Raw genomic sequence first — 72,089 nt, forward strand, 5'->3', positions numbered from 1 at the left:
TTCAAGCTTTAATATCTCTAAATATGAATTATAAAAATTATAAAAAAAATTTATGATAAAAAAATATATATTAAGACGAATCTAACAAGATATCACACACACACACACACACACACACACATATATATATATATATATATATATATATATATATTATCATCTATATATGTCTTAAAAATCTTAATCAAATTTCTCTTTCCAAAATAAATTATTCTAAAGGAAATAAACACTAGGAAACATAGAGAGTATTGTAGAATATTCAACTTACTACTTTCTCCATTTTCTAACGTTCTTCACATTTGGAATATTCTACTTTTTTTTGAAGGCATGAAATATTCTACTTTAAGAAGCGAAAAATTATAATAAAGGTTTTTGAGAGATATATTGAAGATAAAATATATCTATGTAAGATCTTGTTAGATTCATCTTAATATATATTTTTTTATCATATATTTTTTATAACGCATATTTAGAGATATTGAGAGTTGAAAAATGCTTCGAAAACTGTTCAAAAAGTAAATAGGAAAAATAAAAAAAAACGAATGGAGTAATATTTTTGTAATTTGGCAATAAATTAATTATTGTTTTTCCCGTATCTCATACTTTCTCCGTTTCATTAAACTTGCAACTAATAATTATATTTTTTTGCATAATATATCACAATCAGTTACAATTATAATTATTTCCCAAGGAAGCTAATATATAACTTCAAGATTTTTTATGTCATCTACTTTATATTCTTTGTGTTCTTCTTTATTTGTCTCATTATCTTTTTTTATCATTCCACTTATTATTTAGTCTCATTTTAATATTTAAAAATTAATTTTATTATTTTCTTTTAATTTCATCCACATAATTTAATCTTTCACTTTATTTAAAATTGATACATTGTGCCAAACCCAACAAGATAGAATCATACTTTTTTACCCTTGCTTGTTAGGTTTTAAAACTTTAATCAACAATATCACATAAAGGCATGTCACCAACTGAGTTACGTTTAACTGACGAACTATAAGGAGTTAGTTAAAATGTAAGGTCTCCATTTTATGAGACCATAGGCGGTCAGGCACCTAGAATGGGCCTACAACCATTCTTGTTGAATATGATGTACTCTCTGTGTTTTTTAAAAGACTACGCTTTTAGGTTTTCAAGCTAGTCAATTTATTATCTTAACATTAAATATGTTTCAATATACATAATAAAAATCATAAAAAGTTGATAAAATAAAGATTTTGCATTAAAATCAATTGTATAAGATCTCACTTGACTATATTTTCTTTTTACATATTTTAAAAAAATTGAAAAATTAGATTAATTGGTAAATATTGGATCCTGTTTAATTATAGTCATTAAAAAACAGAAGAAGTGATAAAAATATTATAATCATGCATATTATACTCCCTCCGTTCTTTTTTGATCTTCCACTTTGAGTTTTTCACACATATTAAGGAAGATAGAATCTTTAGATTGTAGTGGGTATTATTTTAATTAAATAGTAGTGTGAAGTAATTATTGTATTGATACTATGAGGTTGTAGTGGGTATTATTTTAATTAAATAGTAGTGTGAAAATAATTATAAATAAAAGAAAAGGGGTACATTAAAAGAAAAGGGGAAGTTTTAAGGGGTAAAAGTAGGATAAAAACTTTCTAAAAATAAAATGTATTCAAAAGTGGAAGAACTTTTGAAACTACCCGTCATAGTAATGTGGAAGATAAAAAAAGAACATAGGGAGTATTAATTTAGTATACATCTTACAATTAGTAATATAAGCAATAAGAAAATAAGAAGTAATAAAATTATGTAATAAAAATATGTACAAACTCTTCTTAAGCTTGTATAACATCTTTTCTTTTCCACTTTCTATGAAATCTTCTAGTTGGTGCATGTATATTTCTCATCCAAATCTCCATAATAAATCTTCTAGTTTGTGCATGCATATAGATTTTCAATTGCAATATTACTTAACAATGTATAATAGTATTGAGTTTCACACCATAAGAAAAAATCTCCTTATAATCAACTCTCTATTTTACATATTCCAAAAATTAAAGTCTTTAACATTTAATTTTTCAAGTTTTGCTTCTCTTTTATCCGCAATCATTTTTCCCACAAATTTGACTTGTCAGGATCATTTATTTTTTTTAAATCATGGTGTGGATAAGATGTTAACAATTATTTAGAAAATAATAAAAAAATTTTATTTAATCAAATTTATGAAAAAAATAACTTACATAAATTAAATGCCTATCTATAAAAAACTAAAATAAATCACAATCCATATACATCCCAACTATAACTAAAATTTTCTTCTAAAATTCTCACAAACTTTTCTCTCTTTTTTCTGAGTTATTCTTTTTCTATAGGACACTTTTCCAAAATGACTCCAGATCATACATTCTACTAAAACAATAAAAGAATATAACACATGTCACTTTTATACATTATTTTTTCCCTTCTAAATTTTAAGTAATTAAATATAGAAACTTTAAGCTTTAATTAAACTTTATTTTTTAATGAATAATAAAAGTAAGAAGAAAGTCAATTCTAAAACCTTTAATTTTTTAAATACACCTTTTTAAGAAAAAAATATTTTGGGTAACTTTGATTTTGGTAAATTAAATGACTAAACTATTAATTATACCTTATTCATGATACAAAAATAATTAGAATATAAAATAGTTGTTAACTATAAATAACCTTATAATTAAAAACTCTTAAATTATGTAACGTTAAAAAATTTGTCAACTTAATTTTTCAGCTAACTTCAATATTTACAAAATAATAACTAAAATCTTATTTAGAATAATTTTACAATGATAATTATGATAAAGAAAATTATAAAAGTATATATTTTGAGCATGTCATCAATAAAGTGTTTGTGTATGAGTATACCGTATAATTTGATATAATGTTTGCACAATAATTTAGCCTTTGTATAGTAAACCTTAAACTTAGATTAATCGATCCATTTAGGAAAGAAAAATTATCATTAGTATAAATTATTTTTTATAGAAAATATTACATTAATCAGTGAACTAGAATTATTTTACTTATAATCGTTTTAATTAGTAATATATAGTTATGATCAATTTAACGGTTTGTTTTGAAAAATAAACAATTATATTCAATAAATTTTTTTACATAACTTAATAAACTAACGTTACACAGGACATATACTAGTTATCTTTCTAATAAAGTGAGTGAAATTTAATGCATATTACAATCTTTAAAAAAAATGATAATAAACCATTTATTTATCTAAAATTAGATTAAGATATTTATATTTATTTGCCAACTGAGAGTGAGAGCTGTTCATGGGCGGGCTTGGGCGGGTAGCGGACCGGGTATTTGCTATAAAATCTACCCGCGGGCACAAATATACAAAACCGCGCCCGCATTTGAGGGCATAATTTTTTGTCGCTACCCGCCCATTTTTAAAGCGGGCGGGACCCGCGGGTAGGCAGGTATTTATTACATAAATATCAAAAATATAATACAAAATATAAAGTTGGGTTTTGATAATAATTAAAATACAATACATTGTCCAAAATACTCCAAATACATAAAAAGTCTCAAAATACTTAAATTACATGTATATAAAAATACATAAAAAGTTTCAAAAAACTTGGTCAATGGTAGCACAATCGTCATCTTCATCCTCCTCTTCATCTTCTTCTAAACATGGCTCACCATAATTAAACATATTTGATGTACCTTAAGAGAGTACCCATACAATAATAATAATAATAATAATAATAATAATAATAATAATATTTAAAATATATTCAACTTTTAATAATAAAGAATAACAAAAAGTATTTTTTCTTTTGGGTAACTTAATATAATTGATTATTAAAAATTTAATATATATTAAACTAAGCGAGCGGGCGGGTATACCCGCGGGTATTTTTTTGTGTCGCTACCCGCCCATTTATCTTGGCGGGCGGGTATTACCCGTCCAAACTTAATTTTTTTTTTAAAAACGCTGTCCATGCCCGCCCGTTTTTCGAGCCGGACGGACCGGGTCTGGCGGGTAGTCCGCCCATGAACAACTCTAAGAGGAGGCTAGTGTTGGTGGCCGGGAAAAGGGAAGTATTATTGGAGTGGATTAGTTTATTAATGTTTTTTACTTTATTTTTTTCTTTTTATTTTTTTTAAACGAAAATTTTAAAATAAAGCTTACATGCTGCATCTAGTTAATTTTTTTATATATTCCAACACAAAAATCTCTAAATTGGGATTATTTAATGTTAATTAAAAATTAAGATTATTAGTTTATTCTAGATAAATTTTCCAAATATTTTAAAAGGCGAATATAATAGAATTTTTGAGATATTTAAGAGGAAGAAGTGTGTTTAAATTAGTTGAGAGGATATTTTAGATGTGAGGGGCATACTTTTACAAAAATAAAATAGATGGCTACATAATGAACAATTACATTTTGACGTTACAAGCCAATGCTATTAGTTGATTGAATAAACCAACAACAAACATCCATCCATCAATTATCAACATTTTGATGTTACAAGCCCATCAAATAAGTCAACTCAATCAATAATAAAATAAAATAAAATAAAAATAAAAGTAATGTGCCAAACTCTCCTTGTTTTTTTTTAAAAATCTTACAATCCCTTAAAAATTGTGAATTTACTAGATTACGGATGGTCATGGGTCCAGGACTTTGTTGGACCTGCCTATTTTTTAAGGGTCTGGATCTTAATTTTTTTAGACCCATCGGATCCGGATCCGGGTCTAGATCTTAAAAAAATTTGACGGGTCCGGATTCGGGTCCTAAGGTGAAGACCCGGACCCGGACCCTAAACTTTTAAATTTTATATTTTAAATTTCTAATTTCTTAATTTATTTCTAATATAATGAAAAGTTGAAAACATGTTTTTTCCTAAAGCCTAAACTAAAGCAGTAAATAAAGCCTAAAGCCCTAAACTCCACTACTCCGGTAACCCTAATTTCTCTTTGTAATTTTTAATTTTTAATGTTATGGAATATAAACTATGTTTCTCATTTAGTCTTTTATATTTGATTTTTTAATTATGAATTTAGATAAGTGTTTTTACGTTCTAGTAATTATTTTGTATTTGAATTTTATGGACTCGAACAAGTGTTTGTAATACGATAATAAGTTGCTTACAAAAATACAATAAAACTCGAAAAAGGTTCAATTTTGACAAATCAAAGAGGCTTTGTATAAGACCCATTAAGGACCCTAGACCATGTCAGATCCGTAGGGTCCGGATCTGGGTCTGAAAATTCTAGACCCTTATGGTCCGAATCCGGGTCTGGATCCAAAAAAATAAAAGGGTTCGGGTCCGGGTCTGGCCAGACCTGCCCCATGACCATCCCTATACTAGATGATAGAGCTAAGGATTACCCATTTATTTTTGTAAAGGATTAATCCCTCTTACATGTAGAGATTCTTAACATATCCTAAATCTAAAAATAACTTTCATCCACACATCTAATAGCTTTTTAATCCAATTACTATTACTATTTCATTCTCTTATTGATTCAAATGTTTTGCACCAATTCTTATCTAATACCATCTTATTGCAAGATAGTTTTAAATTTAATTAAATAGTCTAATTAAATCAATTAAAACAACTATTTACATAGTTTAAATACTTATTTATAATTATTTGATATTTAACATGTTATTTTGGATGTTAAATTGACATATTGAATAATAACATTTTTATTTTAAAAATTAGAACTCCTTGTACGGATATGTCTGTTTAACAATATCATATAAAAATTGCTTAATATTTTGACCTACTCTGTTTAATACCAACCAAATTTTTATAAGTTCTTCAAAGAGTTTTGGGGGCATTCGTAAATGCTTTTGTTTTCGATTATTTTTAAAATTAAAAACCAAAAAATAGAAAACTAGAAAAATATAATGTTTACGTTTTAGTTTTCATTTTTCATAATTATCGTATTTTTAATAAATTTGACTAATTTTTTATTCATTATAAATATATATCATGTGACTTTAAAGATAAAAAACCAAAAATCACAATGCCAATAATAGTATAATACTGAATATGCCTGATATTCGTAAATCGTAAGAGTTGCCATACGTAGAGCGTCTTTCTCAAGGTGAGGAATTTTTTGGCCATATTGTTCGTTATGAGTATATGTTGGCATTTTCATCCCTCGCGGCTCCCTAAGGCCTAGAATCTGATTATAGTTTTTATGAGCAATATACATGGGGTACGATAATAATGATGATTTATTTATACCAATTCTTGTGAGAGACGGTTTCTTTGAGAAACCATCTCTAATTGGGCCGGTCCATCATATATATTTTTAAAATATTTTAAGTAAGTATTAAAAATAATATAAGTAGACATTTAAGATATTAAAAGTAGACATTAAAGATACAATAAGTAGGCGTTAAAGATAGTGTAAGCAGACATTAAAAATACGATAAGTTAACATTAATTTTTAATGGGTTGAACTTTAAATATATCGCTAAAAAAGACAGAGATGATTTTTGAAGAGACTTGCGGTTACTTATAAATATAGAAGAGTACAAGGAAAATGACCAAGTAACGAAATACATGTTTTTGTCTATTTTTTTTTTTTTTGGTAAAGCTTAAAAAAAGTCAATATCCTAAAAAAAAATTGCGTTCATCTTAAAGCACATACTAAAACCTCTCGACTGTCTCCTTTCTCTGGATCTATCAACTTCTCCAAAGGTTAGTTATCCCTACTTATTGCCGATAATAAAGAAAACCAATCGTTTATCGAATTTACCATGTTCATAAATATCGAAATCTTCCTTTTATCGAATATATTGCTCAATTTTGATGTTCTATGTTCAATGATTTGATAATTAATTGACTACTGGATTCATTTCGGTGCCTAAATGGTGATGGAATTGTAAATTATGCTGTTCAATTTTTGAAAAATTTTGGCGGATTAGGGTTTCGGAATGTTCGCCGCTCATTTTAGGGTTTTTTTTTTTTGGATTTTGTTCTCCAATGTTTGAGATTTTAGGTTTGGGATGAGTTAAGTCGGTTTAATAGTAAGATTTAATTGAAATTACGAAGAACGGAAATGATTGTTTGGTTAGGATTAATGATTTGAATTGTTTTGATTGCAGGCCTTCAGTTCAATACATTTATTGGTGTAATAGTCTCCCTGAAGATCTCCATTAGTATAGAGTAATCAGCTGAGCTTGTTTTGGCTTGGTTTCGGCCATAGATCTTTCTTGTCGCTGGATACACCGGTGAGTAAAATCTAGCTGCATTGCAATATTTGTTGTATTTTATTAGTATAACCAGTTTTACCTTATTCATTGATCTCCCTAGGAGTTGCAAATTGAACCAAGTGAATTTTAGCCTTAGGCCATTTTGTGAGAATTGTTGATTTATAATGCGTATAAGAGAACACTTACTAAGCTGATATTGATGCTTTGTTATGCAAGAATTACCTAGAGGTGTGACAATATGCATGGTGGCTTTAATGTCCCTAATATGTCGGGTACCCTTACGTCCCGAAATTCATCCATGAACAATGTTGGTTCTGGTGGGGTTCAACAACCAACTGGGAATGTTCCAGGCGGGAGGTTTGCATCAAATAATATCCCTGTCGCACTGTCTCAGGTATGGTTTTGGCATTAATCTTACACTTGTATGGAAATTAAATACATAATAGTTATTTAACTTGGGCGTCTAATTTCATTTCTTAAATGTTAATAATTCATTGTAACATTTGTCTTGCATTTTTAGATGTCTCATGGGAGTTCACATGGCGGATATCCAGGAGTTACAAATAGAGGAGGTATGAATGTTGTAGGAAATCCTGGATATAGTAGTAACACAAATGGCGTTGGTGGTTCTATTCCGGGAATTCTCCCTACTTCCGCTGCAATTGGTAATCGTAGTGCTGTTCCAGGACTAGGAGTCTCCCCTGTTTTGGGAAATGCAGGTCCTCGAGTTACAGGCTCAATGGGAAGTATGGTTGGCAGTGGAAACATTGGAAGGTCTATAGGTTCTGGAGGAGGACTCTCTATACCAGGTCTTGCTTCTCGCTTGAATATGTCTACGAACAGTGGATCTGGGAGCTTAGGTGTGCAAGGACCTAATAGGTTGTCAAGTGGTGTACTTCAACAAGGTATGACAGTGACTGCTTCTACGTTTTGCAGGCATTAATGGAATGGTTGTTTCTATTTGATGGTTGATTTGCGTGTTTTAAATAATTTGACTCAGTCTGGTTTCATGAAATTTCATGTAAACTGCGCAACACTTCTTTTGATGTTAACATTTTTGATACATCCTTTTGTAAGGTTTTGGGACTTATTATTGTCCTTTCTTAATTTGGAGGTCTGCAAGTGATTATAAACTTGCAGAAGATGGGGAATGCCATGTTATTCAGGCTTGTTCCTGAGATATTATTGAATTATCTCCTTTAAGTTTTGATTGTTTTATAATGAAGTCTCCCCCTAGTAGGCGTCAGAGAACTGAATTGCGGGCCTAAGAATGAAACAAGTTTGGGTTTTGAGAATTAGGATTCTCGAATATAGCACTTGAGTAAATGGCAATGGTGAATACCAAATATCTATGGGAATTAGCAAAGGTGACAATATTCTCTATAGCTTATCTTCCATGAGATTGAAAGGATCTCATTTGATTGAAAAGTTGTGAGGTAGAAAAGCCTACAAAACATCTACTATTGTTTTGTTCGTATTGAGTCTAAATAGTGGTTCTTTAAAAAAGTTGAAGTCGAATGTTCCTTATATAAACATCTTCCTTTGAAGCTCAAACATCTATTATTGTATTGTTCATATTGAGTCTAAATAGTGGTTTTTAAAAAAAGTTGAAGTTGAATGTTCCTTAAATAAACATCTTCCTTTGAAGCTCAAACATCTAATTGAGTAAACCTAAAAGGTTGTGTGGAAGTGTAAACGGCTAAATGCCTGTGTTGAACAAATTTTGATAGTTATAGTCTTCTAGATATAGATGGCGAGGAAACTATATTTGTGAATAAAATTGGGGTATAAGTTTTCGTCTAAAATACTAAACTAAATCAAGATAACAAAAAAAAATCCAAATAATTTGAATATGGGGCGATATCTTGTGACATTGTCGATTAAATTATCGATTTCACATAGTTTTTTTACTTTCAAAAAGTGATCAACAATTTAGTAATTATAAGATGCCACATACTCCTAAAGTCCTATTTAATTTTAAACTCTTGATAGTAGTGTAAATATTAATTTGTAGTGGATGAATAAGATAAATAAGAAATGGGAAATTAAAAAAGAGAATGGATTTGTGGATGACATTAAAAGGAATCATTACCAAAAGAGTAAAATTTGCAAATTAAGTGGGACAAATTTAAATGGAAATTGGGTGCAAATTAAATGAAACAGAAGAATTATGTTTTCAAAGAGCCAAAGAGATACAATGTAGTGATGGTGCCAATAATTATGTACAATAGAGAAAGGGGGATCTATGCAAAATTGGAATTTGGAAGCATGTACTTTCCTCGAGACATCATATTTTAAAACAAGGAAGCACTTGATGTGAAATTACTTGAAGTAGGAGCTTTGATTTGATGCACATTGAGACGCAAAAGGTCTTTAGAGCTTGGTGCAATGCGTAGGGGAAGGCACATGCCTTTTGTAAGCTAGACACATTTTTTTGCTTAATAATTTAATGCAGTTTTGAAACATATATAGTACTTTAAAACACCATGACAATCATATTACAATTTCAACAAGCTTGAAAACATTTATTATCATAGTGGTAAATACTAATTTAGCACAAGAATATTATAATGAGAATATGAAGAATACTCAAAGTTATTTTCTTCTTATCTTACTTCTCTTATATTAGACGTTTTCAGCCGAGCATGAGCTCGAAGCGCACAAGGCGCAAAGCAAGGTGCACCTTTTAAAACTGAGTATGAGATGAACATAATGCGGAAAGGGGAAAGGAGAGAGGGAGAGGGAGAGAAGGGGTAGGGAGAGAGAATGGAGGGTTAACGGAATATTATATTGGACAACACTGGCAAGATATATATGATGAAATTAGTTTAGTTTGTTGAGTCAGACAAAGAACTTTCTTCAATTTGATGTCAATTATTTTCTGTGTTATGTATTTATTTCAATCATTAAAATAACACACAACATTTGATTATCCGAATGTTATTTATAGATCCCCATAGGCTACCACCTAGTAGGATTTGTGATGTTCGATGAATGCATTCTTACCCTTGTACAAGGAAAAAGGATGTTTTCGATGGACTATTGATACCAAATATCATTTGCAACTTCATATAAGTAAGAAGTACACGTGTTTTAATAAGTCATTTTACTATGATGCATTCTCCATAGAGGATACCATTTTTTCCCATTAGGCCTTAACCAAACACACTTCATTATTTTTATAAGGGAATTTGTCGCTTTGTTACTTCAGCAGTAGCAAATTAATATCTTCTCGTTATTTATCGTTCTTTTGCTTGGAGTGCTGAATTTTTAAGACTTATTTAATAATCTAAATCGTGGTGTAAAATTGCGGTTATGGTCGCGATTGCGATAACAACCTCCATGATACAATAAGGGAGCGCCAACTATTGCACCTTGGCCGAGAACATGAGATGTCTCAAACCGGTCTGAAATTGTTTTTTTAACATGGAATTAAAACCCTTACGACTCTACTCATACAAAGCAATGCAACCTTCTTTTTTGCATTATGGTTTAAATGGCGTTGTAGTTTTCTTCAATCAAATTTTTGTTCTCAACAATGTCTTCAACTATGTAGTATTTACAGTTTTTTAAAAGATAATTATACTACCTTCTTTTGTTTGGACTATTTGTATCAAGACTTTGACATTGTTGTTCATTTTGGACATAATGTTTCAACCATTTTATGATTGTGACTCTTTTTGGTTTCAGCTTCTCCTCAGGTCCTTAGTATGTTTGGAAACTCTTATACCTCTGCTGGGGGTTCGCTGTCGCAAAATCATGCCCAAGCAATGAATAATTTAAGCTCCATGGGAATGTTAAGTGATGAGAATGCGAATGACAGTTCCCCGTTTACTTTGAATGACTTCCCTCAATTGGGTAGTCGTCCCAACTCTGCTGGAGGTCCGCAGGGACAAATAGGTGAAGTTGTAATTTTCTGCCGTTTTGAAAATTTCTTCAGTGTTCAGTATATGACTTGTGATTTAATGATATATAATGAAACATGTCAGGTTCCCTGAGAAAGCAAGGTCTTGGTGTTAGTCCTATTGTTCAGCAAAATCAGGAATTCAGCATCCAAAATGAAGATTTTCCTGCTTTACCAGGTTTTAAAGGTTGGTCATGCTTGTTAATTCTATCTGCATCATCTCCTTAAGCTTATGATTTTTAATGGACAAAAATGGTCTATCCTATCAGCAATTTTAGTAGTGATGGGATTATGGTAGTTTAAGTTCTTTTTTTCTGTGGTTCAAGTCCTGGTTATGAATCCTTCCCTTGTTTCCAGTCTTGTGAGTTATAAATACAATGTGGACTTCAAAACTAGGATGAACCTATCCATTTCTTAAAGTTTACTTCTATTGAATTTATTATATATGGTTATTGGATTACATATTATGTCTATCTGTTCAATGGAATCATCCATGTTACACTATATATTTGGTAAATGAGTTTTTTGATTTGCCAAAATGGTAAACTATAGCTTTGTATCATTGTATGTATAATGCATTTTTTAGAAATCAATTCTAACAATGGTGATTTCGTCATCACTTTCTAATCACTATTTTTAAGTATAGGACTTACTGCTTGTACTAACCTTGGGGGATAGGCTTGCATATACTAATACTGTTAATTTTTTTTTTTCTATCTTATATCAAATGGTGCATATAAAGTAAATATTCGAAAAGAGACAAGTGTATTAGGATGCAGTTTTCTGTAGTAACTTCATGTGTTTACATTAGGGTTCACAACACTACTATTTGTTGTCCTGGTATATGTAGTTGTTAGAATACAACTGCAATGATTATTTGTTTCTTCTTAGGTTTGCTAAATATATGGATTCTTATAGAATCTAGTTGGCTATGCTTACATATGTATAAGAAGCCTTGTTTAATTATTTTGTGAGTTTTAGGTTTTACTGTCATCAAAATGTTTTCTGTATTCTTGTTAAAGCTATATCTCTCCTAAAGAATAATGTTTCTCAAATGAGGGATATTTGATGGGTGACAATGTGGAAAACTTAGATTGCATAGTTTTATAAGTTAATGGAGTTTTCTTCAGGGGTAATGAATAATGCTTCTTGTGCAGGTGGAAATGCGGAATATGGGATGGATTTTCAGCAAAAAGAACAGATTCACGATAATGGTGTATCAATGCAATCTCAACATTTCTCTGTGAGTATCTTGTTAAGTTTAGAGATAAATATCTGAAATTGTGGTATTAGTGCTTATTCAGTTGGCATCTTGAGTTGTATGTGTGCTCTTATGTTTAAAGATTGTATGTCTAGATGGGAAGGTCACCCGGATTCAATTTGGGGGGCATGTATTCATCACACCGTCCTCAGCAGCAGCAGCATACACTTTCTGTCAGTATTTTCTCCTTTATTAATATTTTATGTAGAATTTGCGCATTCTAGATTGTTCGGAATTTCTTTTATGCAAAGTTATCGTTGTTATGTGCGGATATAGTTTAATTGAATAGTTTGTACTTCTGTCTTTGTAATCAAGTTGTGCTGCTATCAAACATGAAGTATCGTGTCAGTAGTTATTGTTTACGTTTTATGTAGACAGTTTTGTTTCTTTCTGCTGATTTTTCTCTTCTTCTGGCGGGATACTCTTCATAGACACAGATTCCTTAATTTTTAATGATATTATTATCTATGTGTTTTCTATGATTTTGTAACATTATTAATGAAGGATTGAACATTAAACATTAAGATGGTTGAGAGAATCATATTGAGATGTTTGGAAAGTGTAATGAAAGATTATTGGCGAACCGATGATACAGATAGCTAGAGAAAATTGATATTCGAGAGATTTAAAAAGAGGGTGAAGAAGTCTGAGATTACATGGAGGGAAAGAGTGGAAATAATTTAAAATTATTAATTGAGATGGTAAAATTTATAACGAGTGAAGAAGGAGAAAATTCACGTAGACGACCACTTTGACCAACATTTGGTACATGTACCCGATCTCAATCTTTTGGGGTTAAAGCTTTGACATTATTGTTGTTTTGAAACATTATTTTCTATAATATAGTAGACTCACCCTTAAAATTAATTATCCTAAAACGTACCTGATCTGGAGTTCAACTTCCGCTACCCAAATATCTTAACCAATTTTTTCCAGTACCACTTCAATGTTTGAAAAGGGGTTAATGCACTCCCAAATCTATTCCGCTACCGAAATATTTTGTCATGTATGGTAACCAATATAAGAATTCCAAGAGTTTATGTTGGTGACATGTTGCTGGTTTTCAATTACTTTCCTATCTTTTTCCAACTGACTGGCCAGAGCATTCACTGAATTGGAGGACCTCTATTATTATTGTTTGACCATTTGTTTTGGGATTCAGGTTGATACTTTCCTTGTGAATCTAAATGTGATGTGAGATGCTAATTATGCATAGTTAACCGTAAAAATTTCAGAATGAAAGAGGGTTGACTAAACTTGCTATAAATGTTTTCCTGCCTAGTATTCATATTTAAGGTAAGCAATAAAGGAGTGAAAAGATAAATTGAAGTAGTTGGAAGAAGAATTTTTATCCTTGATGTCCTCTTGCATCACGTCTGTTGATTGAGGATTTTGTCATTGTACAGAATAGCATGCCCCCTGGCATCAGCTTGAGGTCTATGAATTCTCCCAGCGGGGTTTCTAATATCAGTTCTTATGAGCAGCAGTTTATGCAGCAGTATCAACCGCAACAGAACCAGTCACAATTTCGCTTACAGCAGATGCCATCTATCAATCAGACTTTTAGAGATCAGGGCATAAAGCCTATACAATCTCCGCAACCAACTACAGATCCCTATGGGTTACTGGGCTTGTTGAGTGTCATAAGAATGAGTGATCCTGATCTGACATCACTTGCACTCGGCATTGATCTAACAACATTGGGATTGAATTTGAATTCATCAGAAAATCTTCACAAAACTTTTGCTTCGCCCTGGTCTGATGAGCCAATCAAGGGTGAACCTGAGTTCACAATACCTGAATGTTATTATGCAAAACAACCTCCCCCTTTAAGTGTAAGCTATTTGATAGTTCCTATTGTTTTTAGTTATTATCCATCAAGTTTTCTTATTTTTGTCTATGCATTTGCAGCAAGCTTATTTTGCAAAGTTCCAGCTGCCGACTCTGTTTTATATCTTTTACAGGTGAACGTTCTTGCCAAGGTGACCTATCTGTTTCAATCCTGTGAATATTGGGTTTAATTGAATATTTTTCTGTTTGCAGCATGCCAAGAGATGAAGCCCAAATATATGCAGCTAACGAACTGTATGCTATTTGCATCTCTCTTTTCTTTCATTATGTGCAATATTATTGTGTTACATTGTTGATCAGCCTTTCTCACCTCTTTTCTCCACCAGTTCCTCCTGTGTATAATTCCGTTTTCTGCACGTGAAGGTAGATTGAAGAACCGTTAATTGTGTAAATAGATTAGAAAATACACCGAAAAAGCAGTCCAGGTGACTTCATCCAGTGTAACATAATTTGTTGATTAATTCACTATTTGAATTTGCGATTCGCTCAAAATAACCCAAAAAATGTCCAAAACTGACCATTTTTCGCTTTTTATAATTCGTGATTTGTTGTTCGCAAGGAGATTAGTGTATCATGTAACAATGCTTTTAATCGGTCACTGGATGCCTCTGCATGACCCATGTAACATTGAGTACATAGTACGAGGCTAAGAGCTGAAATAAACAATTCTTGAAGTAAATCGACTAAGTATCAGAACATGATAGATGAATCTACATATCTGCTGCTGTGGGGTGACTGGAAGGTCTTCCTTTTTGTTGGTAGGAATCTTAGAATTAGGATTCTTATTCTCGTATTGTGGGCATATAATAGGGAGTGACTTCTGGTAGTTGAATCTGCTGCCTTGTTCTAGTTGGTGCATCTGCCCTTACTTTACACAGCAGCGCCAAACATTATACTCTATTCGACAATATCCAATACCAAGCTACAACTAAGAATTCAATTTCAAATTCCAATCATCATCGTATTCTAATCCTCCACCAGTTTCTATTTATTGCCTTATGCTTCTGGCTTTTGCTGCATTTGCCCTTACCCTGAATGGATTTGTTTGGTTGATGGAGCTAACAGCCACATTAACCCTCCATTATGAATGTCTCACCTGCTCAAATCACGTAAATAATCCACTATGTTTGGCACCATTTGATTCTCTTAAGTATTTCGACTAAAATCAACTGCAGTTGAGTGATTAAACCATTTGAAAGAACACCAACTTTAATTGTGTGCTATATTTTGTTAATGAACTGTGGTTTGTTTTTATATTTTCTATCTTTCTACAGTTATAATAGAGGATGGTTCTATCACAAAGACCTCCGGCTTTGGTTCATGCGAGTTCCCAACATGGAGCCTCTAGTTAAGACCAATGCGTACGAGAGAGGGTCTTATCTTGCCTTTGATCCAAATACGTGGGATACATCTATTAAGGTATTTACCCGCATTTCTTTTTTTCATACTTTTGCTAAAGTAAACTTGAACTGAAACCCTTCATGTTGCAACTCTCCAGGAAAATTGTGTTATCCATTATGAACTCATTGAGAAAAGACCGGCTCTACATCACCAATAAATCTATTGCTAGGTTGTATATTCAGTGGCCATGGATTATACTTGCCCTCACCACCAGGCTACCGTTACTGCAACAAATGTACCATTTCGATATATATATAGTGAATCACGCATGTTATTAGGCACTCATTTTAGGCCAGAAAAGGTGCGAAGCCAATTGCTTTCATTTAGTGTACTGAATTGTAAATTTTCAGTGCTTTAGGCTGGTTGCTGTACTGTACGCTTTGCAAGAGTTTATTAATTATTATGGAAAATTAGTGTAAAAGATTTCTGATGTTCGTTTGCCCCATCAAATTCTCAAAAAGTACTCGTAAACTTTTAGTTCTGTTATATGAATCCTCAGCTTGCAGTTAGGTTTATTCTTCCGTCCAAGACTCGACTGACCAGATTGGTACGCAGTAGACCTAAGACTCAAAGCCTCCATTAACCACGGAACATTTTATCGTTAAAATTTTCGTTCTTAGACAGGACGAGAGTGGAATGTACATTAGAAACATGCACATATTTTTTATTTCTCATGTTTTTCATTCGGGCCTGATTCGCCCCGAAGCTTATGTAGTACCCCTTCGTTTGACTTATAATCCTTCTGTTGCTTTACTTTTTTTTGTACCTTTTCCATTTCCTGAAAGACGATTGAAGATTATTATTTTGCCTCTTTTGAGGATTATATTGAAAGACTGGGACAAAATAGTGGCTGTCATTTGATCATTATTATAGGCCGAGACTTCTTAATGCGTCTCCATAACTACCATGATGAACTTTGATCCTGCGATGTGCTTATGTCCTAAAATATTGAGATTTTGCTAAAGTTCGCATTATCCACTTGATATAATTCACAAATTCTACCCAAGGTTATTTTTAATATTTTTTATTACAGGTTATACCAAAAAAATAGCAGAGTTAAGTGATAATTGAATCTAAGACTTTATTCGGGAAAAGTGGTATTTGCTCTAAATAAGAGAAAATCCAATTCTTTCTATAGAGTTGATTTGACTTCAAAACTTGTATTTTTTCTGTTTTAATAAGTTTGTTGTAAATTTTGCTTGTGAGTGCTTATTGCTTATTGTCGGTCTTAAGCCCGAATAAAAAAGGAGGGTGAGCAGTAGGATAGTAATTTAGTGTGACTAGCTTAGTGAAATATAATTACATCTCATGATCATGAACCAAAAATAAATTCTCATATGATGAAAAGTATACAAAAGTTGCTACGTCGTCGTCCAGAAGCTACGCGCCATTGCCTGAGTGTGGTGTCAAATAAGCAAGGGTGGGTTACTTATACTAGGACGTTGTCCATAAACAACGCTTCACACGGCCCGAGTGTGGTGTCAAATGAGCAAGGATATATAGGATTTTGGAATATTGGTAGCTTCCAGTGGTAGATTGTTAGAGTTGGTGGATATCATTGAAATGAGAAAAATTAGCATTTTATTACATAGTAGGTGAAAGACATGAATATAAATGGTGCTCAGGATAAGATAGAAATCTGGATGGAGTTGGTGTCATTTTGGATCAACGAACATCTAAGGATTTCATAGCCGCATGCAGGAAGCATGAAAGGATTATAAGAGAGAAAATTATACTATATAGTAAAGAGATTTTGAATGTGATAAGTGCCTACGCATTGCAAGTGAGGAAAGGGGAATCAATTAAAAGGAAATTCTGAGAGTATCTTGATGATATGGTGCAAAACATACCAACAAGTGAGGAGCTCATTTCGGAAGTAAAGACGAATGTTAGAACATGTGAGGAGCAACAAAGGGTTCTCTAATGACAAATGGCCTTCATCAAGGCTTTATTCTAACCCCTTTTCTTTTTGCAGCAGTCTTAAATGAGATAACTTGATCGACACAAGGAGACGTGCCTTGATGCATGTTGTTTGCTGATGAAAACTATGGTTGCAGTCATGAGGTTTCAAATTAAGTCGAAGTAGATTGAATACGTAATTTTAGCACAAAGGAGATAGTGAGAGACTATATAAAGCTAGAAGAGAAAAATATTGCTTCAAGTGAATGCTTTAGATGCATTGAGTTCATATTTAAGAAGAGTAGGGACATCAAATGACCAGTAAACCAACACTATTATGTGGATTAGAATATTGGGCTTTTAGAAGGGACCATTAAACCAACACTACGCGACCATACCGCGGTTCAGTCACGGGTTTTACATGACCATACAGCGGTTCAGTCACGGGTTTACACGACCATACAGCAGTTCGGTTACGCACGACTGGATCTTAAAAATCCCTGCAAACTTTAAATGGTTGTCATTTCTCGCTCGTTTGTTAGAATTGGGCACATAATGTCGTTGGAAAGCTCTCGAAGTCTAATTTCTAATGATGCATTTTCTATAAAAAGTTATGCCCAAAAGATTGAACATGTATTCAGCACAAACAATCTTTAGACGATTGTCATTTTTCACTTGGTCATCAAAATTGCGCATATAATATATCATTGGAAAGGTCTTGAAGTCTAGTTTCTAATGCCGCAAACATTGCAAATATGTGATTTTCCTATTAAAAGTTATAGCATAAGAGTGAACATGTATCAAATTTCAACACAAGCATTTTTTTGAAATTAACGATCGTTATGATGCTTACCAAATCATTTTGGTGATTATTTTTATTTGCCACACTAATTCGATTTTTAGTTTTAGCTTGTTATAGTTCAATGAGTGTTCGGAGAGAGTTTTTAGAGAGATGTTAGAGATTGAAGATTTGAAAAGCAACCAGGGGCAATCTTGAAAGTTTAACATATAAGGGGTGGTGACAATATGAAAATGGTTGCAAACTATAATAATGGGTGTTTGGTAAAATTTTTTTTGACCAATTTAAGCTTATTTTGGTATAAAAAAGATGATTGGGTAGTCAAGCCATCAAATTCTGATATTTGTTATTTAGTTGGCCGAAATAGATCTTTTTTTGTTGTTACGGATAAGATATTTTTAAACAAGTTACTCTTAAATATTGAATGATTACAATTTAAAATTTAACAGTTAATATGTATTTTGAGATTTTAACTACGATATATTGTAAATTGATATTTTTTTAAGAAACAAATGAAATCTTGGTTATTGAATGGTTACAATTTAAAGTTTAACAATTAATTACTCAAATATTGGTTTCTCAATTTTCATAAATATTTCAAAAAAAGTCTTATCATGTGATAAAATCTACTAAGAAATAAATTGAAAATAGAGAACTTACTTTGAAAATAAAGAAATATATATATATATATATATATATATATATATATATATATATATATATATATATATATATATATATATAATACTCCCTCCGTTCTTTAATGTTTTTTCCTGTTTGGAATATTTTATCTTAAAGAGAGAGAAATTTTATTAATAGTTTTGAGATATATTTAAAAGATAAAATATATTCATGTGAGATCTCGTTAGATTGTCTTCACGTATATTTTTTTAATTATAAATTATTTATAATTTTTTATGATACGTTAAGAGATATTAAAACTCAAAATTTGCTTTGAAAACTGTGAAAAAAGTAAACGACAAAAAAAAAAAAAGAATGAAGGGAGTATGTGTTTAGTTGATTTTTTCAACATTAACATTTAATCCATACTTAATTTAATGTCTATTCAAATTGCAAATAAATGCATTGTTTAAGAAGTATTAATAATTACTACTCCATAAATCATAAATACATTTATAGAATTTTACTCCAACAAGAAACAAGATTAAATAGACTCAAATTCAATATCTGAAAAGAAAAATTCGTTCATCAATACTGTGGATGCCAAATTGCCAACTAACTTCCTTGATTGATTTTTTTTCAAAAATAGGATGAAACTTAAATACGATATTTCAATATGAATTCTTGAAAAATAATGTATTTCAACCACTACATAATAAACAATAACAAAAATAAATATTAACATAAAGCTCAATTGTTTTGAAAAAAAATTAAAAATCAAAAATATTTTTTATCATCAAAATATATAATGATGTACTTCATCCGTTTCAAATTAGTCACTACATTAGAAAAATGGTACTATTCATTCATCACATTTTATTTATGTTTAGTTTTTAATCTATAGATTAAAACACTGTCAAGTAAGATCTTGTGTGATTCGTCTCATTGCAAAATGATGAATTTCAATATTTTCTTATTCTTAATGCTTACTTACCATATCCTTAATACCTAATTATAATATCTTAAATGTTTATTTACGTTATTCTAGCTACTTATAATATTTTTAAAAATATATAATTCCTACTCATATTATTTTTAATGTCTACTTATATATAAAATATTTTAATATCAGTCTGCGTCAAAAAAAAATTACTTCGACCTTTTCCTTTAAAACCTCTTCCACTTTTCTGTTCTCTCTATTTCTCCTGCTTATATCGTTGCACTAATTTCGCAACAATTACAATCAATTTCTCAAGAATTTTATACTTTGTAGCACTTCTTCTTCAGCTTCAATCAAAGATCGTAGTTTTTGCACAACCTGGAGGATCATCCATCGCACAAAAATTCAATCTTTTCTTTAACAGGTCGTCAATTTCAACTTCAATTTCAATTTCTACTTACTGTTAATTCAAACATTTTCACCAATTTTGTTGAATGTTGAAATTTGAAAATTTGATTATTAGTGCATTTTGTTTGAAAATGTTTTTTATTTGAATATCTTGATTTTGTTCATCTTCTTGTTTTGTAAATTGCTGCTGTCTTAGTTTTAGGGATTTTGATCAGTTTCTGGCGAAAAATGTTGATTGTTTTGTCGTTTTTGATTGTAATGTAAGGATCATCGTGAAAATGGCCTGTTTTTTTGAACTTTGTTATTAGGTTTGTTTTTTCTTCTTCCGGTGCTGTAAATGTCGCGTTTTTATTTGTTAGTTTGATAGAAGTAATTTTTACTGCTAATTTGTAGAGTAATGTTTTCGTTAGTTGTTAATAAGGAATGAGTTCGTTGCTTAAGCAATGGTCAGTAACAATTTTAAGAAATTAGTTGCTTGTTTTACTTGAATAAGAAGTTTGCTAACAATGAACTGATTTAATGTTTTTATATAGAAGTGTTTTCTTGGTTAGGCAGTGTTAAGGGCGATTAGAAGAGTTTAGCTGTGTGATTTTGCCTGAATTAGAATTTTTTGTTCAATTATCACTAATAGAAGTTTTATATACTTCCTCAAAATTTTTAGTTGCATCCCTTTATATTGGGCCTTTTTCATTGCACATATTTGCTGCTAATATTATCTCTGGTTCTCTATTTGTAAGACTAAAAGTTATATAAATTTAATATCATAGAAATATATTTGGGACGACTCGAACATTTTATTTAACGTTTGGTTTTATACATTAGTTTAAAAAGAATGTCAAAGTAAACTTGTAAATTTTGCAAAAGTAAAAGAAATGACTTGTGTGAAAATTTACAGGAAGCATATCAATTTATGAATGACTGCTCTTAATGTTGGATACAATTTTTGAAAAATGGAATTTTATGTAACATGTGATAGTAGTTCTTTACTATTCCTTTTGGATTTGTCTTGTGTAGATAAGGAAGACAGGTAGAGTAATAGAGAATTGAAAATTAAGGATGGATAGTCATGAAAAATGGGTGCATCCAAATAGCTTCGAACCCAACGGTCTAGTGATAAAGGATTGCCTGTCCGTTACGAGATCACTTGACCCTGGAAGATGGGCTATAGCTGAAGAGAGAACAGCGGAACTTATTGCACAAATTCAGCCAAATTGGCCGTCTGAAAAGCGCAGAAATGATGTAGCATCCTATGTGCAGCGTCTCATAGCAAAATCTATGCCTTGCCAGGTTTGGACTTATTTTAAAATTTGATCAATATCACTACAAGAAACGCATCTATTTTATGATTGACAAGAATTATTGAAGATAACAAGATTTAGCTAATTTGATTCAGATTCTTGTATGATGCTTCTTGCTATAGCTTTGGTTGGTTATGTAAATATGTATTGTGTTTCTTTTTTTTTTTTTTTTTTTTTTTTGTGGCAGTTGAGGTTTTCTTTTTTTCGTTTATTCTGTGAGTTATGGTACAAAATTAATCTCAAGAGTACAAAAGAAATGCCTTGATAGCTGGTGCACTTGTATGCGTGCTATTTGTGAAGTATGGGTAGCCTGATATAGTGATACGTGTCATCAATGAACCAGTGCTGCTTGATTTGGTATTAAATTTTCTGTAAGAGTTCGTAGCTCACCCAAAAAATAGCATTAGATTTGCTTGTTTCAATTTGCATCATGTAAGAATATATGTGAATTAAGTGACATTAGGATGAACAAGTGGTGGAACGTCTAGTTTCATTTGTTTTCCTTGACGATGAGCTTCTTTTATCCTTGTTCTTTCTTCCCCTTCCCGATTTGCACCCGGGGAAGGGGGTGAGGATGGATGGAGCAGGGAGAGGGAAGAGTGAACTGAAATGGAGATGTTTATATATATATATATATATATATATATATATATATATATATATATATATATATATATATATATATATATATATATATATATAGGGGCAGGATCAGTTGAAAACAACTAAAGTGGTGAAAATTGAAAACCAAATTGAGACATACATATTGTCTCAAAAGATGTACATACTATCTTATAGGGTGTACATATTTTTATAAAGGAAAAAGTTCATGTATTTACAGAAATGCCATCCGACATCTTTTAAGCTGTGTATGTGTATACCTTTAGAAAATGTTAAATTATTTACAAAATTGCCACCAAATCATTTACACCATGTAAGTCTTTGTGTGCACTTGTTTTCAGTTTTCATCACTTTAATTGGAGAGTTTTACGATAGCTTTTGAATAAAGGAATATATAAAAGCTTTCAAGGCGAAAAAAACAATAGTTACTTGAAGAGTATTCATTATTCAACTGGTACTTGTATAGTTATACACTTGTACTTATGCCATTTGCTTTCCCTTGGATTTCCTAGGGGATGGTTTTTGTACCATGTGTTGCTCTTTTATTCTATGTGTTGCATTGGGATTTCATTTTGGATTCATTCTTGATGCTGTGATGACTCTTGGCTATGTAATACATTTAAAATTGCTGTTCTATTCTATTAGATGTAAAGATTATCCTTTTATTATGTTTTGGTCAGAGACAAGCTCTACCATCTCCTTTATGTACACTTGAACTAAAACTCTAAAATGAATGGTTGAAGTATCTTGTTAGGGATTCTCTTGAAAGAGAGCTATATGTATTCATAAAATTGGGTTTATAAAGCAAGCATCTGTTGGTTGCATCTGTTTGTTACATGGTTGCATGTGGAAGGAGAATCTAGACTTCTTTCCCTCTCATGTAGGTCTTGTGACTTGCCCACAGGTGTTTACTTTTGGCTCTGTGCCCCTTAAAACTTACCTACCTGATGGAGATATTGATCTTACTGCATTTAGTGATGAGCCCAATTTGAAAGATGATGATTGGGTTGAAAGTGTTCTAGATATGCTGAGAAGGGAAGAGAAGAATGAGCATGCTGAATACCAAGTGAAGGAGATCCAGTACATTCAAGCTGAGGTAGCTTTCTCACACTCTTATTTTTTTGCTTATCGTTCTGTTACTTTTAAGAAGAGCAGTTATATTGCTGGTGGCAAGGATTTTTGCGCCAAGTAGACAAACTCAAAATTTTATTTTTGCTTTTACTGGGATATGTCCACAGTTAATTGATTTTACCTAATTTGACCACTGTCCTTAGATATATTCACTTTTGCTTTCGAAGTTAGGGATGCCTGATTGAAATGAACAATGTTACTGCTCTTTGTTCAGAACCTATCTAAATCTTTGCTGATGTTGCTCATTGAAAGTTACAGGGTCCAAATCTGTATCATCGTTAGTAATTTTGGAATTACTAGATTGTATATTTGAATTCTGGATTTAGCTGAAAGTTTCTAGTCTGTGATCTTGTTTAATACTCTTAATAATAAACACACAAATATTAGATTGACCTAAGTTGATGAATGCACCAGCACAAGTTTGAATCGGATGAGATTTTGGCATTTTGTATGGCTCTATGCACTAGTTACTCTGTCATCTTTATGACTTTAAAGATCAAAATGCTAAAAGTATCTATTTGGATAAGGCTATCAATAAGTGTTTGATCTCACTATGGCGTATTTTGCAGGTTAAGATAATAAAGTGCCTTGTAGATAACATTGTGGTGGACATATCTTTCAACCAGCTTGGTGGTTTATGTACACTTTGTTTTCTTGATGAGGTGTGCTTCTATATCTTGGTTATATTGCTTTATGATGGTAATTTGTATGACCTCTTTTCTTTATCTGATATTACTTATTTAATTAAGTGACCCCAGGTAACCAACTTCTTGGCTTTTCAGGTTGACAATTTGATAAATCAAAACCATATATTTAAACGAAGCATCATATTAATCAAGGCCTGGTGCTATTATGAGAGCAGGATACTCGGGGCTCATCATGGGCTTATATCAACGTATGCTCTGGAAACCTTGGTTTTGTATATTTTCCATGTTTTCAACAATTCCTTTGTTGGGCCACTTGAGGTATGTTTTTGCCATTGTCTATGCTTTCCTTTTATCCTAGATGCTTAAATGGAGTTCTATCATTCATATAGCAATATTTTCCATATATATCACAGGACTATGGATTTTAATGGTTGATGTATACCTCAAGGAGGATAGTTTTTTTCCATGTGTAGGTGCTTTATCGCTTTGTGGAGTTCTTTAGCAAATTTGACTGGGCCAACTTTTGTGTCAGCCTCTGGGGTCCAATACCTATTTGTTCACTTCCCAGTATGGCAGGTAAATAGAATTGGTGTAAAATTCCAGTTTACTAATTGACTTTTTATTGATGTTCTGTCTATCAAAACTTTGTAGCTGATCCTCCTCGAAAAGATGGCGCAGAGTTACTGCTGAACGAAATGTTTCTTCATGCTTGTAGTACAGCATATTCTGTCTTCCCTAGAGGTCAAGAGAATCAAGAACAACGTTTCATCCCCAAACATCTTAATGTTGTTGACCCCTTGCGTATAAATAACAACCTTGGCCGTAGTGTGAACAAAGGTATTTGGCTGAAGTAGTTATTCTGCTTATAAATGATTCTTTTTTGTGTTGACTACTTGACTATCTGGTTACAACGCCTTACTAATTCTTAATAATATGAATTTTCACTTTTTACTTTTTTATTAAAAGAAAATCTTATCTTTTACGAATGACTCTGTTAATACGGAGCTGATGTCATAGTGATGCAAGGTTTGTTCAAAAGTTTAAGGCACCTTGTTGTTTTGGTCAATATGGTGGTTGTTTTGTGAATGATGAAGATTGACATCTATTGAGGGAATCAAATGCATGAACATCTTTGAGTTGAAGTTTATTTACGTTTGGACTAAAATACATTTTTGCACATGTAGTGCTTATCTGTGCCTATTGTTTTTTGCAAATTCCTAAGCTATACAATAAACATGAAGTTGGTAGGATCATAAGCTTGCAGAAATATTTGTTGTTTTGTTTTGTTATTTTGTTGGTACACAAATAGAGACATAATTACCAAATTTTAGCTCTGAATGAGTTTTTGTATCATGAAGTTTCTACTAAATCCTTTTAATCTTGGTGAATACTAGTTCTCTATGTAAAAGTAAAGGCATCTAGAGGGGCATTATTTTGGAAAACTATTGCAAGATTGGTTTGCTTGATAACTTGATTAATGGCTGTTTTAAAAAAATACAATATTTGGAAAGCTTAGAATCTTGCATTTAAATTTCTGCTTGGCCCTACTAAGTTACTTTTGAATCAAGTGAGTAGCAAGAAGATAATAAGTCATTCCCCTGTGAAACTGTGGACAAGTTTTTGTTTTGCTAATTTTACGACTAGTCTTATAAGTGAATGTTTAATGTAGGTTGACTTGGACAATGGTATTAATGGACCCTTTAAATTTGTGGTTTATGGTTTTTATGAAATCCAAGAAAGTGTCTGAAATCTGCATTGTATTGGTTAACACTTGAAAGTGCAGAGTGTTAGAAAGGAAATCAAAAAGAAAGAGAATGTGTCATGTATCCTACAAAACTGGAAAAGTTGGAGCTATGCTATGACTATCTCTTATATATGCCAACTTTGAACAAATCTTTTGCATTTTAGTAGTCATAATAGCAAAGATTTGAATTTTCATTAAGGTTGCACAACTACTCATGAGAAAGGAACAAGAATCAAGCATTAAGGCCTACAGTGATTAAGTGCAACAAAAAAGTTGCAAATTTAGGAGATTTGATTTGATGTGCTTGAGTTTAATTGGGGTCTTTTTCTATTCTTTTACATGCTAAAGCAAAAATGTATAAGAAGAAAGAAAAGTAAATGGAGTGTAATTTTTTCTAAGGAGATAAGCAAGGATTAGATTGGCAAAGCTCTTAGCCTCTTACGTTGTAGGTTTCTTTCTGGCTACAACAACTTAAAAAAATTCAAAAGAAATTGTTGTACAATCCATGAGTTTTTCCTTTTTATTTTCAGTATGGTTGGATAACATTTTAGTAAGGGAAGAAAGGTGAAGGGAGGGGAGGGGATGTGTTTTCCTTCTAAATCGTTTCAATGTTGGAGGATTTTGTTTCGCATAAAATGTAAAGAAGCTTTCCATCCAATTCCCGCCCCTTCATTTCCTCCCCTCTCCTTTTTGGTATCCAAATGAAGGAAAAGTCTTCCCTTTTCTCTCATCCAAACATAACATTATTTGTTTATATACTTACATGTTCTATTGAACTGTTCTTGAATCCTTTTGATCTTAATGCTTTATTGTTGTTTTTATTGTGGTAGGAAGATTCTCTATTGATCATTTTTACGCATTACTGTATGTATATGTTCAGGTAACTTTTTTAGAATCCGCAGTGCCTTCAGTTTTGGGGCCCAAAGGCTAGCCAGGATACTTGAATGCCAGGAAGAGGATATAGTGGGTGAAGTGAACCGGTTCTTTGTGAATACATTGAATAGACACGGGAAAAGTTTCCATATTGAAGCACCTATTGATACATTTCACTTGAGACAAGACTCCAGAGTTCAAGACAATCTTAGAAAACATAATGAGTATCCAACTGAACATTCTGCTAGTGAGTATCCTCAGATTGATGAATCCCATAGCTCTATTGATATTGCTGAGGCCCTTGATATGGATAAAAGTTTGCTGTCTCCTAGACAGAGGGATTATGAGGAAGAATCAAGAGCACAAGTGTCTTCTGGTCGGGATCAATGCTACAATTTGAGGAAAAATTCTTCAAAGAAGAAGCATAATGAAAAAGAGAGAATTTACAAGGCGAATATCTTGCAAAATAGAGAGTATGTCAGACCTCAGTTTGCTAGGACATCTTCTAGCCCTGAACTGACAAACATGTCTAGTGAAGCTGCATACCTGCGCAAGCATAATGCGGCTACAGAAAGAATTAAGGAAGTTCCCCGTTCAAGGTCTGAGCACAATAGAAAAACCACATGCTCTGTAGTGGAGGATTGTGTTGAGAATTGTATTAATGACGAAGTTCATAAAAGGGAAAGCTCGTCTCGCCTTAGCCATCAGACTTCTGATTCAAGCCATTCTCTTGGAAGCAAACCTGTTTCTAGTTCCACAAAACCAGTAGTTTTATCTGGCGATGAACTGACTCAGAGACATGAGGATGCGCAGGACTTTAAGAACTGGATGTTTTCTTCTGGGGTTCATAATTATGGTGGTCATGTACAGATGCCTGTGAGTCTGATTACTCATCCATTTGCTTCAATCTCACCTTCCGTCGCTGGATATGGACCTCAAAAATACGATGGCACCATTCCGTTGACTCTGTCAGCTGTTCGTTCTGATTGGGGTAATGCTATGCAATATTCTGATGGTCCTTCTGAGGCTCCTCCTTATCAGCAATTTGATCCAGCTGGAGTAGAACCTGAAGAATCAGTAGGATTAAAGGTTGGAGAAGGGACACTAGAAGTTGATCATCTAGATGAAGACCATGGTCTTTGGACTGATAGTAATGAAGGTTCTGTGAGAGAAATTGATGATGAAAGCGAGGATTTCTCTACTGCTAGTTCCAGATTATCACCTGCTTCTTCTTCTAATTCCTATAGGACAAAGGCGTCTTCAGAAACTTCTTGGGATAAAAAACCCTCCAAGATAAAGAACACAGCGAGATACCCTGTGAAAAAGAAGTCTAGTTCATCAAAGAATCCCACTACGGTAGATAAAAGTCCACGGTTAAATGATGGACAACCCACAGATCATACTTGTGTTGATAAATGTGCAAGCCCATCTGGAACTTCATCACAAGTGGGAGTACATCAGTTACCCGGATTTGGACGAGCTCATATGACTTATCCAAATTCAATGCTTCCACTTGCTCCGTTGTTGGTACATCCTGGATCGCGTCAGGGTGCAAATCATAATCATGCAGTACCAGTTGCATTTTATCCTGCTGGACCAGCTTTACCAGCTCTACCGTTCGTCATATACAATGTAAATGCTGAAACAGGAATCTCTGAAGCAACTGCCAGCCATGATGATACAGAGATGGAGAAGCCTAAGTTCCATATGAGTCACTCTAGCCATATCTCAGATTCAGCAAAGGGGCCAGAGCAGTCAAGGGATGGAAATCAATTTGGTTCAATGAAAAGTACGACATCCGGGTTGCATTCCGAAGAGTATGGAACGGACATTTTCAACAGTGACTTTGGTAGTCACTGGAAGAATCTTCAGTATGGGCGTCTCTGCCAAAACTCACAAATGCAGCATCTCTATCCTCCCCCAGTTTATGTACCACCATTACATTTGCAAGGGCATATTCCATCTGATGTTCTTCGATCACCATATCCTGGAAGTCCCAATGTCTTTACTCATCTAGTGCCTGTTTCAGCTCAGCTGCCAGGTTCCAGTAAGTCTGCTGGTGTATCAAGGCAGCATGATGGAGAATTTACCAAACACCGCAATGGAACTGGAACCTACTTTCCAAATCCAGTAAGATTTTTTCCTTAAATTAATATTTTCTTAAACCTCACCTGTTGAATAAAACACTGCCGCAATATTTAAAACCAGCCACAATATTTGTACATGAGATTTGCTTGCCATTTTAATGTAATATAGTAATATAGTAATAATTTCTGAACAGCGAGTCAGCAACTCTTAGATTCTTCCTGCAAAAAGAAAAAACACTATTTTAAATTAGACTTATAATCTAAGAAAAATTACCTAGAATAATCCAACATATTTATGATTTTTCTACAATAATTCCACCTATTGATTAACCATGAATAATTCCAACTTTAAGGGGTATTTTTCTAGAGTAAATATGGTGACCGAATGACTATAGCAAGTTTTATGTTTTTAAAAAAAAGATAAATTAAAATAAAATGTCGAAAAAAATGTAAAAATGTTCAAAAAAAATTTATGAATTTTTATTACTTAGAATTTTTTGGTAAATTTTCAAAATTTTTCTCTAATTTTAAATTAATTTTCAGTTTATTTTTTTGGTGAATTTTATACTATAGCAGGTCATCGGATTATCCAAGTTTACTCTAGGCAAATACCCCTAGAGTTGGGATTATTCATGGTTAATCAATAGGTGGGATTACTGTAGGAAAATCGTGAAAAGATTGAATTATTCTAGGTAATTTTTCCTATAATCTATAAGTGAGAGAATACCATCTGGACCTCTACAGATCTCGCCTGAAAGTAGGACTTTATATGGTTGTATTCTTTACTCACAGAAATTTTCCAGTTTGCATCACAATGAAAAAAAAAAGGAAAAACCGTTTACACTTATATAGTCGATCTATTTAAAATGTTTTACACTATCTGATTAAACTCTAAAAAATTTTCCAGAAGGTTCTCAGGGATCAACAATCTTCTACGTCTAGGCAGTATCAAGGGGATTATAAACATGACAGGAATGAGCAACACTGGGAAAGGGATGCAAATTGGAATTTCAGCTCAAAGCAACGATTTTCTGGGCGTGCTCAACCTCGATATCGTGCTGACAAGCCAAACTCAAAAGTTGACCGTTCAGTTGCTAGTGGTTCCCAAACTGAAAGGCGTCATGACAATTTCCGGAGAAAATCCTATCAGTTCTATCGTTTTCCTAAAGACCCATCCACTCTGAAACCTACATGGAATGTTCACTATGATGCTCATTATCCGGTGAATGAGACACATTCTAAATACCATAATGCGGTTTCTCAATCTGGCAATGCTCTTCCCCCGCTTGTTATGATTTATCCTTATCCTCAGACCGTTGCTTATGGTACTCGGATAGAACCAGTGCAGTTTGGTTCTGTTGGACCTCAGCATTTTGTTGGAGCAGATGAGATACAAGAGTTCAGCGGATATCACGGCGAGACAGGGCCTCCTTCGCCAGATTATGCTTCTCCCCCTAGATTCCCACGGTAAACTGCTTACTGTGACTGCCAGAGTAATAATAAATGTTGATGATTCCAACATTGATTTGGATAGATCTGATTCTTTTAGACTGTTTACGTCGCTCTCTTTTCTTATGTTTGATGGGTCTCTTTGATGGTATCATGTTTCTTTGAGACTTCAGCATGCTTCTGTCTTTAAAACATGATTGCTAAAACAGAATCGGGGTGCGAGGACCAACCTGAAAAATTGACGTGTATTCAATCACCCGACCCAAAGCCTTAAATAGTATGAAAATTTATGACTTGAAGTGTTAAATTGACCTGGCGTATCAAAATATTATAAACTAATATTTGTAATTGATAGTGCACCCGAAAATGAATCCACTGCAATAAATTACTACAAACCTGAATAATATATCGAAATTCAGAATCTGTTTTATTTTGTGTTAATAAAGCATCAAAACTTAATTGCTCCTTCTTTGTGTTTGAAAGTCATTGACGCCCCGTTTGGTTAATAGTATTGAATTCTGGTGACGGGAATGAGTTTTAGTGTTAACTTTTGATGAAATAGCTGTCCTTCCCACAAATCTTATCCTCAAACATGTTTTTTTTTCTTTACAATTTCCTTTTACCACCTAATATCACACATTTTCACTTGGTAATAGATGGGTATGATTTTTGTATTTTTTAACATGTATTTTAGCTAGAACTACTTGAGTAGGACAAGCATAAGTTCAAACCTTGTCAAGTAATGTTTCTAGCTAAAGTACATTATATTCTCATCATCATTCTCAACACTAAGTATCAATAACCAAATGGGTCGTGAAAGCAATTATTGTGCATGAAATTAATACTGTTTGGCACCACATTATGAAGGATGATAACACTTGAACCCAACGACTCAAAGCTGAGTTTAACATTTACTTTACCAGAATTATTTTTGCTTCGAATGACTTCATTCGAGCTAGTTTGATATATTGCTGAATTTTAGTTTCGGATTGAAGAGGTTTTTCTATTATAATGAAGATTTTTTTTAGAAAAGCTTGTGTTGACATGTTGGGTGATTCGGCTTTTTGTTTCCCTGAACCATATCCGGCTTTGTTGACTTCTTATTGATCTTGTAGGGATACCGGAGTTTGAACTTTTGCTGTCCTGCATATCGAGTCAAAACGTGGGTTTTTTGTGCTTGGGCATCTCTTATGCCATTATAAAGCACGGTTTGAAGAATACCGCCACAACCTTTTGCTCCGGACATACTATGGAGATCTTGGGTCTTAGCCAGCAGCTGCAGCACTTATAGATTCGACCTGAGGGCAATTTTCACTCAGCTTTGCACCTTGGCATATCAATGAAACAAAACTGTATTCACTCTATAATCAACATCGAGAGAGGGATTGATCGCAATTCAACGATGTTAATTTTTAGTGTTTCCTCCATGAAGTAGAGACGAACCTGAAACTTCAGAAAAAGCTGCTGCCATCCTAGCATATAACAATGCTAAATTCAAGGGGCACATTATAAAAGACCAGGGCTGTTGTCCCTTTCGAACGGTCCTTTTCTATCGTAATATAGTACTTGTAATCTGTATTAGATTGTATGTGAATTGTGAATTTCAGTTGAATGTAATGAGATTTTTCAATCTGAAATCAAAATATTTCGAATATTATTCATTGTTTACCAAATATTTAGCATTTTAGCTAGTTTACAATAAATCGCAATGGGCTGTTAATTTTCTGCCCTCATTAACTGCAACTTCAGATGTCGTTTGAAATGATAAACATCGACAAAAAATTTAATTATTGGTAATAAATGATAGCAATGAAAATGACTTTTTATTGTTAATGTTTCAAAATTTTGTTATGTTATTCACATGGTAATGAACCTCATCTTTGAATATGGATTTTTGTTCGCAATTTTTCAAAATATATACCTAATATCACGGAAGATATAACCAAGTTTATGAAAATAAATAATCAATGTAAAACAAGTATGAATAGACTTTGTTAAGTACTTTATTAATTAACTAAATTATAACCTAAAGTGAATATTTACAATCTTAAAGTCATCAATTAGAAAATAAACTAATTAATGCCTCATTTTAGGATGAGACAGTCTCATACAAGTCGAGCTGCAATATTTAAAAATAAGCAAATTAATAATAGTAAAACAAAAACAAAATGTTGAAGGACAAAAGTTGAATAATTATCCATGGATTTACAACAAAATATGATACAATGTGACTTCCAATAATACAAGCATATTTTGAAGCAATTCTACAACATCCTTAACTCTGTAGATAAAGCTTCCAATTTCCATGTATAAATTCTACATTAACCAACTAAATAATCACCCCCCCCCCCCCTCTCTCTCTCTCTCTCTAAATAACCACTACACTAAAAAAAAAAAAAAAAAAATTAAAAAAAAAATTAAAAAAAAAAAAAAAACTATGAAGCAACTTAAGGTTTTGCTCATGAGGCCAAAACCAAAAGTTTCCTCTGTGTATCCTATACCCCTTAACACCCCCCCCCAAAAACAATTAAAAGGATAAATAAAAATAATCCAAAAGAGTTCAGCTGTTCACTGTGTGGGTCAAAATATCAGCTAAAACATACAACTGCACTGTTTTCCGGTACACGACCTAATCGGACATAGCTAGTCAGCAGCCAAAACTGATCCTGTTAAGGGATCCTCGATTCCTGGAGTCGTCTGAAGGAGTTCGGATGGAGTTGCTGCTGGGTCGAGTTCTACATAAACCTTGATGGCATTTGGACCTTCTTCGCCTGTGAGCACATGGCTCGGAACCTGGTGGGAAAACCGGAACATCTGCTCCTTAAATATATGTTTTATCTGATTCGGGTCGGACTGCTTATGGAAAACAGTGCGGAAACCAGTTGATTTCAAAAGAGGGATGACATGCACACCTTGCGTTTCGGTGTAGTCATTCAGCACTTCAACCATGTCGTATGCTTGGACAACGTCTTTTGGAGTATGTCTGTTCCAATCCGGAGACCAGTTTTTGTATACAGCCCAAATCTCGCCTTTTTGTGGGTATATCTGGATAACTCCGCGGTTTCCTTTCACCCACTTAATTTTATGTGAGAACGAATTAAGAGAAGTATTCAGTTCTCTTTTCCCGACCCAGAAATCCCCGCAGCTTTTGTTAAACCCGTGACCTATCCAATTCGAAGAGCCAAACTCAAGGCTGCTTTTCGAGTTCAGCCAACTAAGCCGCACCTTGAAAGGGTCAGTAGAAATGACCTCATGGATCATGGCATAGAAACGGGGCATTCCATCATGATTATCGTAAGCAGCCCACACCTGATTATTCGCGAAACAGCTTTCTGATCGATCCAAATCAAAAACATGAAAATCAGGGTCTGGTACGGTCATTGACATCATCTCAGCTGCCTTTTGCTTAACACCAGAACGAGATTTTGTATTAACCAAATCCCGCCTCGCAGCATCATTCGTAAGTTTTGAGTTCTGCTTCTCTTTCTCATCGACAGCAATTCCAGCCTCTCGGGCTAACTCCCATTCCTTTAGTTTCTTGCGGATCTCTATACGTGCTTTCTCGGTCAGCATCTTTCTAATTTCAGCCGCCGACAAATCTTTGCGAACATTATTCACCTTTGGAATGAATGCAGTAAAAGCATTTGATCTTCCTGCTTGTGGGTTCCAAATGCTCTGACCGGGTGAACTTCCCATGCCAATTCCGGAGTTTCGTACCCCAGATTGACTTGAAATGCCATTCTTGATCTGTTCATCTATTTTTCTCAGTTTCTTTAAGAACCCATCTTCAGTTGACAATCCAGGATCATGATTCCTTTTCCGTTTACCAGCAGCTACGGCAGCCTCATGCGCACTTTTACCTTTCTCGTGCGCCTTCCATTGCTCATTTACGGATTTAGCAGCAAAGAAGGAATTGTCGAGAACTGGGCCTCTATAAATTGTTCCGGACAGAGGGGTCCAACGAGCACTCGCAGTACCAAATGAACTATTGGGCACAAACGTCTGAGGTCCTGCGCTTGAAGCTGGTTTTTTTTGTTTCGAAGGGCGAACTGGAGTAAAATTTGAAGGTGCAGATACTTCAACAGCTGGAAAGCCCAATTGACAATCAGGACATTTTAGAATCTTATTTAGGTAAACTCGCAAAAACTCATATAGCATCTTGCACCTAGTGCAAATGGTCCAGAACGTCTCGCCTTTCTTGAAGAATGATTGAATGGATGCAGACGTTCTTTTATTGCCGCTTTTAGGCGGCTTTTTGATTGAAGATTTCGGACCAGGCTGTTTATGATAACCATTAGCCCCAAGAGGGACTTCCGAATTCGCACTTTTATTAGGAACGTTCTGTTGAGAAGAATTTCTAGAACCAAAAAAAAACCCCTCGGTAGGAACCTTTCGCTCTGTTTTGGATCCGCCATATGATGGCACTGAAAACCCAGCATTGGTTGCAAACTTCGGCTGATACGCACCACCAGCCGACCCTGTCGAAGCACCAGTCTGTGAAGGAGCTTTCGGCACAGAGGTTTTCACACTACGCCGGCTGTCGTAAGCATCTCGATTAGCTTTATCACGCAAGAAATTATAAGCTTCAGACACAAGTTGGAAAGCACCCTCCGCACCAACGGACTTATTTTTATCTGGGTGCAGCTGAAGTGCCAATTTATTGAAATGCTTTTTGAGGGTCTTGTCATCAGCAAGTGGAGTAACGCCAAGTACGCCATACATATCCATCTCGCCATTTATCTTCGTATCAGCCGATAAAAATACATCAAAGGTGGTTATCATCTGTGTGATTCCCTCAAGCCCATTATATAAGGATTGAGCCTTCAGAGCGAACTTCTTTGCACCAGCATAATCTTTCTCGGTAAACTTTCTGATAGCGATATCTTTTACCCTCATGGCTTCGTCTTTATTACACTCCATCTTCCGAAATTGTGTTGCTCTTTCCTTACTGATGACTCTCCTTAATGGATTATTGAATCAAATGGGGCTCCACAGAACAATTCGGGAACCCCTTCCAAAATACCCACACTAAATTGAGATGTTAAATGGCAGATTTGAATGGCAGCTTTTAGCTTCCATCAACCAAAACCTGCGCTATTGAACGGAAAAGTAGAAACAACATCAAAAATGAGGGCAGTATATAGCAAAAAGGTAGCATGAAATATTCACAGAATATACGAGAATCCTGCAGTTCCATGCTTGCATTCAGATAACACGAGACAAAACTTTTCTTCAACGGGAACATGCCTACGTAAAGCTTAGTTGCGTAGCATGGTATTAGACAATCATTCAAGCTTTGCACCCCCTGACCCCAAAACTCAATAAAGGTACTTAAGCAGAAGGTTCATGGAGTCAAATTCGAGTGATATCAGAAATGCCAACATCACCTTGCCCGGTAATCGGACATGGTACTTCCTCATTATTTTTAACCCCCAACATCGGGAAAGGGCACAAAAAATAAAGTGAAGAAAGAAAAAGAGTGATATAAAGCATGTGATAAGCCAAAGAATAGAGTGAAGCTATGGCCCATAAAATGGTGTTGCAAGCAATTCGGATGTTCCATTCAAGTGAAGTTCAAAAAAGTAGATTTTATGCATAGTTTATATTAGCTTTCGGAGGACAGAATAAATGATTCCAAAAAGCAAGCCCAAACATATTGTCATAGGATACTAAATATTTTGCATATAGGGAAATCTAGAGAAAAATTAATTTATACCAATAAATCATGCATATTACATGTCTAGACCATAAATTTAGAGCAGTGAAAACATGAAATCATCTAAAAGACAACAAAAACTTCAAATTCTTGTTATAATAATTACTGATTAGCATATTTCGACAAGATATATAAAATACATAACACAAAACAACACATCAAGATAGCACAAATTCTTATATGAGATGGTCTCACCATGAGACATGCCTCATACATGGGTTAAATAGCCCAATAGAAACTTTTAGCTTATGAGCTTCTTGTTTGAATTATGTCTACTTTCACCTTAAGACGGTCTCATACAAGACGGGCTGTCAAGATAAATATACAGGCCAGTGGCTGCTCATTAGGGGAGCGGGATGGATTGATCAGGGCCAAAAGAAGAAACCTTAACTTTCAAAGCTTTTGGCACTCAATCGCTTTCACTATGAACATATGATTTCCATTTTAGTAAAATATTCTTGTAGTGTTGGGAAGAGACATGGAGCATATGCAAGCCGTAACCATCAAAATTTATTTACATAAATCTAAGTACACTTGCATCTGTTGGTTTCGTTTCATCATTATAAGTGAGCTACAGATCTTTATTTTATCCTCCCTTTAATCATTAAATACCTTATGAGATGAGAATTGAGATCTTTCCTTTTATCCTCCTTTTGTTATTATATGGTGTTTATGAGATGAGATGAGATATCGACCCTAAATTTCTCCAAAAACAAATCACTTCAAGGAACTCTAGAATCAGATAAGCAATTAGGAACATTCAATGCGCCGCCAAAGAAAAGAAAATGGCAATATTTTCCACATGAACAAGTTGAAGAAGACCCCTGATTCCAAAATACTTGCCAAATGGCTTAACTATCGTCTTTGGAAACATACTATCATCACTAAAACCCAACACAATGTGTCAGGAAAATTCACTGATAAAAAAATATACAAGTTCAAATTTTGACTACCCGGAAGTCGGTAACTTGTCTCCGACGTGAGTATAAAAAATTAATTTTGTGGAGATGTTTCAACAAAGGTGATAACTCAAGCATCTTGTCAAACCATTGAAGAAAATATTTAGTATGTCATGTGCTCTTATGTATTTATATCTATAGTTTACAATGTGGGCACAGTTTGCAAATACTCTGAAAAGCATAATCATGCAAGTAGATTGCAGATACTCTGAAAAGCATCTTTAAAACAAGCTAGTATCATAAGTAGTAATTGTTTCATATTTAGTAAGCCAAGATACATATGCACGTGCATAAATAACAGATGCAATTTCACTAAAAAAATGCAAACAGAAGGTATGAGGCTCATTCATTTTATGTTTTACTCCAAGTACATCTGTCGGATCCTCAACACTCTGAAAAGAATGGGATTCTTCAACACTTCATTTTAGACCAAAACTATGGAGAAGTTTCATGTAATGGGCTAATGGCCAGTTGGACAATAAGGCACCTACCCATATTGTTGACACCCTTTGACCCACAACCAAGTCCTAATAACATAAATAAAAGTTTGTATATGCAGATGGACAAACACAAGAGCGTGCACATGGATAGGAACAATCGGACGATTATGAACAAGTTTACTTTAAAAGATAATTGCAAACAGACTATCAATATGACTCAAATGAGAAAACTAGAGCCTAAAGGCTTTGAAATGAAACAAGATCAAAACTTGTGTTTCTCTTAAATGAATAAAAACACATTAACACTTATTGTTGCCAACAATGAAGTCTAAAAAAGTAAAATTACAGTCTCGCTGAGAGAGAACTGTGTTAATCTTAACATGATTAAAAAGAAACTTCAGAGTACTTCACAACAACGGTACTTATAGCGCATGATTTGCAACACAGTGTATGGCACGAAGAAAACTAAAGGGTACATTTGACATATTAAAATGGAGTATACAATTTAAACAACTAAACTTCGATAGTCGAGAGGTGGAAGCACCGCTAGGGGTGAAGGGATCGTACTAAGTAAAACTAAATGCACTTTCTGAGACTTGCATTTGTTTATCGTAACCCTTTACCCGTAATGCTGATTCAAGAGTAAGAACAGCGGCACCCGTTACAGCACACTCAGAGTTCAACTAAGCTTATTTATACATACGATTTATTGGAGTTGTACACATATGCAAACTCTAGGAGAAGTGTATCGGTAGTCTCTAAAAATTGAAAGAAATTAAAAGACTTGTACGATACAATGGAACGGTGGTGAAACAGCGATTCCCCTTTCCATTTCAACTAAATTTCATTTCGCTTGTGTATGCACATTTTAATTACATTATTATATATTACAATTAATTACATTAGCAGAAAAAATATCATGGGTTGCTACCATTCAACTCCTCGGTAGTGTAATATTTCATTCGTGGCAAGGGAATTCAAGGAGAAATGATAATCTACACCTTCGGTACCATGGACTTGTTTGTTCAGTCACCCAAACCACTTATATGGTAAACGCATAACTATTGAGGTCCAAATCTAACACTTGTACCACATAGCCACGTGAAAAATTGATGGACAAATGGGGAAGGAAAATCCATAATAGAAAGCAAAATAAGATGAACGACAAGGGGGAAAGCACGTACTTCCATCACGTGAAAAGAATTTCCTAATTTATATTTCATATCAAAATTGTTTTTATTCTAGGTTACCATTACTATTTGCTACACTACAAGATTGTATTTCCTTTGTTATAATGGTTGTGATTGCTGTCAAACTTCGAATTTATCATAACTAGCAGATAGGTTAGGATTATAACTTATAAGTGGGACAAGATATTAAAAGGAGAATCTGAGAGGAAGAAATGTATTTGCACAAATATATTGCACGAGAACATGAATTATGCATATCCATTGAACATGCATAAAAACAATGACCTACAAGCAAGCAATAAAAGTGCAATCAAATTCAAAACCATTCTATGAAGCTATCATGACCTAGTTAACCCATAGTTCAGCGAGTGCTCTCTCTAAACCAGCGGCATACGGCGCTTCATAGTTCATACACCAACGGTAATATAAAACAGCAAATCAAAGCTAAAAAGTACAATCAATTTGCATCCATTTATTAAGTATATTATAACACATTTGTAACTTGATTCGTGCAAGTCAATATACCAACAACACCTATCTGTTTAGGCAACACAATCATATAAGTTGCAAGCAAAACACACTGAGACTGGTCCATTAAATCTTGTACCTTTATTTGCTTTCAATCCCTTCCTCTTTTCAGCTAGAACAAAGCAAATATCTAAAACCTGGATAAATTAAAACATAATTAGACATAAACACCATCAAATCAAAACCTGAAACCAAATTCTCTAAGAGTCAATAATACTAGTAACGATATCAAGCAAGCTAATCAAGCAAATAAAGACTAAATACAAGGAACATATTTCTGCGAAGTGATGCCCATCAAGCACCATTTTCATCACTTACTTTTCCTTTTATTTACCCTACTCCAATTGGCTTGTAGGCTTAGTTGGTGGATTCAAACAACACAAAACATACTAAAATGTCAAATAAGTAAGCAGGATAATAGATGAATGTGTGCGTAAGACAGAATTTTCCAGTAAGGAAACAAACAATACACTTTATTGTTTAACCGAATCTTTATGGACAAATATAAAGGAATAAAGCATTCATTAACAAAAAGAATTTTATCTATACTCGTATTTTGACAGATATCAAAAGATATAAGATCACGTAATTAATTCAGTAAGGGGACAAAATAACGTGACTGATCCCGACAAGAAGCAAATTTGTCGGATTCGAACTAGATACTGCCTATCTAGATAAGGTAACTGAATCGCTGAACTTCAAACTCTAGACACAAATAAATTTCTTTCTAATGCTACATAAAATCCTTTTAAGACCGTTTTTTCTGCAGCCCTTGAGTATAAAACTAGAAAAACAAACATCCCTTGTTCCAGAATGTCTGGACAACTAGTTCTGGAACAATTTTGTCTATACTTAATTTAAAAGATAATCAAAGATATAAAAACTCATATAATCTGATCTGAAAGAAAATAGCTCGAACAATCCCGAAAAAGAAAAAAATGTATTAGATTCGATTTAAATCCACCCATCTCAATCCTTAGGTAATTAAATCAGTGAACTCCAAACCCTAGACACAAAATAAATTCCTAAATTAGTTGCCCTTGTTGTGTATAAAGGCAGAAACAATAAACATCCGTTGTTTCAAAAGACAAAGATATCCAAGCATCCCTAAAAACTATTTGAAAACAACTGAATCCAGGATTTTCAAACAGGATCAAGCAATCCTTTAATCTTTTTAAACCCATTTTATTTATAAGACATTAATAACAGAATTCAATTTTTACAAGAACTGGTAAAAAGGGCATTAAAACAAAATCTAAAAAAAGAACACCCAGAAAAAATTGTTCAGATAGAAATGACAGAATTCAAGCCCTAGAATTTTAAAAGCTGGTAGAAAGGGACGAACCAATTTGAACAAACAGCCCCAAAAAAATTAAGAATAAATTCACAAAATGAACAAAAACAGCCGGGAGCACATCATCAACAACAAAAAAACCCAATCCAATAAAAATGATAAAATGTAGATCCTATCATTAATGAGTACAAAAAATGGAGGGAAAATATAAAATTTTATACATCTCGAATCCACCAAAAATAATTACAAAACCCCATTCAAAAAATTCACCATTTTATTCATTTCTTCAACTTCAATGTGAAATGAACAATCAAAAATTCATACCAACAAATTCAAACTGAAAATCTTTGCAAATTTCCAGACACAAAGACAACAATTCAGACAAAAAAATAAAAGGAAAGAAAGTACTTGAGTACAAAATATAGCAGAGAAACAAGATTTATACCACAAACAGCAAAGTCACTGTAGAGGAGTATATTCAAATGTGACCGCCATGAAGTTTAAGAGTTTTTCTTTGGTACAGAAGTATAAGAAAATGACAACCAATCTAAGAAAAACCCTTAAAAAAATTCAAGAGCAAAAATAAAAAGTTCACAAAATTTTTATTGGGAGGAAAAAAAGTCTGATCTTTCTTCAACCCAAGATGAATAACAATGGGGAAAGTTGATGTGGGTATTAATATTTTTTTAATGTTTAGTATTATATTTATATATTATTATTATGTTGGGAAATTTGAAAAGAAAACACTTTTTAAAACCACTTTTTTGTAAAGAAACACCTTTTATAATTTTTTTTGTAAAAAAACACCTTTTAACAGACTTTTTTTAAAAAAAAAACACCTTAAATCAGTTTCCGGTGACTTTTGTCAACTTTCCGGCGTTGACTATGCCAGTCAACGCCAGAAAGTTGACCAAAGTCACCGGAAACTGATTTAAGGTGTTTTTTTTTAAAAAAAGTCTCTTAAAAGGTGTTTTTTTACAAAAAAAATTATAAAAGGTGTTTCTTTACAAAAAAGGGTTTTAAAAGGTGTTTCTTTGCAAATTTCCCTAATTATTATTATTATTAATTTTTTTTAAATTTTTTTTTAAATTTTTTTTTATATAATAATAAAAATAAATTTATTTTAAAAAAATAATATTAATAATAAAAATAAAAATAAAAATAAAAACAAAAATTTTAAAAAAAGTTAAAAAAATTTAAAAAAATTAATAATAATAATAATAATAATAATAAATATTATTATTCTTATTTTTTTTTAAAAAAATATTTTTTTAATTTAATTTTTATTTTTAATTTTATTATTATTATTATTATTTTTAATTATTATTATTGTTATTTCATATTTTTTTATACTTTTTATTTTTTTTATTATTATTAAATTTTTTAAATTTTTTTTAACTTTTTTTTAAATTTTTGTTTTTATTTTTATTTTTATTTTTATTACTAATATTATTTTTTTAAAAAAAATTTATTTTTATTATTATATAAAAAAAAATAAAAAAAAATTTTAAAAAAATTAATAATAATAATAATAAGGGAAATTTGCAAAGAAACACCTTTTAAAACCCTTTTTTGTAAAGAAACACCTTTTATAATTTTTTTTGTAAAAAAACACCTTTTAAAAGACTTTTTTTTAAAAAAAAACACCTTAAATCAGTTTCGGGTGACTTTTGTCAACTTTCCGGCGTTGACTGGCATAGTCAACGCCGGAAAGTTGACAAAAGTCACCGGAAACTGATTTAAGGTGTGTTTTTTTAAAAAAAGTCTCTTAAAAGGTGTTTTTTTTACAAAAAAAAATTATAAAAGGTGTTTCATTGCAAAAAAGGGGTTTTAAAAGGTGTTTTTTTGCAAATTTCCCTATTATGTTATATATTTATGAAATAAAACATTAACCTAGATGGAGAGTTAAAATGTAACCATGGTTCACTATTATCTAAGGGAAAAGTAACTATGGTTAGTTTTTGACTTCGATACGGTTAAATGTGAGAATAAAAACTAATCATAGTTAATTTTGAGTTGTTAGCTTTATATAAGTTTAATATCTTTTGAACTTACACAGTGTGAACAAAATAAAAGATCAGTATTTTTGCAAAATAAATGATTTTCTACCTTAAAAGTTAATTATGTTTAATCAACATCTTTAGTTTTTAACGAAAGTAATTATCTTTGTTATATTTATGACTTGCAATTTTTCAATTACGTCTTATTAATCCTTAAAGTTTGTTTTACGTCATACCAAAGTTTAATAGTGTATCCTCCAAAATATATAGTTTCACATGGTGCCTATATACTTTAGAATTTTTAGTAACATTTTATTTTAAAAAAAATTATTTATTTGAGAATACTTACTATATTTTTAAGAGATTTTTCCATCATACAAGGAAATTAAACATTAAACCAAATGTAAACATTTATATTTAATTATGATTCTCTATTTTCAAATACAAAACAAACTATTGTTAATTCTTGACTACGTTTTGGTTAAATGCAAGAGAAAGTAAAAATAGTAAGCTTTTGATTGTTATAATACTAATACGTTAAATGAATTTTTTGAAATTTCAAAAACTAGTATCTACCATCAATTTTTGACTTTAATTTCAATATAGGTGGTATGTAATAAAACTTTAACCCAAATGTACACTTAAAACTTATATCATGATTTCCATTTTAATAAATATAGTATATCGACTTCGATCAATTTTTGACTTTAATTTGGTTAAATATGAAAATAAAAGCTAATCATACTTTAATCATGAAACCTTACAGCATAAATAATTTTAATAAATACTTGGAAAATAGGAAAATAAATATCAAAAAGAATGTACGTAGTGTGAACCAAATAAAAAAATTTGATATTTTTGCAAATCTTACGATCTTCTACCTTAAATGTTCATTCTGTCTAGTCATCAGCTTTATCGCATCAAACTATTTTAGATTTTTTTATGTCTTACAAAATATCATTACTTTGTACTAATCTTTGAAGTTTGTTCTACGTTTACCGAAACTTCTATATTGTATTCTAAAAAATATATAATTTCAATATAGGTGTATGTAATAAAACTTTAACCCAAATATAGACTTAAACTTTTATCATGATTTCTTTAATAAACATAGTATATCGACTTTGATTAATTTTTGACTTTAAATTGGTTAAATATGAAAATAAAAGCTAATCATACTTTAGTCATGAAACATTGCAGCATAAACAGTATTAATAAATATTTGGAAAATAGGGAAATAAATATCAAAAAGAATGTACATAGTGTGGAACAAATAAAAGAATTTGATATTTTTGCAAATCATACGATCTTCTACCTTAAATGTTCATTTTGTCTAGTCATCAGCTTTATCACATCAAATTATTTTAGATTTTTTTATGTCTTACAAAATATCATATACTTTGTACTAATCTTTGAATTTTGTTCTACATTTACCGAAACTTTTATAGTGTATTCCAAAAATATATAATTTCACACAATCTCCATATACTTTATGATTTTATATAATTTTATATTTTTTATTACAAAATATTTAATCATTTTTAAAAATTAACTATGTTTTAAACAACTTTAGGTCATATAATGATTTAAACGTTATCTTTTGCCCTTTTCAAATATATTATATAGCTTATTTATTTTCATATATTACAAGAGTCAAATGTAAAGATTTAAATATTGATTATGATTCTCTATTCGCAAAGATAAAAACCAACTATAGTTAATTTTTCATGTTTTGGTTAGATGTAAGATAATTAATAAAAGCTAGTTTGTGATATAAACAAGTTTAAGAAGTCTTTTTAATTTTAAAAAACTGATATGACTAATATCATTTTGGATGGTTTAGACCATGAATAAAGATAACCTAACGCTTCTCATAAAAATATATTTTTATTTTTATAGGTTTACTATATTTAATTCAACTTTTAGGTTTCATAATAATTTAAACTCAATTGTTCTATTTTATTCAATTTATCTTTATTTATTATAAGAGTACGGAATAAAATATTAACCAAACATAGAGTCAAAATGTTAATTATTACTTTCTATTTAAAAGAGAGTAGTATCTACAGTCAATCTTTAAATTTAATTCGGTTAAATGTGAGAATAAGAGCAATAATATTTATATATCGTTATGTTATAGATAGTTCAATTAGTATTTTTAAATTACAAAAATAAATATCAAAATTAATTTACATAGAGTGAACCAAGTAAAAGATTATGATATTTTTGTAAAACCAATATTTCCTTCAATTTGGTTATAATATAGTATAATAAATATCAAAATTAATTTACATAGAGTGAACCAAATAAAAGTTTATGATATTTTGCAAAACCAATATTTCCTTCAATTTGGTTATAATATAGTATAATTTTACACGGTTCCCTTGTACCATAGAATTTTAAATAACTTTATATTTTTTAAATTACTATATATCAATATTTAAATATTTACTAAGTTTTAAATAATTTTAAGGTCATATAGTGATTTGAACATAATCTAATACCCTTTTTCCAATTATTTTGTATAGCCTATTATTTTTCACTATACCAAAGTTTTTACATTATGTACTCCACTTTATATAATTTTACTCGATATATTTATAATTTATATTTAACTTTTAGTAACCTAATGCTTTTCATAATAATATATTTTTATTTTTAATAGTTTATCATATTTTAAATAATTTTTTGGTTATAATAATTTCAACTTTTTTTTAAAATAAATTAGCATATTATAAAATTAAAAACATTAGGGTACATCAAAAGGGAAATAATAATTTTCATGATCCTCCGTAGAAGATGGAGGAGGAGAGGCTACAAAAGCAAATAAGAGGTTTAAAGATACATCATGACACAAATACATCTGACTAAAATCAACTAATTTGTTCTATTATATCTTATTAATCTTTATTCAATATTGGAGTATGTAATAAAACATTAATTCAGGTAGAGTTAAAATTTTAATCATGATTTTATATTTTAAAAAACATAATAAAAGCTAATGGTAAATATCAAAATTAATGAACCAATATAAGATTATGATATTTTTATAAAAACTTACAATTTTCTACCTTAAATATTGAGTTTGTCAAGTCTATAGCTTTATCCCATCAAATTATTTTAGATTTGTTAATGTCTTGCAAAATATCAAATACTTCATACTAATCTTTGAAGTTTTTTCTACGTACATTTACCAAATATTCTACAAAATATTCTAAAAAAATTTATATATATTTTTTTTAAATTTAACATTTTTTCTAACAATTTTTAAGTTATATAGTGATTAATGTAATCTTTTGCCCTTATCAAATTATTTTGTAAACCTACTTATTTTCTCATACATCACAGAAGTAGGAAATAAAACATAAACTCAAATGCAAAGTTTTGAAATTGATTATGATTCTATAATTTCAAAGATAAAAACTAATTATTATTAATTGTTGTATTACGTTTTAGTTTGATATTAAGATTAACTAATAGTAGTTAATTTCTAATAATTAATTTATTATAATATAAGTAAGTTTAATGAGTCTTTTTAATTTTCAAAACCAATATCAAAATTATTTTGGATAGTTTAAACCATAAATAAGTTTAATGTGTTTTTTTATCAAAAAAAAAAAGTTTAATGAGTTTTTTTAATTTTTAAAAACTAACTATAGTTAGTTTGTAACTATGTTGTAGTTGTATGCAAGAGTAATAAAAATTAATCGGTTTTTGATTGTTATAATAAAAATATTTTTGATGGTTCTTTTAAAATTTCCATAACTATCATCAAAATCATTTAAAAATAGTGTGAACCATAAATAAAAGATTATGTTTTTTTTTTTTTTTTTTATGAAATAACGATCTTCATCCGTGAATACTGATTTTATCTAGTTAGCATGGTTTATCTAATCGAATACATTTGTTTTGCAAATATTGTATTTTTGTACTTTATACTTAATTGTTAGTAACTAAAGCTTTTGATAAAATTATATTTTGTTTTTCAAGTTTACTTCTCTCTATTTTCATGTGTTCTTTCTCAATTAAAATTTATGAACTTTAGTGTCAAACTTTAACTACGAGTTCTCGTCGATCTATAAGAAAGAACATATTCATGTAGGATTTTGTTAGATTCGACTTAATGTATACTTTTAAAATATCAACTAAAAACTCACAACTAAAATTATTTGATTTTAAAATTTGCATTCAGATCTGAAAAAAAAATAAGTAGAAGACCATTTGAAAACAGAGGAAGTACCAATTAAGTATAAAGTACATAAATATCACGTAATATATATATTTTTTCTATATTATTCAAAATATTTAGGTTGTAAAATAATTTCAACTAAATTATTCTATTTTATCCTATCTATCTTAATTTATTGTAGTTATATACTCCTCTGTTTCTTTTTGTTATTCCCGTTTACTTTTTACACAGTTTTCAAAGCAAATTTTAAACATTAATATCTCTAAATACACATAATATAAAATTATAAAAAATAAATGATAAAAAATTATACATTATGACGAATCTGACGAGATCTCACATGGATATATTTTATTTTCTAAATATGTGTCAAAAACATTAATCATATTTTTCTCTTCTTAATGTAGAATATTCTAAATGAAATGAACATTGAAGAACAGGGGAGTAAAAATTTAGGTTGCTTATGCTGAGTCACCAAAATCTGGTGAACTGACTATATGGATGTTAACTTTCATAGCTTAAAGGTTGCAATTAGCAAAGAGTAAGCTTTGAAGCTATAATTTTGAAACGACTAAACTTATGGCCTGTAATCGACAACTATTCTATTTTTAATAACTCTTAGGTCATATAATGAATAGAATTAAATTGTTCAATTCATTATCTTCATTCATTTCAAGAGCATATAATAAAAATAAAATAATAGTCCAAATGTAAAATTAAAATTAAATTATTATACTATATTTTCAAAGAGAAAAAGTAATCATGGTCAAGTTTTAACTTTGTTTTAACTAAAAGTAACCATTCGTAGCTACATTTTGATCGTTAGACTTGAAATAGGTTTCGGACAGAGGTTTCCAAGGAACAAATGTTTGAGGTCCTGAGCTTGAATCTCGCTTTTTTCGTTTCGAAGGGCGGCCTGGTGCAAGATTCGAAGGTGAAGATATTTCAATTTTTTGTTTCGAACGGCGAACTGGTACGGGATCCGGCGGTGCAGATGCTTCAATTTTTTGTTTCGAAGGGCGAACTGGTGTGAGTTTCGAAGGTGCAAATACTCCAATTTTTTGTTTCGACGGGCGACCTGGTGTGAGACTCGACGGTGCAGATACTTCAACAGCTGGAAAGCCCAATTGACAATGTGGGCATTTCAGAATCTGATCAACGTAAACTCGCAGAAACTCGTACTTCATCTTGCACCTTGTGCACATGGTCCAGAACGTCTCGCCATTCTTGAAGAACGATTGAATGGATGCAGAACTTCTTTTACTGTCACTTTTCGGAGGCTTTCTAAAAGAAGATGTTGAACCAGGGCCAGGCTGTTTATGATACCCATTAACCCCTGAACGGACTTCTGAATTCGCACTTCGATTAGGGATCTTCGGTTGGGAAGAATTTTTAGAACCCAAAAAAACTGCCTCAGTAGGAAGCTTCCGCTCTGCTTTGAATCCGCCATACGGTGGCACTGAAAATCCAGCATTGGTTGCAAACTTCGGCTGATACACACCACCAGCAAACCCTGTCGAAATACCAGTCTGTGAAGGAGCTCTCTGCACAAAAGTTTTCACATTACGCCGACTGTCGTAAGCGGCTCTGTTAGCTTTATTACTTAAGAAATTACATGCTTCGGACACAAGCTGGAAAGCACCCGCAGCACCAATGGACTTGTTTTTATCGGGATGCAGCTGAAGCGCCAATTTTTTGAAATGCTTTTTTAGGGTCTCGTCATCAGCAAGGGGAGAAATGCCGAGAATGGCATACTTGTCCACCTCGCCATTTATTTTCGTCTCAGCTGATAAAAATACATCAAAGGTGGTTATCATCTGTGTGATTCCTTCAAGCCCATTATATAAGGATTGAGCCTTCAGAGCAAACTTCTTTGCACCGGCATAATCTTTCTCGGTAAACTTTCTGATAGCAATTTCTTTTGCCCTCATCGCTTCGTCTTTATTACACTCCATCTTCCGAAATTGAGTTGCTTTTTCCTTATTTATGACTGATGGATTCTTTAATCAAATGGGGCTCCAAAAAATAATTCGGGAACCCCTTCCAAAATACCCACACCAACTTAAGAAATTAAATGGCAGATTTGAGTGACAGCTTTTACCTTCCATCAACAAGAAAAAGGAGAAACATCAAAAATGGGAGCAAAGGTAGCATGACATATCGACGAAATATACAAATATCTATAATGCATGCTTGCATTCAAAAAACCCGAGACGTAGAGTGGTATTAGACAATCATTTAAGCTCCATAGAATAGTGTTGCAAGCGATTCGCAAGCTCCATAAAAGAGAAGTTAGCAAGAAAAAAAGACGTAGATTCTATGCATGGTTAATATTAGATTTCAGAGGACAACACAAACAATTCTGAAAAAAACAAACCAAGTCCAAACATATTGTGATAGGATTTTAAAACAAAAGTAAAATATTTTTCATATAGGGAAAGCAATAACAATAAATTAACTTAAACATATAAATAATGCATAATACAACCTCAGACCATGAATGTAGAGAACTATAAGACATAAGACATCATCTATCTAAAATAAAAAAGAATAAAAACTTCTAAATTCTTGTTATAATAATTAGTGATCAGCATATAGATTCGACAAGATATATAAAAATCTTGTTATAATAACAAAACAGCATATCAATATAGATATATAGGACGGTGGCTGCTCATTACGGGATGGATTGATCATGGCCAAAAGAGGAAACCTTAAAATTCAAAGCTTTTGACGCTCAATTGCTTTCGATATCAACTTATAAAATCCATTTTAGTAACATATTCTTACAGTGTTAAAAAAACATGGGGCATATACAAGCCTTACTATCTAAATTTTTATCACATGAGGTTAAGAACACTTGCAGCTGCTGCATTCACTATCTTTATATGTGTGCTTCAGATGTTTCCTTTTATCGTCCCTTTATATTTATTATATAGAGTTCATGAGATCACATATTAATCCTAAATTTCTCCAGAAACAAATCACTAGAATAGTAGTTCAAAGAATCAGAGCAATAGATGTATTTGAAACGGCAGCATTTTGCAACAGGAAAAATTAAAAGAAACAGAGCATGCCTAAATGGCTGATAGTCAAAATACAGCATCAGGGGTAGTTTAGAGAATATGCAAGGTGTTCAATCGCATAAGGCTTTCAATATAAGGGACCTCAAATATTGGTCGAATATTAGTTTAAACTACCTTTGATGTAGTCTAATAATTACTTGTTTTTTGACCTCAAACAAGTGAAAAAACATAAAATAAATAGGGCCCAAAAAAAAATTTGTGAAAATTTTTGCTCCGCCCATGTACATTATAAAAGCATTTTACTGAATTAAAAATCCGTATAAATTATCTCAAGTATATACTCTTGAGCACTTTAAGATGAATACGAAAAGAAGAATTACAGAAATAAAAACTAAATCGAGAAAACAAGCCCATTATCAGACTCGGAGCATAGGTGAACAAAAAAGAGTCTTTACGCTTTTGGAGTACTTCAAAAAAAAATAATAAGATCAAGCAGCAAACAAATCAAGTGATGCATACAATAAAATTATATGCAAAGTACAGAACAGGTGCACTAACGGCAAAAGACCCGTAAAATTTTGGAATAATTAATGCTTCAACACGCATATCTAACAGAGAACTAAAAAAACATTAACTAGCAAAGCCAGTCGCAAATTCCAAGCATGACAACAGCAACACGCCCACTCCCAACAACATGCAAACACAACTAGTCAACTATACACCGTTTTTTGTAGTTGTAGATTGTTTTGAACTCTAGTGACTACCATAATCATGCAAGTAAATTGTAGATACTTTGAATTCCATCTATTAAACAATATGCTAGTTTCATATGCAATAATTGTTTTATATATAGTAAGCCAAGATAAATATGCACATACACAGATAACAGATGAAATTTCACCTAAGCAAATGCAAATAAACGCCATGAGGTTCGGACTTTCAGTTTACGGTTTACTCGAATTACATGTGTTGGATCCTAAACAATCTCACAGGGGTGGGACTCTTCAATACTTCAATTGACCAAAACCAGAGAACTTCAATACAATAGCTAAGTTGAACTTCAATACAAGATATATATGCACATGTACAGATAACATACGTAGTAATTGTTGACACATTTAGAACCGTAACCAAGTTGCAATACATAAACAAGGGTTTGTATATGCCGATTGACAAGCACAAGAGTGTACACATGGATTGGAACTGGACAATTATGAACAAGTTTACTTGAAAACATTATTGCAAAGAAGTTAGGCATGTGATGTGTGACTCAAATAAGAAACGTTGAGCCTAAAGGCTCTGAAATGAAACAAGATCGAAACTTGCGTTTCTCTCGAGTGAATAAAAATATATTAACGCTTATTGTTGCCAGCAATGAAGTCTAATAAAGTAAAATTACAGTCTCTCTGGGGAGGAATTGTGTTGATCTTAACATGTTTAAAAAGAGACTTAAGAGTACTTCACAACAATAATACTTGTAAAAATGATTTGTAGAGTCTACAAGGCATGAAAAAAACTCTTAAGGGTAAATTGACATGTTAAAATGGAGTATACGAACCACCAAAAAACAATAGGTTGCTAGCATCCAACTCCCAAGTTGTGAAATATTTCACTAGAGACAAGGGAATTCAAGGACAAAAGACATTCTAGACCTTTGATACCATGGACTTGTTTCTCAGTTATCCAAACGACTTACATGGTCAATGCATAACTATTAAGTTTCAACAAAAGATTTAAATATTACTCCTATAAGCTATCACCAAGATGCCAAAATCTCCACTATCTTATGTCATTATTTGATTGAGGTCCATCTAAAACATGCACCACATATCCACATGAAAAATTGATGGATAATGAGAAAGAAAATGCGTAAAAGAAAACATAATAAGATGAACGACAAGGGAGAAGTGGATTGGCTCAAATATATAGCACGAGAATATTAAACACGTATACAGAGTTCCATTGAACATGGATAAAAACAATGATCTACAAGAATGTAATAAAAGTACAATCACAATCACTATGAAGCTATCATCACCTAGTTAACCCATAGTTCAACAAGTATTCTCTTTAAACGGTAGACCGCTTCATAGTTCTTACACTGGCTGTTAACAAAGCAATACATCATCATCATACCTAGTATATCCCATTATAGAAACTATGTTCTGGGAAAGGTAAAATGATAGCAAGCTATCCCTTATCAAAGGAGATAAGGAGGTTGCGACCAATGAGACTTAGCTCAATCATAAACCAAAGAAAAATAATATAGGCAAATGAAAACAAAAGGCCCAGAGAACGTCATAGGTAAGACAAACATAAGACAAGACAACACAAGTAATAAGGCTAGTCACATAAAACAAAGAAAAAATAAATATCAATCATAAAGGCACAAAAACCATTATTCATGAAAAAGATAACAATTGATGATCTAGGAGACAAAAAAGACACATTGAAGCTAAAAGTCAATCATTCTGCATCCATTTATTATGAAAGCAGATAATAACAAATTTGTAACTTGACTCATGCAAGTCAATATACCAATAAGACCTATGGGCAGCACGATCATTTTAGTTAAAAGCAAAACATATTGAGACTAGTGCATTAAATCTCCTACCTTGATTTGTTTTTTTCCCTTCCTATTTTCACCTAGAACAAATCAAACATTAAACAAGGAGTTTTTCCCTTTTTCAGCAGCGGATCTTATTTCAATGAGCTGGATGAATTAAAAATATGACTAGCCAACACGAAACCTGAAAACAAATTCTATAACAAAGTCAATGATACTAGAAACAATATCAAGCAAGCTCATTAATCAAACAAAGACTAATAGATAGAAGCAGCGTAGTTTCTATGAAGTGATGTCTAGACATCCATTTATGCTTTGTTTAGGTTCTACACAAAACAGGTCCTCCAAAAGCAAATCTAAGTTCTTCTACATTTCTGAAATTAAATTATTTTTACAAGAAAATCCATCCCCTCAACTAAATACTAACCCAACTAGACACTAAAGTCCATACCATACAGAGCCTGGTTGGAAGCTGAAGATTTTAAAACTTTACAATAGTAGTAAGAACTTTCAGGCCGATTAAAATCAAATATCCATATAAGCAATTTGATTGTTATTTTGACAATTTAAAGTTAGAAAAATAAGATTCAACCTGCATTTCACATATATACCTCCTAAATGCCCTACCATGAAGAGTCAAGATAGAATAGACGGAAGCATCTTATATGTTCGATAATATAATTGTGAAGATTCCAAGCCAATTACAAGAAAACATCTAATGGGTATAAGCAATTCAGCCCTTTGAAAAAGAATAAAAATGCATTGACAAATAAGATCCAAACCAAGTACATATGCTCTAAAAGGTAATAAAAGAAAAGCTAAACGCACATCATACACCAGTCAATAAGAAAGCCAATGACAGAATTTACTACTCTCACTTGAATATCCTTTCGCTACTAAATTTTCCTTTCATTTACCCTACTCCAATTGGCTTGTAGGCTTAGTTGGTGGATTCAAACAACAAGGTACATACTAAAATGTCAACCATCCAAGCAAGATAACACATGAAGAAGTCTTTAAAACGGGATTTTCTGGTATAAGAACAAACATTACCCTTTATTGTTCAACCTTGCCAGATAAAACGGAATATAACATTCATTAACAGAAGAATTGTCTATACTCATACTTTGACATATATCAAAAGATATAAGAACATGTAGTTAATTCAATAAGAGGAGAAAATGTGACTGATACCGACAAGAAGCAAATTTATCGAATTCGAACTAACTGCTTTCTATTTAGAAAAGGTAACTAAATCACTGAACTTCAAACTCTATACACAAAGAAATTTCTTTCCAAAGTTACGATTAAATCCATTTAAGGCCGTTTTTTCCGCATCCCTTGAGTATAAATGATGAAAAAACAAACATTACTTGTTCTAGAATGTCCGACAACCAGTAGGGAAAGAATTTTGTCAATACTCGAATCTCGAAGATAACCAAACACACAAGAGCACAAATCTAATATGATACCGGAAGAAAATAGTTTGACGGATCTCCAAAAAGAAGAAAATTTATCAGATTCAAAATAAATTCCACCCATCTGGATTAAGTAATGGAATCTCTCAACTTCAAACCCTAGAATTTCCAAAGGTACCTATATCAATTTCTACATTCTTAAATCCATTCATTTGCTGCCCTTGTGTATTAAGACTGAAAACAATAAACATCCATTATTTTTAAAATGACCAAGATATCCAAGCATCCCTGAAAGCCATTTTAAAAACAACTAAACCCATAATTTTCAAATGGGATTAACCAACCCTATCATCTTTTCAAAACCATTTATTTATAAGAAATCAAAAAATAATACCCAGAAAAAATTGAAGTTATATTTTTAAGAGAGAAAGGACAGAATACAAGGCACAAGCCCTAGCATTTAAAAAACTGGTAAAAGGGCAAAAACTAACGAATTTGAATAAACCCCCCAAGGAAATCCAGAATAAATTCACAAAATGAACAAAAACAACCAGGAGAACATCATCACCAACAAAAAAACCCTAATCCAATAAAAATGATAAAACGTTTACCCTTATCATTCATGAACATAAAAAATGGAGGGAAAAATATCAAATTTTATACACATAGAATCAACCCAAAAAAAATTGCAAAACCCCGATCACAAAATTCACCATTTTTTTCAATTAAACCCTGCTCTATGTAAGATGAAGAATGCGATATTCATACCAACAGATACAAACTGAAAACCTTTGCAAACTTCCGGACACAAAACAACAATTCAAGACAAAAATAAAATAAACAGAAAGCAAGGACTTGAGTGTATAAAAAAACAGAGAAACAAGATTCATACCGCATACAGCAAAGTCACTGTAGAGAAGTGAATTTAAATGTAACCGCCATGAAATTGAAGACGTTTCTTTGGTACAGAAGTACTTCTATAAGAAAATGACAACCAATCTATGAAAAACCCTAAATATTTGAACAGCAAAAACAAAAAGTTAGCAAAAATATATTGGGAGAAAAAAAGCTTTATATATTCTTCAACCCGAGATGAAAAAAAGGAAAGTTGAGGTGGTTATATTAATACGAGTATTATTTAATGCCTTCCATTGTACTCTATATTTCCTATTCCTCTATTTTTGCACAAATTGCAAAACGGTGCGTCTTGTATGCCAATGATACCCTCTCATCATTAAATAGGTTCATACAAATAGGTCTTTTTATAAAAAAGTTAAATTAATCATGTAAATAAAAAACTGTTTTGTTAATTTTTTTAAATTAAATATTAGACCAACTCATATTAAACTATTTCACGATGAGACGGTTTTAATAAAAAAATTATTATTGCAAAATAGGTAACATATAGTGAAAAGGATAATTTCAGAATTGTATCAAAAAAAGAGAAAAAATCAATTGAATGATAAAAATACTTGATTAAGTTGGAGATATTGTATAAATTTGTAGATGATATTAAAAAAACACAGTTGACTATCACCAAAATGAGAGGGACATGGGAAGTAGTATAGAAATAGAAATCTCATTCATTATCGTTAAATTACGTACTCCCTCCTATTCAGCATATGAGTCCCATTTGACTTTTTACGGATTTTAAGAAAAGTCAAAATGTGACCCTAAGGGTAGGAGAGAGAGTAATATTATGGGTTTTTAATTGTAAGGATTAAGGAATTAATGATTCCCATCAATTTCAAGCACTTTCTAGCCCAATTTAAAAGCTGATTTTTTTTGGCACCAAAAGTTTGAAATTTTTTTTCAGTACAACGCCAAAATTACATCGATCATCTAATTAAGTCCGAATTACATAATTAAGTCCTACGTTTACAATAATTTTTGGAAATTACATAAATTTCTCAAGAGTACTAAGAAAATTAAATACATCAGCTACGGTATCTCAGATAGCCTTCTCAATTCTTCAACAGCTTCGGTGTAGTTGCAGTTGTTACTGATCATGTGAGTGCGAATTTTTTTGCGATCATTGACTTCAGATTTTCCAAATTACCAAAAATGACGCATTAATAATTTCTTAAATAGCCACCAAATTATAAACAACCAAATTTTCAAAATGAAAAAAATCATCACGTTACCCAAATTTATTTGAAACCCCAAATTTAAATGTCCAAAAGTAAGGAATTCAGAAGGAAATCAGAAACTGCCGCCAGTGCAAGAAACGAAAATTGGTGTCTGGCGCCATTAATTCAACCAAAATTTCAAAGCACATAGCAATCAAACTGGGAGGGGCATAAATTGAAATTAATGGGTATTAGGCGCCAAAAATGAATTTTCAAACAACAAAAAAATTCAATCATTACATGAAAAAACAGAAACAATAAATAGACAATGACAATGGTCATTTATTACACATTCATCTAAAAAATGGCTCCTTCAAAAAACTTAAGTACACAACAAAGAGAACAAATAATGCAGATCTGCTGTCTGCATTAAATAAGAAGGGCAAACCAATGCTAGGCAAAATCAATGTACTTGCGATTGAGTTTCAAGTGTGTAGGAAAACAATCACACGTTTGTGGAATGATGTGAAGAAGCAGATGACAAACAACACCACAGTGATTAACCTCAACAGTAAGAGAGGGAGCAAAGAAGCAGCAAACAAAATCAAATTCGATGAAGAAAAATTTAAGGCCATTAAATATGAACTCAAGGGTACTCAGCATTCAGTAGCAAAGCAGATGGACGTGTCACAAACAACGGTGTGTAGGTGGAAGAAGAACAAAGTCATAAGAAGGCACACAAACGCAATCAAACCGACTTTGAATGAAAACAACAAGTTACACAGGTTAAGCTTTGCATTATCTAAATGTGAATATGATGAACAAAATGATGCATTCAAGTTTAAGCCATATACTAACGTTGTTCACATAGATGAAAAACACTTCTATCTAACCCGAGAGACACATAGTTATTATCTAGATCCGGGTGAAGTAGAACCACATAGAGAGTGTCAATCAAAAAGGTTCATTCCAAAAATCATGTTTATGTGTGCTGTTACAAAGCCAATATTTACAACTAAAAGTGATGTTTTTTTTATGGTAAGATAGGCATTTGGCCATTTATTACACAGGAGCCAGCAAAAAGAAGCTCAAAGAACAGGAAAAGGGGGGAGTTGAAAACAAAACCAATACAATCAATCACAAAAGAGCACATTAGAGCAATGGTTATCACTAATGTGCTGCCAACCATAAGAGCAAAATGGCCTGCAGGATTGTAAAAGCATATTTACATTCAACAAGACAATGCTAAACCACATATAGCACACAATGACAGAGAATTTTTAGAAGAGGCAATGAAAGATGGATTTAATATACAATTAGTGCAACAACCTCCAAATTTTCCTGACATGAACGTGCTAGATCTAGGTTTTTTTAGATCAATTCAAGCTTTGCAATATCAAAAAGCTGCTTACAATGTAACAGAATTACTTAGGGCTGTGAATAATGCATTTCAGAATCTAAGTCCATAATGTTTAAGGTTTGTATTCATTACTTTACAAGCTTGTATGATAGAGGTCATGAAAAGACGAGGGGGGTTTGACTATCACATTCCTCATATGAACAAAACAAAGGCAGCAAGGGAAGAGACTTTACCAAATTACCTGAGTATTGACAAACAATTGTTTGTTGATTCACTTCCATATTTATTCACAAAGCTAAGTACAGAAAAAATGAATCAGCTTGTGGAACTGATTGGCGATTGATCAAGGGGATTTGAATGTAGAATTATCAGAAAACAGCAACAACCAATCTCAACGAATTTCAACAGGAGAAACAGAAATCAGCATATGAACAACAGAACAACAACCAACAAAATTTTTTGGGACACACAGTAAAGCAACAACAGCACAGAACAACAGCCAACACAACCTTAACCAACACAGCAACATGTTTCAAATGTAAATTCCTTTTGACTTTGGACATATTTTTGGGATCTTTAACATGGGATGTTTCAGATGCAAACAACAAAAATTTTATGTTGTTTTCAATGAAACATTTGTATTCAAATATACATTAATGAAAAAATTGGTTGTTTAAGTACTCTCAGGTAAACTTATTTTTGTTTTTTGAAATCATTGAGTGGAAAATCGAACATCTTTGTGCATTAAACGTTGGAAAACAATCCAAACCCCCTTTGTTCGATTTTATGGTGGCTAAAAAATGCTCTCACTTACAGATCATAGAGCAATGAAATAAAATGCGTACAAAAACATTTAAATTAAAAATCATCATCAGTCAAAATGAACATGCACCAACAGGAACAGAAACTTACTTGAGAAAGGACCTAGCTTATCAAGCCAATCTTCTTCTTCACAATCAGTATTCGAAAAAACAGCATCAATGGAAGAATATTCACGATCAGGATACATATCAGGCTCAGTTGTATAAATGGGTTCACCTTCAGAGTCAAGTTCTCTTCCCCACTTAGGATCAGTCTCAACAGAAGTTGAGTCATCATAGTAATCAAAAGACTCTTCCTCAAACGATTTCAGTCCATATCTAGGGTTTCCATCATCGAACCTGTAACACCCTATAATTTATCGGGTTTAAAAATAAATAAAATATAATAAAATAAAGTATAATAAAATAAAATAAATAAGTAATATTAAATTAAATTATTTTACATAGTTAATTATAAGAAATAAAGTGAAATAAATTTTAACGGTAACGAGTTTTATCGCGTACGATGTTATCGCGTGACGTTTCTTTCTGTTTTAACAATAATATAATAATTACTTAATTAATTAATTAAAAAAAATAAAAATAAAAATAATAATAAATAGGGAAAATGGAGGGGTGGCCGGTTGTATGCATGGGAGGAGTGTAACTCCTCTCATAATTATTATAGCACAATTATGGTCTTGTGGTAAATGGCCTATTAATTCATAAGCCTTCTTGATTTTCATAACTTTTCCCAATTGTCTCAAGAGCCACAGAAAAATTCTGAAAAATCCTTTTCCCTTTGTTCCTTGTTTCGGCATTCAAAAGAAAATTTTTTTTTTCTTGTGTTCCATCTAATCTTTTGATCAAAGGGTAAGTTTATACAAGATTTCTAAAATGAATTATATTTTATGTATGATGATATCCTATGACTTGTAGGAGGATTGAATATTTTTCTTTTATATATAAAAATTTTCTCTAATAATCCTTTAATAAACTATAATTTGTTAAAAGGATTAAGAAAAGAACTTCATGATCAATATTCTTTAACAAAATTTAAATTTGTTATAGGAATTAAGAATTTAAAGTTATATTGATATTTTAAAAAATTTCTTATGGTCTATTTTCTCTAACAAAATTTCAATTTGTTAGATGAAATTTAAATGGTATGGATCAAGTAAGGTAGTCATCCAAGAATTTATATATCCTTTTGCAAAACTTGATTTGTTTGAAGGATAGTGTTATATTTATAAATATGTCTTGATTTAAGAGGGTGAATTGATTTTGTAATTCTCTACAAAATTTTAATTTGTTAAGAGAATTAAGTATTAAATTAAGTTATCATAATTTATGAAATTGTAAGTCTCTTGAAGAATTTGGTGATTGTGACCTTGCTAAAGTTTTTGGGTCATGAGATTTAAAGGGTTAATCATTTGAATAATGTATATAAAAATAATAATAATAATAATAATAATGATAAATATATATATATATATATATATATATATATATATATATATATATATATATATATATATATATATATATATATATATATATATATATATATATATATATATATATATATATATATATATATATATATATATATATATATATATATATATATATATATATATATATATATATATAATACTTTTCCGGACAGCAGCAGTTCTGTCTCGGTAAAGGTGCCGATCCGGATACGTTAGTCGTGTTCCGTTGTTTTATGTATCGATGCGTTAAAAACTCGTTAAACGCTTAAAATAATTAAAAATAGTAATTGGATGTTAGAAATTATGAAATTGGTACCCAAGGTAATTGACGCGTTCCGAACGCAGTGGCGAAGTCGGATTTTTTATTTGAATTTTCTAAACTGTCCGAACTGTTCGTTTAAGTTTCTGGTTAATATGTAAAATTTAGAACTAATGGATATTGGATGTAAACATTATGTTACCCAAAGGGGTTAACGTATTGGTTTGGATTATTATAATTATTGTTCCCATAGAAGTTTTGGATCATTACGGTCACCATAGGGGTATGCATACTTTAGCCTTTGACGACCCAAACAGGACGGGCAACGTCTTAGGTCGATGGTTGCCTTGGGATTAGCTCTCCCAAGTGTATTCCTCCAAAAAGATTTGGATTTATACTTGAACGACCCGAACAGGACGGACAACGTTACAAGTTGGAATTATCTAATAATGAATGATTTATACTTGAACGACCCGAACAGGACGGGCAACGTTACAGGTTGGAATTAATTAATAATGAATGTATTAGAGCCTATGCATACTAGGATGAACATTTTGCTTGTATTCAACCTGATTGATATTTGTATGAAGTCTCTGACGTGTATTGGTTGTTTCTTTGTAACCTACTGTGTGTTGTCTTACGACGACTAGTAGGTTGATTGTAGGCGGGGTCTGAAGTGAGATCTCGACGTAGAACCTGTAATAATCAAGACTATGTTATTACCTTTTGTATTAGATTATGAGTAGAAAGAAACTCTGTATTTAAGTAACAAGAGATAGTGTAGTTTTCTTTTCGCTTCCGCTATTTCGATTAGTTTGTTTAGGGGCCTCTAGGCTCCCGAGTTGTACGTTAGAGCTTCCGCTGACTTATTATCTTTCACGTTGGTACTGTTTTCTGTTTTAACTATATTTCTTTATCAACGGAACGTTGACGGTCCTAGAGAAAAGTCTTCTCTGGAGTCCAAAGAGTGAACCGAAATTTGTATTTTTATATGGATTTCCAGGTCACTTAAGCCGGACCGTTACAGAACCCCTTAAACTCTATCTTAGAAGGCGATTTGTAAGGAGATTTGGAGATTCTCAGAAGTAAAGAAGTACGCGAGTTAGGGTTTTTCATGGGTGAGTTGATTGTCGAGTTAGGGTTCTTCAGGGGGGATTTAAAAGGCGAACTGGAGTTTGTCATGAGAACAACACGAAAGAAATTAAGGAATAAGGTGAAGCTTCAACCCAGATCTAGGGTTATCAGAGAACAACACAAAAGAAATTAAGGAAGACGGTGAAGCTTCAACCCAGATTTAGGGTTTTCAGAGAACAACACGAAAGAAATTAAGGAAGACGGTGAAGCTTTAACCCAGAATTAGGGTTATCAGAGAACAACACCAAAGAAATTAAGGAAGAAGGTGAAGCTTCAACCCAGAATTAGGGTTATTAGAGAACAACACGAAAGAACTTAAGGAAGAAGGTGAAGCTTCAATCCAGAATTAGGGTTCTTAAATGAGTACAATACGAAAACGACAAGAGGAATGGGAATGGGTAGGGTTTTAGGTTTAAAAAGGGAGGGAGTGTTTAAATGGGTGGGTATGTTAATTAGGATTTAAGTATGTTGATTAATTAAAAGGGAGGGAAAATTAGTATGGGTAATGGAGGGTATAATTGAAAATAGAATAAACTACTAAGGGCATAATAGTCAAAAATGCATATCAAAAATAAAAATGGGACAATTAAGGTGACTTGACCATAAAAAGAAATGAGACACCTAAGCTGAATAGGAGGGAGTATTATTTAATTAATTAATGATTTTAAATTATAAGCATAAATTCCATTAAGATCAATTATTAACTAAAATACATTATTGCTATTATTGCTTGGTAAAATGTGAAGAGAATTAGTAAAAAGAAAAAGAGGTATAAAACTCAAAAACAAAAAGAAAAAGAGGTTATATATAATATAATAACTAATAAGGGTAGGGTATCATTATCATTAATCATTAATAATATGAAACATTTAGTCAATTTTGAGAGTTTGAAATGTTAATATGTGATCCTTTGTAAAATTTTCATTTGTAGAGAATAGAAAGAAAAACAAACGGAGAGAGATAACATTAAATAACGGACTGAGGTTAATTATAATTATTGGCCCTTTAGTATAAAGTAGTCAATTTCAATTCAGTTGGTCTCCTAAGAGATCAAGACCGTCTCTTTAAAAAACGTCTCTCGATAGGCCTAATTATTGGTGTGCGTGGTCTATTTATAGCATATCATTTAATGTAAGGAATGTTCTAATATGTCTCTTTGTTAATGTTTTAACAATCCACAAAATCACTGGTTTGTTTAAGGTTGTTACGTCCCTTGACGTATCACATCTTTATCTTTTCTTTTGGTGGTGTATTTAATTCTTTAAATGGTGCTTCTTTCTTTACAATCTAACACGTGCCCCACTAACATAAAAGATAGCTTCTTTGTTCTTTACCTCTGTGGACTACATTCTGTAGGTGTACTCAATAATTACCTTTTCATTAATAGTATCATTATTTTGTCTCACTCTTATTTTTCTTTATGGAAAAATTGTTCTATTTGTTTCCAAAATTACACATACAACCTTAAATGTTGATTTTGTCCAATCAACAACAATCGTTGTGTTGTTTGTCGTGAATAATATCGAATACATTGTAATAATCGTTGTGGATTACATTATACCAAAATAACTACATTGTATTATCCAAGTACATAATTTCACATGGTATCCTTGCTTTGGGATTTCTAATAAGATATATTTCATAAAATGTTTATATTTATATTTTTAAATAGGCAAGTGCAAACGAATGCCCTAAAACGTTAATTAACAAGAATAATAATATGTTTGTAAGAGTAAATTAAGAAACAATAAAAAAAATAAAAATATTATAATATATTTTGACATATAATTTGGTAATAAACTCTAAATTTTATTTTATATTAGATAATATAATTGATAGTACTTATATAATTAAATACTCCTATTTAAAATTTATTCTTATTTGCTATTGAAATTGATTTTATTCTTGTTAACGAACTTCCTAAGAGCATTTGTTAGCAAGATCATTTTAAATACTCTTATTTAGTACTCGTTTGTTTTTATTAATTCTTTATATTCATTTTTTTGTTGGTAGCAGCATAATAAGCCGAGGAAAGGAGACATGCGGGATAATGCAAATATATCCAAATTTCTCCTGCTTGAAACAAAATTAAATTCTCATATTTCATTAAAGTTCATTATAATGATAAATTTTGAGAACAAACAAATATAGAAAGCCCTAACCAAGTAGTACCGGCCAGAAATGCATACGATTCAATTTGGTTTAATCCGATACTAAAATTAGATAAAATCAAAAATTTTTGTCTGGAAGTTTTTATTTTTATGTTATTTTCCCAAATCAATATATGACTTTATGCAAATATTTCGCACCTATAATCCCCAAAATAATAACATGTATTTATTTGATTGCATCAATATTATTTAAGTATATATCACTATAAATATAATTACATCTCGAAATATCTAAGTAACGATTTATATATATCTTTTTTGTAACAGGAGCGGCAATTTCGATACATAATTAACATTTAATAATAATGTTTAATACAAAAATATTGCGGAAGTCTAAAAATGCCTAACTGTTAAAAACTTTAAATCATAAAACTCAAATTGTTTAAAACAAAAGTAAAATATTACATCTAATAAGAAAATATTATTTGCTTAAAAAAAAAAATACATCATCATCAAGTCATCAATAAAGATACAAAAAGCAACTAAGTTTTCGATAAATAGTAATTACTACGGCCTGGATCAAAACCTGAACTAAATCCTGCAACATGTTGTCATCCATGATACGGATGACAGCCGATTGAATCGATCAGCGGTTTACGCCGAGCATAACTTCTTATCCAACTCAAAATACGGAAATTATACGCTACATTTACAAAATAATAATTTAAGTACGAACTTATAATTAATTGACACCACTGTATACTTTAACCATATTCTTTTTCTGTTCCTTAGTTTTAAGTTATTAAGATACCATTCTCAATCCTGACAGAAGTACGTTACTGCCCCTTATACAATTCGATAATCTTAACACTTAAGTAAGTTTATTTGGTTAATACTCATAACCGTACTGTAACACCTCGAGATTTTAATGACGTAATTATTTAATATTTTAATAGTTTTTAATGATTTTACAATTATATTTAATTATTTCTGAATTAGTTTTAATAAATTTCTTGCATACATGAACTTAAAATGTTAACATATATATATATATATATATATATATATATATATATATATATATATATATATATATATATATATATATATATTAAAAATATAGCTATGATTTCTTAAATAAAGAGGTTCGAATCAAAATGATTATTTTATTAAAATGTGTGAGCCCACGAAGGTGAGTCTCTTAGTTGGGTCTCGCAAGAAAATAAACCGAGATAAAACTAAATAAATAAACCTAATAATAAATAAACATAAACATAATAATAATAATAATAATAATAATAATAATAATAATAATAATAATAATAATAATAATAATGATAATAGCAATAACAAGTATAAAGTCCGTGAAAGCCCTAAATGCTCAAGCAGAGCCGTCACTCTCCTTCCTCCCTCTTCTCCTTCTTTCTCTCTTCTCCCCTTGTGTCGCCAGAGAGCAGTTGGGCCGCCACCAGCCGCTGCACGGCCCCACAGAAACACCACCAAGCAGCCCGACCTTCCTCCTCACTCCCACGTGCAGCCCCAGCAGCAGGCGGCTGCAGTTGCGCCTCACAGCTACAGGCGGCTGCGGGTTCGCTTTCCCATCTCCACGCAGTTCTCCTCCACCACCAACATCTTGAGTCACGCCACCACCACAAGAACCACCAACCTCTTGACCCATTTTCTAGTTTCACCCATTGTAAACCATCTCTCACTTTTCAAATTGATTAATTTACTAGTTCTAACTAGAATCTACCATGTTTATGAGTTGTGTGTTGATTGTGTATTACTCTCATTGAATTCTAGTATGGGTAATAGTTAAAAGAATTATCCTTGAACATGAGATGATTAGGGTTTTATTCAGAGATGTGATTACTAGTAGTGTGTGTGTTTGTATGCTTTTTTGGTGGTGTGATGATTTATTCAATAATCTTATAAGTAGTTTTAAGACTTGGTTGATTATTGTAGTGGCAATTAGTAATGATTTTGATTATAGTTGACTATAGAAATGGTTTTGGTTGTTAATTGAGAGTAGTAGTTGCTAATTGTTAGTGATTTAAAATTGAGAGTTACTAATACCTCATTAGGTTGTTAATGAAATCATAAATACATAATTGTAATAAGCCATGAACATAGTGTCAACTGTTGAGAAGTATAAAAGTTACTTGTATGACGTCTTGATTTTAGTTTTTTCTAACCTTGGAGAATATAATAAATGATATTGCGATGTGATAACTTTAAGATTCGTCCTTGTCGTCATATTAGAACTACATCAACATTAAGTGTGAATCGTCGCTTTATATTAAGATGATGTGAACCGTTATAACTCAAATTTAGTTGGTGTAATGAAACAGTCGACATAATCCTTTTATTCTTTGCCGATGGAAAAAGTTGTGTTATTGTTGAATTGACGATTATGCTTGGTGTTGAATGAGATGCGTACGTGCTAGGAGTAATTGAAAACTTGTCGTGAATGGATGATAGTGGTTACTTTGGTTTCCAGCTGGTAGTTAAGAGAACTTATAAGTTCTATTCCTAACTTGTATAGGTTCCCAGTTTATAAGAGGAAAGTAGACCCTTAGTTGGGTGATTTTTTGTAACTTGTGGTCGTGCAGTGACGCTTGCAGGTACGTACACGCAGTAATTTATTATCATGTTTATCGTTACAAAGTATTATCAATATTTCATGCTTATATACATCGTATTAGAATTATAGAGCGCCAGAAAGTAAACTATGCTAGCGTATAGTCATAATAGTGATATAGACAAGTAGAATGAAAGCATAAGGAGACTATGAGAACAGATTTCTAAATAGTAGAGAACGCACCATGGTTGTGTGTGGTATCGAAGTGATTTCCTACTTATTGAGCCTTAATGTATGATTAGTTCGCGTGACTCAACTGGATTATGTCCGGTTGATTTAGTAGTCCCCTAGGTGAGGTTCGACGGGACCACCGTAAGGGGGGGTATGAGCATGCTTGGGTCATTGGGCGCCGGGTGGCCGGTACCGCCCCTTGACCGAGGTGTTAACATGTGGGCCTTGCAAACCCCAATATGGTGGCCTCTTCACTGGTTTTGTACCCCAGTGTGTTAGTTTTTTTCACGAAGGTCAGCTGGAGGGGGCATGAGCTCATACTTTGCCATGGGCGCCGGGTGGCCGATAACGCCTTGGCCGTGTCACTATGCCATGAATAGAGAAAAGATTCACTACCCTTGAATATACTTCGAGAGATTAGTAGTTTGAGAGAGAAATTATGAGTAAATAAAGGTGTTTAGACAGATGAGTAGACTCGCTATTGCGATACTATATCGTTGTCTATACTTTTGTTCTATGACTCTACTTGTTATAAGTTCATTAATTACTGACGTGTATGTATTTATTGTTGTTTGCTCATGACTCTCTATGATGTTCCTACTATGACACATCTGACTATAGTCATTATGTAGAGCAGTAGGAGGATCATAGCTTGACATGAAAGGTATAGGAGCTTCTTTTGCTTTGCATTGGGGGAAAGAGCGGAGTACGGTCGTAACAATTGTGTATAAATTGTCTAATGCTTGTAGCTTCTATATTACTTGTAAAGTTTTCTTTTGGGATTGTATATTTTCTTTTGTATGGAGCCATGTGACTCTTCGTATGATCCACAGTTCCGCTGCGTAGTTTTTGGATGTACAGTAGTGAGAATACTCCTTTAGTATTCGTCAGATCGATGCGTTAACACTGGAACCACAATCATCGTTAAAATTGATGAATTGTGAAGCCGACGATGATTCATCCCGTCGTGAAGTATTTTTTTGAAAGGCATTAAAGGATTTAGATTAATTTAGTCTTGTTAATCATTTATATATACATATATATATATATATATACATATATATATATATACATATATATATATATATATATATACATATATATATATATATATATACATATATATATATATATACATATATATATATATATACATATATATATATATATATATATATATATATATATATATATATATACATATATATATATATATATATATATATATATACATATATATATATATATACATATATGTATATATATATATACATATATATATATATATACATATATATATATATATATATACATATATATATATATATATATACATATATATATATATATATACATATATATATATATATATATACATATATATATATATATACATATATATATATATATATATATATATATATATATATATATATATATATATATATATATATATATATATATATATATATATATATATATATATATATATATATATATATATATATATATATTCAGTTTTAACCGAGATGCTGCCGAAATTTTCACTCACTCACCTTGTTAATTAATTTTCAGCGTTTATTTTAGTTATTTCTTTTCTTTTCTTTTTATGTAACACCCGAATTTCCTCCCTTCCTTCACGATTCTGGTTTCGTTTAAGGGGTTGGAGATACAGAGGTGTTACACGTACCATGCATCATAGCATCAACACTAATCAAGTTTATCATTGATCAATAAGCACATAAATATGACACCTGATATATGTAAGGGTCTAGTTAAGTGAGGGTCATAGTCCTAAACCCTAACTGTGGTGGGAGTCGTCACCCCTCCAATACAATTTATGCTCGAGCTCTACAGGATAGGCAGCTAACCCCCTGTCTTACACCGCATTTTACGTGCCGGCCAACACAGGCGCCGAGATTTTACATGCCGGTCCATCGTTCGACATTACCTTACTATCAAGGTTATTCAATCAATTTTCATTCACACAAGTACATCACATTTTTATTACTACAATTTGACATTGACTTTAACTTTGATCAACTTAGGTGATAATCTCTTTTATTTAATAAAATTCTTAATCATAACGTAAAATTAACTTTTATGTCTTTATATATTCATTATTAAATTTTTACACATTAAATTTTATTTATAACTTTATTTTTAATAGTTCGCTAAATTCACACTAATAACTTAATATTTTATTAATAGTCTCCAAAATAATATTTTCCACAAGTAGCTACTAAAATTTACTTCTCTTTAAATAAGTTCCCAAAATCAACATTTTCGACTTTACAATAAATAAAACTTTTATTCTCTTAAAAAAAATCAAATATTCTAATTAAAATTCAAGTTAAAATTGCATCATTTGGATAAGTTTTCGAAATTCTACAAGTTCACCAAAAATCTATATTTCAAATTTAGAAAAAAAAGTAAACTTATTAGGTTTGCAAAAATCAACATTCTAGTTATAAAACAAATAAAACTTATAATTTCACAAAAGTCAATATTTCTAGTTTTAAAACAAGTCAAACTTACAATTTTCACAAAATTCAATATTTTTAATTGTATAATACGTAAAACTTGTAATCTCACAAAGTCAATATTTCACACATAGTTTGAGCGGGGAAGTATACTAAAAATACTTTCACATCATTTTATATAAATTTTTGTCAAATAGTTAGCAAAAAAAATACTTTGTACTAAATAGTGATTAAAAGTTACTTTTATAATGAAATCTCATATATTCAAGAAAAACACTTCAATATTTAACAACTTATAAAAATTTCTCAAAAAAATCTTTTTAAATTGTTATTTTATTATTATCACAAAAACAGTTGTAATAATTTAAAATAGTAAATCAAACTCTCTCTTTTTTTATATGATAGTGGTCGAATGACCTATGAGTGTTTTGAGCCCTTCTCACGTAAAAAGAACGACTTAATTTAATTTATCATACTAAATCCTAGATTTAAATAATTAACAAAACCACTTATAAAAATAAAAACTTCACGCAATAACTTAGAAATTTACTATAACCTTAAGGATAAATTTAAATCTCAAAATAAAGTATAATAACAATATTATTAATATAACCTTACTTAACAAAAAATAAGTTCATAAAATAATTTACTACCTTATAAACTAATTTGAAGGCTAACATAAACATATTAATAAAGTTCTAACATAAAAATTCTTAAATATAATAACATTCCTAATGTAACACATAACTCATAAACATACTAGCATTAGTTTATAAAATGAATCATACTTAGTATCACTAGAACATAATTTTGCACCCAACTTCCTAAACTTGTTCAAAGATTATTAAATTAACATACTAAAACATATTATAAACATACACGTACTTAATATAATCTTGATCATAATTTCATTAAACTAACTTCCTACTAAAACATATCAACATATTTCATATTTTGCATATAATAAAGTAAATATAATGTAAAATTCCACAAAAAAAGTAGGGTAAAAAGTTATACCATACTAGCACCAAGGTTTAGTACTAATACTAATTAGAAAAATAATATAAAAAAAATAAGACCCTCCAAGATAGATAATATTGCTCCAAAATAATTAATCAAACTCCAAAAATAATGATGATCTTCTAAGCTCCCAAAATAGTTAAATCCAAACTACAAAAATAATGATACATTAAGTACCCAAAGTAATAATGTTCCATAATGATGATGATTTTAGCCAAATAAAGAGTGTTCTAAGTTCTATCTTCTTGAATTTCTTCAACTAATGAAAAAGGTATTAAGGTAGTAAGATTTTAATGAAGTGAAAATATAAGAAAGAATGTTACAAAGATTTGATGATGGTGGTGTAAGTGATTTCATGGCTAAGGGGGGTATTTATAATGGGTTTGGGCAACTTTGTAGTTCATTAGATTGTATGAAAACAAGTGTTAGGAGTATAGAAGGTTAACTTGTGTAAGTGATTTAGAGTATGTAAGTGAATGTGTAAGAGTTGGAGTGTGTAAGTGAATATGTAAGAGTTGAAATGTGTAAGTGAATGTGTAAGAGTTGGAGTGTGTAAGTGAATATGTAAAAGTTGAATTGTGTAAGTGAATGTGTAAGAGTTGAAGTGTGTAAGTGAATGTGTAAGAGTTTGGAGTGTAGAAGAAGGTTAGCTTGTGTAAGGAAATGTTGATAGTTTGTAAGTGATGAACATCATGGGTTACTTAGTGTAAGAATGACTCGGGTTGCATTTGTCATTAATGTTAATGTCAATATATACAAGATTGTCACTATACTTTAGGAAACTAAATATTTTCCTAATATTCTACATAATCACAAAGATTATACAAAAATATACAAGAAATCAAAGAGATATTAATCTAAGATATTCTAATATTCTAATACACCCCTGCAGTCGAATCGGGCGGTTTGGAGACGCTGAGACTGGAACGAAAATCATCAAATAATACTTGAGGAAGGCCTTTGGTGAAAATGTCAGCAATCTGATAACGAGATGGAACATGAAGCACCCGAACATCACCACGTTTAACTTTTTCTCGAACAAAGTGAATGTCGATCTCAATATGCTTAGTGCGCTGATGATGGATCAGATTACCAGCTAAATATATGGCACTAATATTGTCGCAATAGACAAGGGTAGCTGTGGTAATAGGACAGTGCAGCTCAAGAAGTAAATTGCAAATCCAGCAACTTTCAGAAACAACATTAGCAACACCACGATATTCAGCCTTAGCACTGGATTTGGAAATAGTAGGTTGTCGTTTAGCTGACCAAGAAATCAAGTTATCACCTAGAAAAACACAGTAACCAGAAGTTGAGCGGCGAGTGTCAGGACAACCATCCCAATCAGCCTCGGTATAGGACAAAAGAGTTGAAATATTAGAACGATGTAACTGCAGACCATAGGGAAGAGTACCCTTGATATAGCGAAGAATGCGGTGAATAGCAGCCATATGTTCAATGCGAGGATCATGCTTATAGAGGCAAACTTGCTGAACAGCATATGAAATATCAGGGCGAGTGAAAGTAAGATACTGTAAAGCACCAGCTAGGCTACGATACAAGGTAGGATCTTTACAAGGAGAACCAGCATTAGCACAAAGTTTGCCGGAGGTAGCAACAGAAGTAGCAACAGGATTACATTGAGACATGCCAGCCTTTTCAAGAATTTCAGAGGCATACCTTTGTTGAGAGAGACAGAGGCCCGTAGAAGTACGAGCAACAGCAATACCCAAGAAATAATTAAGAGGACCCAAATCCTTCATGGCAAATTCAGAGCTAAGTTTGGACATAATGGACTCACGAAGTGAATCTGAGGAAGCTGTAAGAATAATATCATCCACATATAATAGCAGATAAGCAATATTAGATCCATGATAATAAACAAACAGGGAATTATTAGAAATGCTGTTAGAAAAGCCAATAGTAGTTGCAAAAGTAGCAAACCGGTGATACCAAGCACGAGGAGCCTGTTTGAGACCATAAAGAGACTTACGAAGAAGAAAAACATGATCAGGACGAGTAGGATCACGAAAACCCAGAGGCTGATGCATGTAAACAGTTTCAGTCAAGTGACCATGTAAAAAAGCATTCTTAACATCAAGCTGATGAATGGACCAAGACCTGAAAAGAGCAATACTTAAAACAATGCGAATAGAAGCAGGTTTCACAATCGGACTAAAAGTCTCATCACAATCAATGCCTTCCCTTTGAGATTTACCATCACCAACAAGACGCGCTTTATAGCGCTCAAAAGAGCCATCGGACTTGGTCTTGACACGAAACACCCACAAAGACCGAATGATATTAGCATTAGGAGGACGCGGTACCAAATCCCAAGTATGATTCTCAATTAAGACATTAAATTCTTCTTTCATAGCTAACTTCCAGTTTGGGTCACGAAGGGCATGAACAGGAGATTTGGGTAAAGGTGAAAAAGAAACAGATAAAGCTTGAGAGTAGTATTTGGGATTGGGTTTGAAAATACCATGTTTACTCCGTGTAGTAATGCCAGTTGGTGAGGAAGGAGGAGGTGAGTTGATTGGGCTGCGTGAGGCAGGCCCAATAGAGAAGGGTGAGGAAAGAGTGGGTTGGTGGACTGGGCTGCGTGAGGCAGGCCTAGTTGAGAGTGGGGAAGATGGAGAGGATTGGGTTGCTGCTAGACCGGATGGGGCTAGGCTGATTGGGGTAGGTCCAGCAGGGGAGAAAGAGAGAGGAGGAGATTGGATTAGAACTGGGCTGCTTGAGGCAGGCCCAGTAGGGGAGGGGGAAGATTGAGAGTGAGAGAGGGAATTTGGGCCGGACAGGAAAGGAGGCCCAGCAGCTGAAGAAGGTGGGCAGAGGGAGGAAGAAGGAGGTGTTGGGCTTAGAGATGAATTAGGCCCAGAAGGTGGTTTATGGGCTGTTTGAAGCAATTGAAGGTGAATATTATCATCTAAAAATTGGTAGTTGGGGGAAGATGAGGAAGGTGTTTTAGAAAAGGAAAAGGTGGTCTCCTCAAATAGAACATGTCGAGATATAATGATTTTACGGGATGAGAGATCATAGCACTTGT

The 72,089-nt window shown here is 31.9% G+C and overlaps 4 protein-coding genes across 10 annotated transcripts; 2 read left to right on the forward strand and 2 right to left on the reverse strand.

The window, feature by feature from the left end:
• The first annotated feature begins 6,570 nt into the window (after window positions 1-6,570).
• On the forward strand, window positions 6,571-16,073 carry LOC130805098 (probable NOT transcription complex subunit VIP2). Of its 3 annotated transcripts, XM_057669727.1 has the most exons (14): window positions 6,571-6,718; window positions 7,126-7,251; window positions 7,450-7,627; window positions 7,754-7,805; window positions 7,920-8,138; window positions 10,924-11,133; window positions 11,223-11,324; window positions 12,295-12,380; window positions 12,494-12,571; window positions 13,805-14,233; window positions 14,310-14,362; window positions 14,442-14,483; window positions 15,524-15,668; window positions 15,748-16,073. In XM_057669727.1, exons 3-14 carry the CDS (start codon window positions 7,472-7,474, stop codon window positions 15,805-15,807), a joined length of 1,632 nt encoding a protein of 543 aa, XP_057525710.1. In that variant the 5' UTR covers window positions 6,571-6,718; window positions 7,126-7,251; window positions 7,450-7,471; the 3' UTR covers window positions 15,808-16,073. The 3 variants fall into 3 exon arrangements, with proteins under 3 accessions (XP_057525710.1, XP_057525709.1, XP_057525708.1); XM_057669726.1 differs by having other exon boundaries at window positions 7,754-8,138; XM_057669725.1 differs by having other exon boundaries at window positions 6,580-6,718; window positions 7,460-7,627; window positions 7,754-8,138.
• Window positions 16,074-20,117: 4,044 nt separating this feature from the next.
• LOC130805100 (uncharacterized) lies at window positions 20,118-31,840 on the forward strand. Of its 2 annotated transcripts, none has more exons than XM_057669728.1 (10): window positions 20,118-20,333; window positions 21,332-21,604; window positions 23,141-23,332; window positions 23,937-24,029; window positions 24,150-24,332; window positions 24,488-24,590; window positions 24,666-24,851; window positions 26,639-28,761; window positions 29,626-30,185; window positions 31,283-31,840. In XM_057669728.1, the coding sequence occupies exons 2-10, from the start codon at window positions 21,374-21,376 to the stop codon at window positions 31,296-31,298; spliced, it is 3,687 nt and encodes a 1,228-aa protein (XP_057525711.1). In that variant the 5' UTR covers window positions 20,118-20,333; window positions 21,332-21,373; the 3' UTR covers window positions 31,299-31,840. The 2 variants fall into 2 exon arrangements, with proteins under 2 accessions (XP_057525711.1, XP_057525712.1); XM_057669729.1 differs by having other exon boundaries at window positions 21,345-21,604.
• Window positions 31,841-32,340: 500 nt separating this feature from the next.
• Window positions 32,341-40,953, reverse strand: LOC130805101 (uncharacterized). 2 transcript variants are annotated; one of them, XM_057669732.1, is made up of 3 exons: window positions 40,740-40,953; window positions 39,080-39,137; window positions 32,341-35,261 (listed from the first exon to the last, which is right to left on the reverse strand). In XM_057669732.1, the coding sequence occupies exon 3, from the start codon at window positions 35,085-35,087 to the stop codon at window positions 32,811-32,813; it is 2,277 nt and encodes a 758-aa protein (XP_057525715.1). In that variant the 5' UTR covers window positions 35,088-35,261; window positions 39,080-39,137; window positions 40,740-40,953; the 3' UTR covers window positions 32,341-32,810. The 2 variants fall into 2 exon arrangements, with proteins under 2 accessions (XP_057525715.1, XP_057525713.1); XM_057669730.1 differs by having other exon boundaries at window positions 32,602-35,256; window positions 40,740-40,931.
• A 6,246-nt stretch (window positions 40,954-47,199) lies between these two features.
• On the reverse strand, window positions 47,200-54,619 carry LOC130805102 (uncharacterized). Of its 3 annotated transcripts, none has more exons than XM_057669733.1 (3): window positions 54,386-54,601; window positions 52,124-52,259; window positions 47,200-48,584 (listed from the first exon to the last, which is right to left on the reverse strand). In XM_057669733.1, exon 3 carries the CDS (start codon window positions 48,436-48,438, stop codon window positions 47,272-47,274), a length of 1,167 nt encoding a protein of 388 aa, XP_057525716.1. In that variant the 5' UTR covers window positions 48,439-48,584; window positions 52,124-52,259; window positions 54,386-54,601; the 3' UTR covers window positions 47,200-47,271. The 3 variants fall into 3 exon arrangements, with proteins under 3 accessions (XP_057525716.1, XP_057525717.1, XP_057525718.1); XM_057669734.1 differs by having other exon boundaries at window positions 52,124-52,272; XM_057669735.1 differs by lacking the exon at window positions 52,124-52,259 and having other exon boundaries at window positions 54,386-54,619.
• Window positions 54,620-72,089: the final 17,470 nt, after the last annotated feature.

This window comes from Amaranthus tricolor, chromosome 2, assembly GCF_026212465.1.
Source record: "Amaranthus tricolor cultivar Red isolate AtriRed21 chromosome 2, ASM2621246v1, whole genome shotgun sequence".
Taxonomy (NCBI): domain Eukaryota; kingdom Viridiplantae; phylum Streptophyta; class Magnoliopsida; order Caryophyllales; family Amaranthaceae; genus Amaranthus; species Amaranthus tricolor.

Bases quoted from the DNA above. Each gene is read 5' to 3' on its own strand.
- LOC130805098 (XM_057669726.1), top strand. From the start codon at position 7,472: ATGCATGGTGGCTTTAATGTCCCTAATATGTCGGGTACCCTTACGTCC. The intron at 7,628-7,753 runs GTATGGTTTTGG...TTGCATTTTTAG, and splicing joins TCCCTGTCGCACTGTCTCAG to ATGTCTCATGGGAGTTCACA. The intron at 14,484-15,523 runs GTATGCTATTTG...ATCTTTCTACAG, and splicing joins ATATATGCAGCTAACGAACT to TTATAATAGAGGATGGTTCT.
- LOC130805100 (XM_057669728.1), top strand. From the start codon at position 21,374: ATGGATAGTCATGAAAAATGGGTGCATCCAAATAGCTTCGAACCCAAC. The intron at 24,333-24,487 runs GTATGTTTTTGC...TTCCATGTGTAG, and splicing joins CCTTTGTTGGGCCACTTGAG to GTGCTTTATCGCTTTGTGGA. The intron at 28,762-29,625 runs GTAAGATTTTTT...AAAATTTTCCAG, and splicing joins GAACCTACTTTCCAAATCCA to AAGGTTCTCAGGGATCAACA.
- LOC130805101 (XM_057669732.1), bottom strand. From the start codon at position 35,087: ATGGAGTGTAATAAAGACGAAGCCATGAGGGTAAAAGATATCGCTATC.
- LOC130805102 (XM_057669735.1), bottom strand. From the start codon at position 48,438: ATGGAGTGTAATAAAGACGAAGCGATGAGGGCAAAAGAAATTGCTATC.